The sequence below is a fragment of the Triticum aestivum genome, chromosome 2A (assembly GCF_018294505.1).
Source record: "Triticum aestivum cultivar Chinese Spring chromosome 2A, IWGSC CS RefSeq v2.1, whole genome shotgun sequence".
NCBI lineage: Eukaryota > Viridiplantae > Streptophyta > Magnoliopsida > Poales > Poaceae > Triticum > Triticum aestivum.
The window spans coordinates 749,081,809-749,153,897 of record NC_057797.1 but is presented as its reverse complement, the minus strand read 5'-3'; the positions used below and the strand labels follow the sequence as shown (position 1 = coordinate 749,153,897).

General features: G+C 44.5%; 2 protein-coding genes, 2 long non-coding RNA genes and 1 pseudogene across 20 annotated transcripts; 4 read left to right on the top strand and 1 right to left on the bottom strand.

The window, feature by feature from the left end:
- Positions 1–19,569: 19,569 nt before the first annotated feature.
- LOC123190846 (uncharacterized) lies at positions 19,570–22,412 on the top strand. Of its 17 annotated transcripts, none has more exons than XR_006496596.1 (7): positions 19,658–19,963; positions 20,081–20,198; positions 20,314–20,433; positions 21,149–21,229; positions 21,712–21,770; positions 21,877–21,989; positions 22,081–22,412. XR_006496596.1 is itself a non-coding variant. In XM_044603575.1 (5 exons), exons 1-5 carry the CDS (start codon positions 19,916–19,918, stop codon positions 22,205–22,207), a joined length of 483 nt encoding a protein of 160 aa, XP_044459510.1. In that variant the 5' UTR covers positions 19,658–19,915; the 3' UTR covers positions 22,208–22,412. The 17 variants fall into 17 exon arrangements, 3 of the variants coding, with proteins under 3 accessions (XP_044459510.1, XP_044459511.1, XP_044459512.1); XR_006496597.1 differs by having other exon boundaries at positions 21,149–21,625; XR_006496598.1 differs by having other exon boundaries at positions 20,314–20,381; positions 21,712–21,989.
- A 9,904-nt stretch (positions 22,413–32,316) lies between these two features.
- Positions 32,317–33,058, top strand: LOC123190845 (uncharacterized). The gene is made up of 2 exons (XR_006496585.1): positions 32,317–32,551; positions 32,649–33,058. It is a non-coding gene; the product is annotated as an uncharacterized lncRNA (long non-coding RNA).
- Positions 33,059–39,477: 6,419 nt separating this feature from the next.
- On the bottom strand, positions 39,478–39,616 carry LOC123038478 (uncharacterized; annotated as a pseudogene).
- A 1,538-nt stretch (positions 39,617–41,154) lies between these two features.
- On the top strand, positions 41,155–41,742 carry LOC123190844 (uncharacterized). The gene is made up of 2 exons (XR_006496584.1): positions 41,155–41,408; positions 41,522–41,742. It is a non-coding gene; the product is annotated as an uncharacterized lncRNA (long non-coding RNA).
- A 14,683-nt stretch (positions 41,743–56,425) lies between these two features.
- Positions 56,426–57,656, top strand: LOC123186401 (uncharacterized). Its single transcript, XM_044598175.1, has 2 exons — positions 56,426–57,061; positions 57,339–57,656. Exons 1-2 carry the CDS (start codon positions 56,426–56,428, stop codon positions 57,654–57,656), a joined length of 954 nt encoding a protein of 317 aa, XP_044454110.1.
- The last annotated feature ends 14,433 nt before the right edge of the window (positions 57,657–72,089 follow it).

The following is a 72,089-nucleotide window of genomic DNA, read 5'->3' as shown; positions in this document are numbered from 1 at the left end:
CCTTACCCCTCTTCGGACACCCTTTTTAAATTTTTGGTATAAAATAGTATTATCATTTTGGTTCTGTTCTATTGGACATGTTTGTGTGCATCATGCTATGCAGATGCCGGGCATTCACTTAGTTTGGTAATATCAAGTCGATTGAGTGAAAATGTCCTTTATAAAAAAAGTAAAGAATGTATTAAACAAAGGACATAATAGTTTAGCACGTGCATTTGTTCTCGTTCAATACAATTGGTATTTCTTTTGGGCTATTGGCCTTTTGTCCGTTTGGGTGGTCAAACGAACAAAAAAAATATGATATGCAAAACATAACATTAATACTGTTATGGGGTAGAAAGAGGGCATTAGCCGCCATCCCCCGGTGTGCACTTTATCAAATCGTATTTACTCAATAGTTATTTATGATTGAGTACATGTATCTTACAATTATATGCCAAGCAAAGCAATCATTGGCATTCAAGCATGCATTTATTATCTTAACAAAAATAATTATCATATCATAGCAGGATTATCTAGCTTGCTTGCCGGGAACACATGGAAAATAATTTTATTTCTTGAGCAATGAAAACATAAATTAGGGAACAAAAGGCATGTAAAGACAACATGATTCTAGAGTAACTCGCTAACACACCCACGAGGCAACCAGATCCTCTAACATACAGAAGAAAAGTTAGAGAAGTTACAATAACTTAACTTGACTTCTTTCAATACATATCTCTAAGCCTAAAATGACTTAAATTAATTTGCAAATTACGGATCTAGTACATTTATAGTAATTACATACAATAAATTGATGGTGAAATAAAATTAATTTTAGATTATTTATATCTACAGTAATTACCAATAGTACAAAGAAACACTGGTACATGAACTCTTATACAAACGGTTTTTACCCCATTTTTGAGACAAGTTATAAACCGTGGTTTTGCATGTGTGGGCGATAAGGGGGTCCATCACACATGACCCAGATAAATCATCTGGGATAGGTCGAGCGGTTGGTGACGATTTTCTAAAGTAATCGTATGCGAAGTCGTGGACTATCCCACACGTACAACTTCACATTATGTTTGCAATCCGTCAGGCATCCGAAACAATTATTCAGAGATACTCATGTGCAAAAGATGGATATCACAAACATTTAATCTACCAATTTGTTTGCCATTGGTACAATATCCCACATAGTAAAAAACTACAAAATGTGTGTGGTGCCTCTAGTATCGCCAATGTGTCCATTTCATAAGTGTGTGTGCTAGGTATTTCTATCACACACGCGTTTCACATGTGAAACGTGTTCTTTTCGTCCGATAGCACACGCATATCGTTGGGTGGGTGGGCAGGGCATGCTAGATCGAGATCCAGGCAGGGAGCTCTGGTTGGGCATCACAAGGGATGGTGTTGATGAGGTAGTGGGAGATGTGTGGCGCCGATGCGGTCAGGCCACTCAGCACCGCCGGGGTTGCCGGTCATGGACATGGTCTGCTCCTGCAATTTAAAGCATGTTCGGTAGCTCTCCAGACCGTCAACTCCGCTCCGCGCGAGGAGTTGGGTTCGAGCCACTCCGCCTGATTGCGCTGGCGCTCCCTCCGCTCCCGGAGCTGCAGTTGGGGAGCGGAGGGGATCCAAACAGGGCCTTAACCTCTTCCCCGATCGATATGGAATAGTCGGTCGCAGCGGCAGTTGCCGTTCGTATGGGCAACCACAACGAACAAAGTTCTAGTAGATCAGCAAAGTTCTAGTAGACCGGCAATACGAAAAGTAAGAAAAAAAATGCAAGAAATTGGTAGAAACTCAGGAAAAAAAGTGTAGCAGACCAAGTTTTTCATTTGAACACCAAGAAGTATAGGTAAAACAACAAATAAAAATGGAATATTACAAATACAATGTTTCCACATTTTTCGAAATGCAAGGAGAAAAATATTGATTTCTCCAACAAAAATACAATAACTACAAGGGATAGCACTCGGCTAAAGCAAATGTGAATAACTAGGTACAAGTGATCACTAAAAAAATCCAAAAAAGAACTTCTTTAAAAGAATCGTGCGCGTACATGAGGCAAGGCAAATCAAAGGCTCCTAGCTTGGGTTTCTCTGTTTTTATTTTCTTGCTCTGCTCTAGTCTGCCTTTTTTTCCTATTGTTGCTGTTTTCTCATCTCATCTCATTTAAGAAAGAAAGAAAGAAAGAAAGAAAGAAAGAGAGAAACACAGGGCCAAAGAAACAAACCAACCTTGGACTTGAAACGATGAGATTCATCTTCCTTCCTTCAAGGCGAGCCGTTTCATCCACGGACGGTCGCTTCATTTCCTCCCCCTTTCCACTCACTTTGATCTCTCTCTCCCTCTCTTTTCTATTCTAAAAAAGACTAGTTGCTCAATCACCACGGAAAATTTTCTATCAACGGCTGTGTTTATTTCTGTCTTGTTCCTGATCCACTTACCACCATGCCGCCCAAAAGAAAAACGAACAAACAAACAGATGGGTAGAGACAAAAGAGGTAGAAGAAGGCGAACACATGGTGATACCTGGACAAGCTCCCTAGCGTCGGCACTGAGGTTGGAACGACATCCCGGGAGGAGCCACCTACGCGCGTCAATCTCAAAATGATATGCCGGCTTAGTCTCTCAAAAATGCTAATAGGAATAGAGTGTGCGTGTGTGTTCATAGGGATGAGTGTATGCGCGTACATATAAGCGCATGCGTCTGTACTATATTAAAAAATAAAAAACTAACGCCCACACGTGTGGCATCTTGCACATCGCCTACACGCCTTCATCACCACTCATTTTGCCACGTATGAATAGATGACAACAGCAAGGATCTTTTTGGTTTCGGCTTAAAAATGTTTTATGTCCTAATTACAAAATCGAATTAAAAATCTGTTTTCACCATTAAATCCATCTCGACGAGATCTTCAAAACTAAACTCCATGTTTATGTTTCGACGAATTTTTTTTTGCCTAAAAGTTGCCATGATGTTTACATTGTAATTGCTATAGTGCTTAAACTAAAGTTGCAATGTGGCAATTTTAGTTTGTAGAGCATGGCAATTTTAGTTTTTTTATGATGGCAATTTCAGTACTTTGACCATAAAAATTAATTTTTGTATGAACCATGGCAATTTTAAGTGCAGGTATCATGGCAATTTTAGTTTATTATTCATGGCAAGTCTAGTTTCTTAATTCCCCGTTTTATAATATGTTAAAATTTAATTTTAAATATAAAAGAAAATAGCTAAAACATATCATGGCAACTTCAGTGTAAATATCATGGCAATTCATATGCAATAGACATGTCAACTTTTAACAAAAAAAATCGTCGAAATATATTGATATGAGATCTATTTTCCAAGATCTCATCCGAGAGATTTAATGGTGAAAACGGATCTTCAATCGAATCTTTTATTTAAGAGATAAACCATTTTAAAAATTGAAAATCCAAAAAGATTTTCACATGCGTGCATGCGGTGACGTGGCGCAGTCTATGTGTTATAGGGCGTGTGCGCGGGTTTGGCTCCCACCACACGTGTGGGTGTTAGCGTTCACTACAAAAATACCCCTTATAAAGCAACAAAAACTCTACAACAGTTTGACTATATGTTGCAAAATTCATAATAGATACGTATATAAGGGTTGGAGCATATGCGTTGTAAAGTTACAGCCCATGACCCTTTCATGGTACATATATGAAAGAAAAACAGAGAAAAGGAAAGAGAGAGACGCACGAGAAATAGAGTCCTGGATTCCCCTCATCTCTCCCAAATCGCCGCCATCCATCGCCTCGTATCCCTCCTCCGACCCACCTTGCCGCCGGCCCTCCCCCTCCGCTCCTCCCACCTCGCAGCTCCAGTGGCTGCCGGATCCGCCCAATCCCCACCCACTCATCCCTCTCGCGTCCCATCTCCCTCTCTTCACGCGGCTCCTTCTGCACCACCTGCGGCGGTTGACTCAGGCGACGTCCGGCGAACCCCGCCACTGTGAAGCACAGCCTGAGGCGCCCTCGCACCGCGGCTCCCTCCCATCCGGTTAGATACGGCGCTCGCGGTCACCCAAGCCCACCCGCGACCCTCCACCCATGGCTATTAGGGTTTCAGGCGTCGGCTCCGGTGGCCGTCATCCACCTCCCGTCCGGTGAGTGCATCCCCTCCCCTGGCTTCATCCTCTCTCTCTCCCCCTTTCTCTAACCTGCTCTTCTCTTCTTCTGTACACGTGCAGGGAGGAACCGCCGGTGGACATCCTTGTAGCTGCTCGGGACAAAGCAGCCATGGAGCTTCCTCCTGCTCCTCTGGCCTCGGGTGAGTTGGTCCACTCCTCCCCTCTGCTCTGGTTCGTAGCACATCAGGACCAGTAGTGGCTTCAAATTAACCCCGAGTTGCATATTCTTTCTAGGGTAACTGTTGGAAATATGCCCTAGAGGCAATAATAAATTAGTTATTATTATATTTCCTTGTTCATGATAATTGTCTTTTATTCATGCTATAACTGTATTAACCGGAAATCGTAATACACGTGTGAATACATAGACCACAACTATGTCCCTAGTAAGCCTCTAGTTAACTAGCTCGTTGATCAATAGATGGTTACGGTTTCCTGACCATGGACATTGGATGTCGTTGATAACGGGATCACATCATTAGGAGAATCATGTGATGGACAAGACCCAATCCTAAGCCTAGCACAAAGATCGTGTAGTTCATTTGCTAGAGCTTTGCCAATGTCAAGTATCTCTTCCTTTGACCATGAGAGCGTGTAACTCCTGGATACCGTAGGAGTGCTTTGGGTGTATCAAACGTCACAACGTAACTGGGTGACTATAAAGGTGCACTACAGGTATCTCCGAAAGTATCTATTGTTTTATGCGGATCGAGACTGGGATTTGTCACTCCGTGTAAACGGAGAGGTATCTCTGGGCCCACTCGGTAGGACATCATCATATGCGCAATGTGACCAAGGAGTTGATCACGGGATGATGTGTTACGGAACGAGTAAAGAGACTTGCCGGTAACGAGATTGAACAAGGTATTGGATACCGACGATCGAATCTCGGGCAAGTAACATACCGATAGACAAAGGGAATTGAATACGGGATTGATTAAGTCCTTGACATCGTGGTTCATCCGATGAGATCATCGTGGAACATGTGGGAGCCATCATGGGTATCCAGATCCCGCTGTTGGTTATTGACCGGAGAACATCTCGGTCATGTCTGCATGTCTCCCGAACCCGTAGGGTCTACACACTTAAGGTTCGGTGACGCTAGGGTTATGAAGATATGTGTATGCAGTAACCCGAATATTGTTCGGAGTCCCGGATGAGATCCCGGACGTCACGAGGAGTTCCGGAATGGTCCGGAAGTAAAGAATTATATATAGGAAGTGCTGTTTCGGCCATCGGGACAAGTTTCGGGGTTATCGGTATTGTACCGGGACCACCGGAGGGGTCCCGGGGCCCACCGGGTGGGGCCACCTGTCCCGGGGGGCCACATGGGCTGTAGGGAGTGCGCCTTGGCCTATATGGGCCAAGGGCACCAGCCCCTATAGGCCCATGCGCCTAGGGTTTCCATGGGGAGGAGTCCCACTAGTGGAAGGCACCCCTAAGTGCCTTGGGGGGGAGGGAAACCTCCCCTGGCCGCCGCACCTAGGAGATTGGATCTCCTAGGCTGCACACCACCCCCCCTTGGCCCTCCTATATATAGTGGGGGAGAGGAGGGATTTCATAGCTCAGCCTTTGGTGCTTTCCCCTCTCCCCGTTACGTCTCTCTCTCGTAGTATAGGCGAAGCCCTGCTACTGTGACGCCCTGCATCCACCACCACGCCGTCGTGTTGCTGAATCTTCATCAACCTCTCCCTCTCTCCTTGCTGGATCAAGGCATGGGAGACGTCACCGGGCTGTACGTGTGTTGAACGCGGAGGTGCCGTGCGTTCGGCACTTGATCATCGGTGATTTGAATCACGACGAGTACGACTTCATCAACCCCGTTCACTTGAACGCTTCCGCTTAGCGATCTACAAGGGTATGTAGATGCACTCTCCTTCCCCTCGTTGCTAGTCTCTCCATAGATAGATCTTGGTGACACGTAGGAAAATTTTGAATTTATGCTACGTTCCCCAACAGTGGCATCATGAGCTAGGTCTATTGCGTAGATTCTATGCACGAGTAGAACACAAAATAGTTGTGGGCGTTGATTTTGTTCAATATGCTTGCCGTTACTAGTCTTATCTTGATTCGGCGGCATCGTGGGATGAAGCGGCCCGGACCAACCTTACACGTATTCTTACGTGAGACCGGTTCCACCGACAAACATGCACTAGTTGCATAAGGTGGCTAGCGGGTGTCTGTCTCTCCCACTTTAGTCGGATCAGATTCGATGAAAAGGGTCCTTATGAAGGGTAAATAGCAATTGGCATATCACGTTGTGGTTTTGCGTAGGTAAGAAACGTTCTTGCTAGAAACCCATAGCAGCCACGTAAAACATGCAAACAACAATTAGAGGACGTCTAACTTGTTTTTGCAGGGTATGCTATGTGATGTGATATGGCCAAAAGGATGTGATGAATGATATATGTAATGTATGAGATTGATCATGTTCTTGTAATAGATGATCATGGAGCCCCAAGATGGAGATCAAAGGAGCTACATGATATTGGCCATATCATGTCACTACTATTTAATTGCATATGATGTTTATCATGCTTATACATCTTATTTGCTTAGAACGACGGTAGTAAATAAGATGACCCCTCATTAAAATTTCAAGAAGTGTTCTCCCCTAACTGTGCACCGTTGCTACAGTTCGTCGTTTCGAAGCACCACGTGTTAATCGGGTGTGATAGATTCTTACGTTCACATACAACGGGTGTAAGACAGTTTTACACAGCAAAAACACTTAGGGTTAACTTGACGAGCCTAGCATGTGAAGACATGGCCTCGGAACACAGAGACCGAAAGGTCGAGCATGAGTCGTATAGAAGATACGATCAACATGAAGATGTTCACCGACGTTGACTAGTCCGTCTCACGTGTTGATCGGACACGGCCTAGTTCACTCGGATCATGTAATCACTTAGATGACTAGAGGGATGTCTATCTGAGTGGGAGTTCATAAGATGAACTTAATTATTCTGAACATAGTCAAAAGGTTTTTTGCAAATTATGTCGTAGCTCACGCTATAGTTCTACTGTTTAGATATGTTCCGAGAGAAAAATTAGTTGAAAGTTGATAGTAGCAATTATGCGGACTAGGTCCGTAAACTGAGGATTGTCCTCATTGCTTCTTAGAAGGCTTATGTCCTTAATGCACCGCTCGGTGTGTTGAACCTCGAACGTTGTCTGTGGATGTTGCGAACATCTGACATACACATTTTGATAACTACGTGATAGTTCAGTTAAACGGTTTAGAGTTGAGGCACCAAAGATGTTTTTGAAACATCACGAGACATATGAGATGTTTTGAGGGCTGAAATTAGGATTTCAGGCTTGTGCCCACGTCAAGAGGTATGAGACCTCCGACGATTTTCTTAGCCTGCAAACTAAGGAGAGAAACTCAATTGTTGAGCTTGTGCTCAGATTGTCTGAGTGCGACAATCATTTGAATCGAGTGGGAGTTAATCTTCCAGATAAGATAGTGATGTTTCTCCGAAGTCATTACCACCAAGCTGCTAGAGCTTCGTGATGAACTATGATATATCAGGGACATATATGATGATCCTTGAGATATTCGCGATGTTTGACTCCGCGAAAGTAGAAATCAAAAGGGAGCATCAATCGTTGATGGTCAGTGAGACCACTAGTTTCAAGAAGGGCAAGGGCACGAAGGGATACTTCATGAAACGGCAATTCAGCTGCTGCTCTAGTGAAGAAACCCAAGGTTGAACCCAAACCCGAGACTGAGTGCTTCTGTAATAAGGGGAACAGCCACTGGAGCAGAATTACCCTAGATGCTTGGTAGATGAGAAGGCTGGCAAGGTCGATAGAAGTATATTGGATATAAATTATGTTAATGTATACTTTACTAGTACTCCTAGTAGCACCAGGGTATTAGATACCGGTTCGGTTGCTAAGTGTTAGTAACTCGAAATAAAAGCTACGGAATAAACGGAGACTAGCTAAAGGTGAGCTGACGATATGTGTTGGAAGTTTTTCCAAGCTTGATGTGATCAAGCATCGCACGCTCCCTCTACCATCAAGATTAGTATTAAACCTGAATAATTGTCATTTGGTGTTTGCGTTGAGCATAGACATGATTGGATTATGTCTATCGCAATACGGTTATTCATTTAAGGAGAATAATGGTTACTCTATTTATTTGGATAATACCTTCAATGGTCTTGCACCTAAAGGAATGGTTTATTGATTCTCGATCGTAGTGATACACATTTTCATGCCAAAAGATAGTAATGATAGTACCACCTACTTGTGGCACTGCCACGTAAGTCATATCGGTATAAAACGCATGAAGAAGCTCCATGTTGATGGATCTTTGGACTCACTCGTTTTTGAAAAGTTTGAGGCATGCGAACCATGTCTATTGGTATATATGCATGAAGAAACTCCATGCAAATGGACCGTTTTGTACTCGCTTGATTTTGAATCACTTGAGACATGCAAATCATACCACATGGGCAAGATGACTGAAAGCCTCGTTTTCAGTAAATGGAACTAGAAAGCAACTTGTTGGAAGTAATACATTTTGATGTGTGCAGTCCAATGAGTGCTGAGGCATGTAGTGGATATCGTTATGTTCTTACTTCACAGATGATTTGAGTAGATGTTGAGTATATTTACTTGATGAATCACGAGTCTGAATTATTGAAAGGTTCAAGTAATTTCAGGGTGAAGTTGAAAGATCGTCGTGACAAGAGGATAAAAGATCTATGATATGATCATAGAGATGAATATCTGAATTACGAGTTTGGCACAGAATTAAGACATTGTGGAAGTTGTTTCACAACCAATACAGCCAGGAACACCATGGTGCGATGGTGTGTCCGTACATCATAACTGCACCCTATTGGATATGATGCATACCATGATGTCTCTTATCGAATTACCACAATAGTTTATGGGTTAGGCATTAGAGACAACCACATTCACTTTAAATAGGGCACCACGTAATTCCGATGAGATGACACCGTATGAACTATGGTTTAGAGAAACCTAAGCTGTCATTTCTTAAAAGTTTGGGACTGCGACGCTTATGTGGAAAAAGTTTCAGGTTGATAAGCTCGAACCCAAAGCGGATAAATGCATCTTCATAGGACACCCAAAACAGTTGGGTATACCTCCTATTCAGATCGAAAGCAATAAGGGATTGTTTCTAGAATCGGGTCCTTTCTCGAGGAAAAGTTTCTCTCGAAAGAATTTAGTGGGAGGATGGTGGAGACTTGATGAGGTTATTAAACCGTTACTTCAACTAGTGTATAGCAGGGCACAAAGAGTTGTTCCTGTGGCACCTACACCAATTGAAGTGGAAGCTTATGATATTGATCATGAGACTTCAGATCAAGTCACTACCAAACCTCGTAGGATGACAAGGATGCGTACTACTTCAGAGTGGTACGTAATCCTGTCTTGGAAGTCATGTTGCTAGACAACAATGAACCTACGAGCTATGGAGAAGCGATGGTGGGCCCAGATTCCGATAAATGGCTCGAGGCCATAAAATCCGAGAGAGGATCCATGTATGAAAACAAAGTGTAGACTTTGGAAGAACTATTTGATGGTCGTAAGGCTGTTAGGTACATATGGATTTTAAAAGGAAGACGGACAATGATGGTAAGTATCACCGTTAAGAAAGCTCGACTTGTCGTTAAGATGTTTTCCGACAAGTTCAAGGAGTTGACTACGGTGAGACTTTCTCACTCGTAGCGATGCTAAGAGTCTGTTGGAATTATATTAGCGATTACTGCATTATTTATGAAATCTTGCAGATAGGATGTCAAAACATTGTTTCCTCGACTATTTTCTTGAGGAAAGGTTGTATGTGATACAACCGGAAGGTTTTGTCAATCCTGAAAGATGCTAATAAGTATGCAAAGCTCCAGCTATCCTTCTGAGGACTGGAGTAAGCATCTCGGAGTTGGAATGTATGCTTTGATGAGATGATCAAAGATTTTGGGTGTATACAAAGTTTATGAGAAACTTGTATTTCCAAAGAAGTGAGTGGGAGCACTATAGAATTTCTGATGAGTATATGTTGTTGACATATTATGGATCAGAAATGATGTAGAATTTCTGGAAAGCATATAGGGTTATTTGGAAAGTGTTTTTCAATGGAAAGCCTGGATTAAGCTACTTGAACATTGAGCATCAAGATCTATAAGGATAGATCAAAACGCTTAATGGTACTTTCAAATGAGCACATACCTTGACATGATCTTGAAGGTGTTCAAGATGGATCAGTCAAAGAAGGAGTTCTTGCCTGAGTTGTAAGGTATGAAGTTAAGACTTAAAGCTCGACCACGGCAGAATAGAGAGAAAGGACGAAGGTCGTCCCCTATGCTTAAGACATAGGCTCTACAGTATGCTATGCTGTGTACCGCACCTGAAGTGTGCCTTGCCATGAGTCAGTCAAGGGGTACAAGAGTGATCCAAGAATGGATCACAGGACAGCGGTCAAAGTTATCCTTAGTAACTAGTGGACTAAGGAATTTTCTCGATTATGGAGGTGGTAAAAAGAGTTCGTCGTAAAGGGTTACGTCGATGCAAGCTTAACACCTATCCGGATAGCTCTGAGTAGAGATACCGGATACGTATAATGGAGCAACAATTTAGAATAGCTCCAAGTAGAACAGTTATTTGGAATAGCTCCAAATAGAGCGTGGTAGCTACATCTAGGAGATGACATAGAGATTTGTAAAGCACACACGGATCTGAAAGGTTCGGACCCGTTGACTAAAACCTCTCTCACAAGCAACATGATCAAACATAAAACTCATTGAGTGTTAATCACATAGTGATGTGAACTAGACTACTGACTCTAGTAAACTCTTGGGTATTAGTCACATGGCGATGTGACCTGTGAGTGTTAATCACATGGCGATGTGAACTAGATTATTGACTCTAGTGCAAGTGGGAGACTGTTGGAAATATGCCCTAGAGGCAATAATAAATTAGTTATTATTATATTTCCTTGTTCATGATAATTGTCTTTTATTCATGCTATAACTGTATTAACCGGAAATCGTAATACACGTGTGAATACATAGACCACAACCATGTCCCTAGTAAGCCTCTAGTTGACTAGCTCGTTGATCAATAGATGGTTACGGTTTCCTAACCATGGACATTGGATGTCGTTGATAACGGGATCACATCATTAGGAGAATGATGTGATGGACAAGACCCAATCCTAAGCCTAGCACAAAGATCGTGTAGTTCATTTGCTAGAGCTTTGCCAATGTCAAGTATCTCTTCCTTCGACCATGAGAGCGTGTAACTCCTGGATACCGTAGGAGTGCTTTGGGTGTATCAAACGTCACAACGTAACTGGGTGACTATAAAGGTGCACTACAGGTATCTCCGAAAGTATCTATTGTTTTATGCGGATCGAGACTGGGATTTGTCACTCCGTGTAAACGGAGAGGTATCTCTGGGCCCACTCGGTAGGACATCATCATATGCGCAATGTGACCAAGGAGTTGATCACGGGATGATGTGTTACGGAACGAGTAAAGAGACTTGCCGGTAACGAGATTGAACAAGGTATTGGATACCGACGATCGAATCTCGGGCAAGTAACATACCGATAGACAAAGGGAATTGAATACGGGATTGATTAAGTCCTTGACATCGTGGTTCATCCGATGAGATCATCGTGGAACATGTGGGAGCCATCATGGGTATCCAGATCCCGCTGTTGGTTATTGACCGGAGAACATCTCGGTCATGTCTGCATGTCTCCCGAACCCGTAGGGTCTACACACTTAAGGTTCGGTGACGCTAGGGTTATGAAGATATGTGTATGCAGTAACCCGAATATTGTTCGGAGTCCCGGATGAGATCCCGGACGTCACGAGGAGTTCCGGAATGGTCCGGAAGTAAAGAATTATATATAGGAAGTGCTGTTTCGGCCATCGGGACAAGTTTCGGGGTTATCGGTATTGTACCGGGACCACCGGAGGGGTCCCGGGGGCCCACCGGGTGGGGCCACCTGTCCCGGGGGGCCACATGGGCTGTAGGGAGTGCGCCTTGGCCTATATGGGCCAAGGGCACCAGCCCCTATAGGCCCATGCGCCTAGGGTTTCCATGGGGAGGAGTCCCACTAGTGGAAGGCACCCCTAAGTGCCTTGGGGGGGAGGGAAACCTCCCCTGGCCGCCGCACCTAGGAGATTGGATCTCCTAGGCTGCGCACCACCCCCCCTTGGCCCTCCTATATATAGTGGGGGAGAGGATGGATTTCATACCTCAGCCTTTGGTGCTTTCCCCTCTCCCCGTTACGTCTCTCTCTCGTAGTATAGGCGAAGCCCTGCTACTGTGACGCCCTGCATTCACCACCACGCCGTCGTGCTGCTGAATCTTCATCAACCTCTCCCTCTCTCCTTGCTGGATCAAGGCATGGGAGACGTCACCGGGCTGTACGTGTGTTGAACGCGGAGGTGCCGTGCGTTCGGCACTTGATCATCGGTGATTTGAATCACGACAAGTACGACTTCATCAACCCCGTTCACTTGAACGCTTCCGCTTAGCGATCTACAAGGGTATGTAGATGCACTCTCCTTCCCCTCGTTGCTAGTCTCTCTATAGATAGATCTTGGTGACACGTAGGAAAATTTTGAATTTCTGCTACGTTCCCCAACAGTGGCATCATGAGCTAGGTCTATTGCGTAGATTCTTTGCACGAGTAGAACACAAAGTAGTTGTGGGCGTTGATGTTGTTCTATATGCTTGCCGTTACTAGTCTTATCTTGATTCGGCGGCATCGTGGGATGAAGCGGCCCGGACCAACCTTACACGTACTCTTACGTGAGACCGGTTCCACCGACAAACATGCACTAGTTGCATAAGGTGGCTAGCGGGTGTCTGTCTCTCCCACTTTAGTCGGATCAGATTCGATGAAAAGGGTCCTTATGAAGGGTAAATAGCAATTGGCATATCACGTTGTGGTTTTGCGTAGGTAAGAAACGTTCTTGCTAGAAACCCATAGCAGCCACGTAAAACATGCAAACAACAATTAGAGGACGTCTAACTTGTTTTTGCAGGGTATGCTATGTGATGTGATATGGCCAAAAGGATGTGATGAATGATATATGTAATGTATGAGATTGATCATGTTCTTGTAATAGATGATCATGGAGCCCCAAGATGGAGATCAAAGGAGCTACATGATATTGGCCATATCATGTCACTATATTTGATTGCATATGATGTTTATCATGTTATACATCTTATTTGCTTAGAACGACGGTAGTAAATAAGATGATCCCTCATTAAAATTTCAAGAAGTGTTCTCCCCTAACTGTGCACCGTTGCTACAGTTCGTCGTTTCGAAGCACCACGTGTTAATCGGGTGTGATAGATTCTTACGTTCACATACAACGGGTGTAAGACAGTTTTACACAGCAAAAACACTTAGGGTTAACTTGACGAGCCTAGCATGTGAAGACATGGCCTCGGAACACAGAGACCGAAAGGTCGAGCATGAGTCGTATAGAAGATACGATCAACATGAAGATGTTCACCGACGTTGACTAGTCCGTCTCACGTGTTGATCGGACACGGCCTAGTTCACTCGGATCATGTAATCACTTAGATGACTAGAGGGATGTCTATCTGAGTGGGAGTTCATAAGATGAACTTAATTATCCTGAACATAGTCAAAAGGTTTTTTGCAAATTATGTCGTAGCTCACGCTATAGTTCTACTGTTTAGATATGTTCCTAGAGAAAAATTAGTTGAAAGTTGATAGTAGCAATTATGCGGACTAGGTCCGTAAACTGAGGATTGTCCTCATTGCTTCATAGAAGGCTTATGTCCTTAATGCACCGCTCAGTGTGCTGAACCTCGAACGTTGTCTGTGGATGTTGCGAACATCTGACATACACATTTTGATAACTACGTGATAGTTCAGTTAAACGGTTTAGAGTTGAGGCACCAAAGATGTTTTTGAAACATCACGAAACATATGAGATGTTTTGAGGGCTGAAATTAGGATTTCAGGCTTGTGCCCACGTCAAGAGGTATGAGACCTCCGACGATTTTCTTAGCCTGCAAACTAAGGAGAGAAACTCAATTGTTGAGCTTGTGCTCAGATTGTCTGAGTACAACAATCATTTGAATCAAGTGGGAGTTGATCTTCCAGATAAGATAGTGATGTTTCTCCGAAGTCATTACCACCAAGCTGCTAGAGCTTCGTGATGAACTATAATATATCAGGGACATATATGATGATCCTTGAGATATTCGCGATGTTTGACTCCGCGAAAGTAGAAATCAAGAAGGAGCATCAATCGTTGATGGTCAGTGAGACCACTAGTTTCAAGAAGGGCAAGGGCAAGAAGGGATACTTCATGAAACGGCAATTCAGCTGCTGCTCTAGTGAAGAAACCCAAGGTTGAACCCAAACCCGAGACTGAGTGCTTCTGTAATAAGGGGAACAGCCACTGGAGCAGAATTACCCTAGATACTTGGTAGATGAGAAGGCTGGCAAGGTCGATAGAAGTATATTGGATATACATTATGTTGATGTGTACTTTACTAGTACTCCTAGTAGCACCAGGGTATTAGATACCGGTTCGGTTGCTAAGTGTTAGTAACTCGAAATAAAAGCTACGGAATAAACGGAGACTAGCTAAAGGTGAGCTGACGATATGTGTTGGAAGTTTTCCAAGCTTGATGTGATCAAGCATCGCACGCTCCCTCTACCATCAAGATTAGTATTAAACCTGAATAATTGTCATTTGGTGTTTGCGTTGAGCATAGACATGATTGGATTATGTCTATCGCAATACGGTTATTCATTTAAGGAGAATAATGGTTACTCTATTTATTTGGATAATACCTTCAATGGTCTTGCACCTAAAGGAATGGTTTATTGATTCTCGATCGTAGTGATACACATTTTCATGCCAAAAGATAGTAATGATAGTACCACCTACTTGTGGCACTGCCACGTAAGTCATATCGGTATAAAACGCATGAAGAAGCTCCATGTTGATGGATCTTTGGACTCACTCGTTTTTGAAAAGTTTGAGGCATGCGAACCATGTCTATTGGTATATATGCATGAAGAAACTCCATGCAAATGGACCGTTTTGTACTCGCTTGATTTTGAATCACTTGAGACATGCAAATCATACCACATGGGCAAGATGACTGAAAGCCTCGTTTTCAATGGGAATGGAACTAGAAAGCAACTTGTTGGAAGTAATACATTTTGATGTGTGCAGTCCAATGAGTGCTGAGGCATGTAGTGGATATCGTTATGTTCTTACTTCACAGATGGTTTGAGTAGATGTTGAGTACATTTACTTGATGAATCACGAGTCTGAATTATTGAAAGGTTCAAGTAATTTCAGGGTGAAGTTGAAAGATCGTCGTGACAAGAGGATAAAAATCTATGATATGATCATAGAGATGAATATCTGAATTACGAGTTTGGCACAGAATTAAGACATTGTGGAAGTTGTTTCACAACCAATATAGCCAGGAACACCATGGTGCGATGGTGTGTCCGTACATCATAACTGCACCCTATTGGATATGATGCATACCATGATGTCTCTTATCAAATTACCACAATAGTTTATGGGTTAGGCATTAGAGACAACCACATTCACTTTAAATAGGGCACCACGTAATTCCGATGAGATGACACCGTATGAACTATGGTTTAGAGAAACCTAAGCTGTCATTTCTTAAAAAGTTTGGGACTGCGACGCTTATGTGAAAAAGTTTCAGGTTGATAAGCTCGAACCCAAAGCGGATAAATGCATCTTCATAGGACACCCAAAACAGTTGGGTATACCTCCTGTCTCAGATCCGAAAGCAATAAGGGATTGTTTCTAGAATCGGGTCCTTTCTCGAGGAAAAGTTTCTCTCGAAAGAATTGAGTGGGAGGATGGTGGAGACTTGATGAGGTTATTAAACCGTTACTTCAACTAGTGTATAGCAGGGCACAAAGAGTTGTTCCTGTGGCACCTACACCAATTGAAGTGGAAGCTTATGATATTGATCATGAGACTTCAGATCAAGTCACTCCCAAACCTCGTGGGATGACAAGGATGCGTACTACTTCAGAGTGGTACGTGATCCTGTCTTGGAAGTCATGTTGCTAGACAACAATGAACCTACGAGCTATGGAGAAGCGATGGTGGGCCCAGATTCCGATAAATGGCTCGAGGCCATAAAATCCGAGAGAGGATCCATGTATGAAAACAAAGTGTAGACTTTGGAAGAACTACTTGATGGTCGTAAGGCTGTTAGGTACATATGGATTTTAAAAGGAAGACGGACAATGATGGTAAGTATCACCGTTAAGAAAGCTCGACTTGTCGTTAAGATGTTTTCCGACAAGGGCAAGGAGTTGACTACGGTGAGACTTTCTCACTCGTAGCGATGCTAAGAGTCTATTGGAATTATATTAGCGATTACTGCATTATTTATGAAATCTTGCAGATAGGAGGTCAAAACATTGTTTCCTCGACTATTTTCTTGAGGAAAGGTTGTATGTGATACAACCGGAAGGTTTTGTCAATCCTGAAAGATGCTAATAAGTATGCAAAGCTCCAGCTATCCTTCTGAGGACTGGAGTAAGCATCTCGGAGTTGGAATGTATGCTTTGATGAGATGATCAAAGATTTTGGGTGTATACAAAGTTTATGAGAAACTTGTATTTCCAAAGAAGTGAGTGGGAGCACTATAGAATTTCCGATGAGTATATGTTGTTGACATATTATGGATCAGAAATGATGTAGAATTTCTGGAAAGCATATAGGGTTATTTGGAAAGTGTTTTTCAATGGAAAGCCTGGATTGAGCTGCTTGAACATTGAGCATCAAGATCTATAAGGATAGATCAAAACGCTTAATAGTACTTTCAAAATGAGCACATACCATGACATGATCTTGAAGGTGTTCAAGATGGATCGGTCAAAGAAGGAGTTCTTGACTGAGTTGTAAGGTATGAAGTTAAGACTTAAAGCTCGACCACGGCAGAATAGAGAAAAAGGACGAAGGTCGTCCCCTATGCTTAAGACGTAGGCTCTACAGTATGCTATGCTGTGTACCGCACCTGAAGTGTGCCTTGCCATGAGTCAGTCAAGGGGTACAAGAGTGATCCAAAAATGGATCATAGGACAGCGGTCAAAGTTATCCTTAGTAACTAGCGGACTAAGGAATTTTTCTCGGTTATGGAGGTGGTAAAAAGAGTTCGTCGTAAAGGGTTACGTCGATGCAAGCTTGACACCTATCTGGATAGCTCTGAGTAGAGATACCGGATACGTATAATGGAGAAACAATTTAGAATAGCTCCAAGTAGAACAGTTATTTGGAATAGCTCCAAATAGAGCGTGGTAGCTACATCTAGGAAATGACATAGAGATTTGTAAAGCACACACGGATCTGAAAGGTTCGGACCCGTTGACTAAAACCTCTCTCACAAGCAACATGATCAAACATAAAACTTATTGAGTGTTAATCACATAGTGATGTGGACTAGACTACTGACTCTAGTAAACTCTTGGGTATTAGTCACATGGCGATGTGACCTGTGAGTGTTAATCACATGGTGATGTGAACTAGATTATTGACTCTAGTGCAAGTGGGAGACTGTTGGAAATATGCCCTAGAGTCAATAATAAATTAGTTATTATTATATTTCCTTGTTCATGATAATTGTCTTTTATTCATGCTATAACTGTATTAACCGGAAATCATAATACACGTGTGAATACATAGACCACAACTATGTCCCTAGTAAGCCTCTAGTTGACTAGCTCGTTGATCAATAGATGGTTACGGTTTCCTGACCATGGACATTGGATGTCGTTGATAACGGGATCACATCATTAGGAGAATCATGTGATGGACAAGACCCAAATCCTAAGCCTAGCACAAAGATCGTGTAGTTCATTTGCTAGAGCTTTGCCAATGTCAAGTATCTCTTCCTTCGACCATGAGAGCGTGTAACTCCTGGATACCGTAGGAGTGCTTTGGGTGTATCAAACGTCACAACGTAACTGGGTGACTATAAAGGTGCACTACAGGTATCTCTGAAAGTATCTATTGTTTTATGCGGATCGAGACTGGGATTTGTCACTCCGTGTAAACGGAGAGGTATCTCTGGGCCCACTCGGTAGGACATCATCATATGCGCAATGTGACCAAGGAGTTGATCACGGGATGATGTGTTACGGAACGAGTAAAGTGACTTGCCGGTAACGAGATTGAACAAGGTATTGGATACCGACGATCGAATCTCGGGCAAGTAACATACCGATAGACAAAGGGAATTGAATACGAGATTGATTAAGTCCTTGACATCATGGTTCATCCGATGAGATCATCGTGGAACATGTGGGAGCCATCATGGGTATCCAGATCCCGCTGTTGGTTATTGACCGGAGAACGTCTCGGTCATGTCTGCATGTCTCCCGAACCCGTAGGGTCTACACACTTAAGGTTCGGTGACGCTAGGGTTATGAAGATATGTGTATGCAGTAACCCGAAAGTTGTTCGGAGTCCTGGATGAGATCCCGGACGTCACGAGGAGTTCCGGAATGGTCCGGAAGTAAAGAATTATATATAGGAAGTGATGTTTCGGCCATCGGGACAAGTTTCGGGGTTATCGGTATTGTACCGGGACCACCGGAGGGGTCCCGGGGGCCCACCGGGTGGGGCCACCTGTCCCGGGGGGGCACATGGGCTGTAGGGAGTGCGCCTTGGCCTATATGGGCCAAGGGCACCAGCCCCTATAGGCCCATGCGCCTAGGGTTTCCATGGGGAGGAGTCCCACTAGTGGAAGGCACCCCTAAGTGCCTTGGGGGGGAGGGAAACCTCCCCTGGCCGCCGCACCTAGGAGATTGGATCTCCTAGGCTGCGCACCACCCCCCCTTGGCCCTCCTATATATAGTGGGGGAGAGGATGGATTTCATACCTAAGCCTTTGGTGCTTCCCCCTCTCCCCGTTACGTCTCTCTCTCGTAGTATAGGCGAAGCCCTGCTACTGTGACGCCCTGCATCCACCACCACGCCGTCGTGCTGCTGAATCTTCATCAACCTCTCCCTCTCTCCTTGCTGGATCAAGGCATGAGAGACGTCACCGGGCTGTACGTGTGTTGAACGCGGAGGTGCCGTGCGTTCGGCACTTGATCATCGGTGATTTGAATCACGACAAGTACGACTTCATCAACCCCGTTCACTTGAACGCTTCCGCTTAGCGATCTACAAGGGTATGTAGATGCACTCTCCTTCCCCTCGTTGCTAGTCTCTCTATAGATAGATCTTGGTGACACGTAGGAAAATTTTGAATTTCTGCTACGTTCCCCAACACCAGGTATATGGTTAGGAATCAGGTCGGAGTCTAATTACAGTATTCCCCAACACCAGGTATATGGTTAGGAATCAGGTCGGAGTCTAATTGTAGGGAACGATTGTCTTTCTAGTAAGCTATTCTGAAGCCCATCTACGTCTTGGAGCAGCAACCAGTGTGGTTGAGGTAATTTGTACAGAAAACAGTATATGGTTAGGAATCAGGTCGGAGTCTAATTACAGTATTCCCCAAGGCCCCAATCCTTTTCTTTTGCAATCTATAATATTCTACGTACTATTAAGGATTTTACAATGCAAAAATCCAACATATGTTCTTTTAGGCTAATTACTAAATAAATCTAACGATAGTCCATGTGGCGGCGGAGGTGTAGCAATGGTAGTTTGAAGCAGATTAGGCGGCCGCAAGCGTCTTTGGCGCCAAGGCTGTTGAGTGATGGAACTGGCCGTGTGGCGATTCGTTTTCTATTCTCCACCCTTTAAGGTCATAACAGAAGAAAAAACTATGCAATTGACTTGATCACTATTTTTTTATCTAGAAAAAAATATGTTTTGTACGCGTGTATTGATGAGTACTCCTCTTGACTCGATTGTGTTGCAGGGAGTGAAAGGAAAGCATCCAGTTGGGGTGGTCTGCAGTTCTGATCACCTCGAGCAGCACCACATAATCAAAGTTCCAAACAATAGTGCTGCACTTCTGCCCAGTGGCGAAGCTATGTGTAAGCTGTGGGGTCAGCTGACCCCATAACTTTTGTGAAAAACAGCCGTAAAACACTGTACAATTACTGTTCATTGTGAAAAAAATAATCAACAAAATTACCACTGACCCCACAGATCCCCGAGGCTGGCTTCGCCGCTGCTTCTGCCTCCAGCAAGCATTTCGATCACTTTGATGTTTATAGGTGGCTTAACATGATCATTTGATGTGTATCTTATGTAGAATATTTGAATGATGTACGTGTTTATTTCAGAAAACATTTCTTAATGACGCCTTGCATATATACAAGACAGATATTCATGTACATCAGCTTTAGTTTTGTTTGTTAACTAGAAACTGTGGTTTCCTTTTCTGAACCGAAATCACTAAAGCATGGGATGCATTTGGGGTTTCCATATAGCTAATATTAGGAGCACACAAGATTTAGACTCCTGCTATGTAATTAAAGGAAATCAGAACATTCACCAATATCCTCTGTATATTTTCTAGCCTTAGGTTCCTGACTTTTTCATACAAATTATAATTTGGAAACTTTATTTATAGGAATGATAAATAGTATGTACAAATGCCTTCACTAAAATTAAATTTACTTTAGCCACATGGAAGCCAACACAATATCACATGTAATATTTCTCAGTTAGTCAAAAGTATGCTTCTTTTAAAATTTATGGTTCTAATATTTTTTTATCACATAAATATGTTCCAGTTATATATGGTAAACTAAAACTGTCTAGCCTATGCAGAAGCACGGCTTAATGACTAGTCTAGCTAACTCAGGGATAAATTCATTTAGCCAGATGTAAAGTTGCCAAGGTAGTAACTAGTACATATAGAACAGGATAGGTTGCTCTTCTTTTATTATGTACGGATTGATCTTGATGAAGTTTACTTCTTTTGCACTGTTCTAGAGATGCATGAGACACCTGTAACCTTTTTCCCTTGGTTTTGAAGCTACACGCACCAACTCGATGTACGGCGACTCCATGGAGCAAGTCGAGTTCGTGGAGCAAGTCATGGACGATGCCATGGAAGGTATACTCTCTCCCTCTCCCTACCATGGTACTGCTCAATGTGTCCACGACCATTGAGCCGTGCTAGGTTCTATGCTGCTGTCCATGCCAATTTATAGCATTTGGGGCTGTAGGTCAGTGAATTTATTTAGTAATAAATAATTCTGTTGGTTCACACAAAACAGTTTGACTGTAGGTGTACAGAATTAGCAATGGATCTCTAGGCTGGTGATAACTATGTAAATTCGTTTCAGTGGATTTGAGGCTGTAGTTTTGTTCCAAAGCGTGGTGAGCACCTTTAGGTTTGTTTGTTTCCTGTTGGATGACTGAAACCAACTAGAGCTAAATGTTTTGGTTTCAGATCACTAAAACCTTTTTAGTTCAGTTTGCTAACTAAATGGAGAAGAGAAAAGAAGTGGTACTGTCACTCACAATTGCCCTTGAATGCACATCAGCACTTAGGCTACTCTCCATATAATTTTATTAAGCCATGTTTTTCTGCAGGCTGTGTCATATATTGTGGCGTCGTGATTAGTCATCAATGACAACTAACACTCATGCCGGTATCTTTTCACAATCATAATAGGGACGTAGCTCTTGCTATAGTTGTAAGTTGTGATCCTAAATTTAAACTTGATGATGCTAAAATTACAAATGAATTCTTGGTAGTGCATGTCGATATGGCACTTGTGAAAACTGAAGATTCGGTACGGAGTCGCAAAAGCTGCAATACTCTCGATAATGCAGAAAAAAGAAGATTGCATAGCCTTCAACCTTTGTACGTACGTGCCTAACATCCTGCTGCCTCTATCACTACATTCATCATGTCAATGCATTGTGTATTAACAGTTCATTTTGTTATTTTCTTTGTAGATTCAAAAGATATATGGATGATTATAATGGTGCGTGGCAAGTATATTGCAATGATGATGATGTTCCGTTTCATGATGATAATGATGTTCCGGTCCATGATGATGATGATGGATGCTATCAGTTTTAGTTAAGTTGTAGGGATGATGTTTCTGTCGGATGGTGTTCCCCGGTTAAGTTTAGTTAAGTTGTAGGGATGTTGAAGGATGCTTTTTATGTAAGTTTCGCTGTCAAGAAAATATTTAGGTTATGCATCACATTTCGATGATGTTTCCCTTGTAATATCAACCATTGTAATCCAACAGCTTTATCCAATATATGATTTCTTTCTCTAATGAGTATATTCTTTTATTTTTTTCCACACTTCATATACATAATTATCACTGTTATGTTGAGCATTAATTAATTTACATTATATATGTAACAAAACATGAAGCGGTGAAAATTCCTAGTTGCCAGAAATGAGATTTGGATTCGTGTACATTAAGCACCAACATATAAAACTGTTGTAAAGGTCGGCTTTATGTGTTGTACTCTTGCAACGGCCCCTTTTACTAATGGCGGTATAAGCGTTGCATTATGCGCTAGCAACACTGGATAAGGCTACGCATCCCAAACGGTTGGTAAAGATAGTTACAACGCATATATGGACTTATAGATACGGAAAAATGTGTTGGTACAGGTGGGGTATTGTTGTAGTGGTTGTTCTTAAAAATACTTTATTTGCTAATTAAATTATAATTTTGATCCCCGCGCAAAAATAATAATTATAATTTTGATGTTTATGCCTTACCAATGAAAGTATTTATTTTACTCTATTGTACTTGTTAGGTTCATTGTGGCTAATTCGCACTGCGACCTTCGTAATGCTAGGGACAACCCTGCCCTGCCCGCGGCTGTGGAAAACTTTGTTTGGGCCTCACATGCACATTCAGTTATCTGTTACTTCATTGATGTGCTTCCCTTACTTAATTCTTCACTGAACAACTAAATTTTATCTATGTTTAGTACTCTGCGGCGTGGTACTTCCTTCTGTCCCTTTTACTCTACATATAAGAGTCTGAAGTTAAACTTCATAAAGTTTGGCCAACTTTATAGAAAAAATATCAACATCAACAATACAAAATCAATATCATTAAAAGTGTCATGAATTTAATTTTCATCTATAACTTTAATATTATAGATGTCGGTGCCTATTTTTGTAAAGTTGGTCAAACTTTATATAATTTAACTTCGAAAAAAATGTAGACTAAAAAAACGGATGGAGTACCATGAAGTGTTTCGATCATAATGACAAAGCACACGTATAGTATCATCATGACCAGGCATCATCATAGTATGGGATGGCTACGCTGACCCAGCCCTACTCCCTCCATTCCATAATATAGTGCTTTCACTATCCACGTACTTCAACTTTGACCGTAAATTTAACTATCAAGACCGATTGCGGCGGGGGCAAAAGTTATATCAGTGAATTCGTATTCGAAAGAAGTTTTTAATTTTGTAACTTTTTCTCCCGCCGCAGTCTGTCTCGTTCGTTAAATTTATGGTCAAAGTTCAACCTCGAAAAGTGTGAGCACGCTATATTTTGAAATGGATGAAGTACTACGCACCCCATGCCGGATGCCCCACCATGCATGGAAACGTGTCACACATGTGGATGTGAACGTTCCTGGATGCGGTGCCTGGCGTATACTCATGTCATGTGACGATCCTAAGATTTGGTAGATCGGACGCTCTCGGCATGCATGCATAAAACGGAGGAATAGCAAATTACGAACCCCAACGATGCAATTCGCTACACTGACATCTGTGCTTATTATATTCTACTCAGATCATGAAGCAAGTTGATGATGCAATTTGGTTGTTCGATGGTCGCCTTGATTATAGGATGCCTTGCCGCGGTCTCGCTGTTAATAGTGGACAATCAACCGCTCTCTGTAGCCCGGCCCGGTGCATTTACCAGTAGCTGGTGGTTTGCTCCCAACCCTAGCCGCCACTCCTCCTCCCAACCCTAGCCGCCACTCCTCCTCACCCCGTCCCTTCCTTCGTCCCTCGCCGCCGTCTGAGGCAGCCATCGGGCAAGCCCGGGGCGTCAAGGATTGTGGCGGCAGGGCCTCGGTTGCCCTGCTCATGTGTGGGGAACCCCGGATCTGGAGCGGCGGCTCCATTGGCAAGGCACGGCCGGCTAACAGCCGTGCGGGTGATGGATCCGGTGTCCCGGCCGCGCGGACAGCCTGATCCGGTGGTCGTTGGCGGCCGGCAGCGGCTTATGCGGCGGTCGGTGTGCGCGATCTGGCGCGTCCCTTCCTTCCTTGTTCGGTGTGCGGGCCAGCCAGGCCGGGCTGCGCTTCCTCTTGGTCGCCGGTTCTGTACAGGAGGTGCTGCTGGTGGCGGAGATCTAGTTCGGGCGAAATCCCTGGCCGGCCATGACCGGCCGCGCCAACGGCGACGCCTCAGGGCGCCGTTTCCCTCCTTGGAGGCGTCGGTATGGACTAATCTCCTCACTTCACCTTCCCCTAGGTTTCTCGGGTGAAAGCCCTAACTCTGTTGGGCGGCGGCGGTGCTCACGACGCCGTTCCCTTCTTGAAGGCGTCGCTTTGGGAACCTTGGGATTGGGTGGCGCTTATTGGTGGTGGGCGACAGCGGTGGTGCGGCCCTTTCCTAGCATGGATTTATGCCCGTTGCTTGGAGATGGAGTCGCGTAGGTGGAGGTCGTCGGTTGGCGTCGTGGTGGCGTCAATGGCGGAGGACCTGCCAAGGCTCGCGTAGGTGGAGGTCGTCGCTTGGCGTCGTGGAGGCGTCGATGACGAAGGACCTGCCAAGGTTGTCACCTCAATCTGCTCTGAAGATGGACCAGTGGAAGATGGCGGCGATGACACATGTGAGTGTGTCAGACCGGTTTGAGCCCCGGACCCGGCAGATGGCTCGGTCGCACTAGTAGAAAACAGGGCTTTCGTCCAGGCCAGTTTAGCCCATTAGTCCCGGTTCAATCCAGAACCGGGACCAATGGAGCTATTTGCCCCGGTTCGTGAGCCCAGGGGGCCGGCCGGGCCACGTGGGCCATTGGTCCCGGTTCGTCTGGACCTTTTGGTCCCGGTTGGTGGGACGAACCGGGACCAATGGTCCTGGCTCCTGGCCCACCACTATTGGTCCCGGTTGGTGGCATGAACCGGGACCAAAAGGGTTACCTTTAGTCCCGGTTCATGCCACCAACCGGGACCAATAGTGGTGCCTATATATAGCCCCTCGCGTAAGAGCAGAGCACACTGCTTTGTTTTTTCTGGCCGAGGGGGAGAGGGCTTGGTGGTGCTCTAGCTCACCTCCTATGCACACAAGGTGTTCGATGGAATGCCCGAGCCACACTACTTAAGGTTTCTCCTCACCAAGCTCGACCGCCAAGCTCCATTTTCCTCAATATTTATCTAGGTTTAGCGGTCCGTCACGCCCCGTCCCCGTCTTCACCGCCGTCGATCACCCGCGCCGATCTCATCGCCGGCACCACCGTGGTGAGCCTCTTGTTCTTATCTTCTTTCTGAAAGGAAAAATATTATTACTTGTTTGTTTAGATAGATACTTGTATTATTTTCTTACTTTTATTATTGCATCTTATATAGTGCGCCGATGGTTTTGGTATCCGCCCCCGTCGGCCCTCGTCCTGTCTATGATTCGGATGTGGTATATATTATCTTTTCATAACTATTGGTTCATTTATTGTTTATGAAAATTATGCCGACCAACGTGACATAGATTTTATTTATCTAGGAGGTTGTTGAACCGGAAATTCCAACCGACCCTATTGTCGAGAGGTTAAATTTAGTTGAAGAAGAAAACAATTTCTTGAAGGAAAAAATAAAAAAACTTAAGGAGGAGAAGATGATATTGGAGTTGCATGTTGCGGATGTCGTCGATGATCACAAGATCAAGATGGATGCAATGCGCTTGAAGATGAGAAAGATTAGAAAATATGCCATTCATACCGAGGCTTGGTATCATTATGCCGTTGGATCAGTTGTTACCTTGGTTGCGATTATGATCGCATTTGTTTTCGCATTGAAATGTTTTACATAGTTTCAATGTATGGTTTAATTAATTTAGATGCTCTGCAGAGCTTTATGTTGTTAGATGAGAACTATGTATCTACTTTGGTTTTTATGTGATGATGAACTTCTATTAATTTGGTCACTTAATTATCTATTCATGATGTTCTGTAATGATTTTTGACACACTTAATTATATATAATGCACGCAGATGAACCGGCAATGGATGTACGGTGACAGACACACCTCCGAGTACATTAAGGGCGTGCATTATTTTCTCGAAGTGGCTGAGGCAAACAAGCAGAATGGTTTTATGTGTTGTCCATGCCCTATATGTGGGAATACGAAGTCTTACTCTGACCGGAAAATCCTTCACACCCACCTGCTTTACAAGGGTTTCATGCCACACTATAATGTTTGGACGAGGCACGAAGAAATAGGGGTTATGATGGAAGACGGCGATGAAGAAGAGTACGATGACAACTATGTGCCCCCTGAATACGGTGATGCTACTGAACATCAAGATGCACCAGACGATGTGCACGATGGTGCTGCAACGGGCGAAGCTGCTGAAGATCAAGAGGAACTAGACGATGTGCCCGATGATGATGATCTCCGTCGGGTCATTGTCGATGCAAGGACACAATGCGAAAGTCAAAAGGAGAAGCTGAAGTTCGATCGCATGTTAGAGGATCACAAAAAGGGGTTGTACCCCAATTGCGAAGATGGCAACACAAAGCTCGGTACCGTACTCGAACTGCTGCAGTGGAAGGCAGAGAATGATGTGCCTGATAAAGGATTTGAGAAGCTACTAAAAATAATGAAGAAGAAGCTTCCAAAGGATAACGAATTGCCCGACAGTACATACGCAGCAAAGAAGATCGTATGCCCTCTAGGATTGGAGGTTGAGAAGATACATGCATGCCCTAATGACTGCATCCTCTACCGCGGTGCCTACAAGGATCTGAACGCATGCCCGGTATGTGGTGCATTGCGGTATAAGATCAGACGAGATGACCCTGGTGATGTTGACGGTGAGATAAATGGGAATACATTTTACACGATTGACCAAGATGAAAAGAGCACCAACCAAAACAGCGGTGTCCGCTTTGATGCAGCAACCGACAATGGAAATGACACATATTATGGTTACATAGCAGACATATGGGAACTTGACTACGGAGTAGATTTTAAGGTCCCTTTGTTTAAGTGCAAGTGGGTCAATCTGTCAGGAGGCGGGGTACAGGTAGACCCACAGTACGGAATGACCACAGTGGATCTGAAAAATCTTGGGTACACTGACGAACCGTTCGTCCTAGCCAATGATGTGGCACAGGTTATCTATGTGAAGGACATGTCTACCAGACCGAGGAAAAGAAAAGATAAGGAAGCGAATACATCATACAATGAGCCAAAGCGCCACATAGTTCTTTCAGGAAAAAGGGACATCCTAGGAGTGGAGGGCAAGACAGACATGTCTGAAGAGTATGAAAAGTTTCATGAAATTCCCCCCTTCAAAGTCAAGGCTGACCCAAGCATCCTGATAAACGATGAAGATTATCCATGATTACGGCGCAATAAGCAAACGACACAAGCGAAGAAAAAGTGAAGACTTTCTCCCGCAACTATTATGATGATAACATGCCAACTTTGTAACAGACGAGTATGATACCATTGTCCGTTTTGTACATGCACATGCTATGCCAACTTTTTCAGAGTTCATTTGAAAACTATGAATTTTAAAACCTCGCTAACCGAAGGGCGCTGACACCGGTTTATAAATAAAGCAACAAAGAAAACAAAAAAAGAGTTTTCAAATTTGAAAACTAATGGCACTAACAGAAAGTTTATAATTTTTCTAAAACTAAAAGCAAAAAGAATTAAAAAATAAAGCAAAAAACAACAAAAAATAAATAATGCAGAAAACAGAACAAAAAACTGGAAAAAAATAAAAATAGCAACAATAAGTATTTTGTTGTAAGTAGAAACAAAATAAAATAAATAAAGCAACAAAGGAAACAAAAAAAGAGTTTTCAGATTTGAAAACTAATGGCACTAACAGAAAGTTTATAATTTTTCTAAAACTAAAAGCAAAAAGAATTAAAAAATAAAGCAAAAAACAACAAAAACTAAATAATGCAGAAAATAGAACAAAAAACTGGAAAAAAAATAAAAATAGCAACAATAAGTATTTTGTTGTAAGTAGAAACAAAATAAAATAAATAAAGCAACAAAGAAAACAAAAAAAGAGTTTTCAGATTTGAAAACTAATAGCACTAACAGAAAGTTTATAATTTTTCTAAAACTAAAAGCAAAAAGAATTAAAAAAATAAAGCAAAAGACCAAAAGAAAAATAAACCAAAACCAAAATAAACTAAATAAAGCAACAAATAAAACAAAAAAACAAAAAAATGCCACCTATTGGGCCCCCACGGCCTGAATACGACTAGAAACCCTATGGGCCAGGATTCAGGCCCGTGGAAGGCCCAGTAGGCCCACAGGCACAGATGGCAGAGTTAGGCCCGAAAGCCTGCTTTAGAGAGGAGCTCGAGAGGGGAGCCGCACCGCACCTTATAAACTGGTGCGGCTCCCTCTCAACTAGCGAGGTGGGACTAAACATTTGGCGCGGGGCAGCACAAGGCCTTTGGTCCCGGTTGGTGGCACCAACCGGGACTAAAGGGTGCCCCCTTTAGTCCCGGTTGGTGCCACCCGGGACTAAAGGGTGCCCCCTTTAGTCCCGGTTGGTGCCACCAACCGGGACCAAAGGTCGCCGCTTCCCGCCCTTTGGGCTGCTGAAAATTGGCCTTTGGTCCCGGTTGGTGGCACCAACCGGGACTAAAGGGGGGCATTAGTCCCGGTTGGTGCCACCAACCGGGACTAATACTCAGTGTATATAAACAACACTTGTAAAAATTTTCAGTTTCATCGCGCATTTGCCCCCCGACGACGCCGCCAGGCTGCCCCGCCGCCGTCGCCGTCACCCGTGCCCCCGAGCCCACGACGTCGTCGGCCGCGCCCTCGAGCCCAGACGTCGCCACCCCGCGCTGCCCCGACGCCGTCGCCACCCCGCGCCGCCCCGACGCCGTCGCCACCTGGCGCCACCCCGACGCCGTCGCCGCGGGCCACCCCGACCGCGCCGTCCCGACGCCGTCGCCGCCCCGCCTCTGCCTCGCCGTCGCCTCTGCCTCGCCGTCGCCTCTGCCTCGCCCCGCGCCGCTTTGGTCAGGGCCGGCACCGCCCCCCTCTTCCCCCTTTTTTTGCAAATATAGTTTTTTTCCTGATTATGTGTGTATATGTATGAGTATATATGTATATGTGTATATCTGTTTATATGTCTTTTTTTAGATTTTTTTGTTTTTTGCATTTTTATAAAAATGTATATATGTTCTCTGTGTATATATATGTTTTCTGTTCATAGATTTTTATTTGAACATTATTTTAAAAAAAACAAGCAATACAAGAAGAAGAAAAAGAATGAGAGGAAAAAGGAAAAAAGAAGAGGAAGAAAGGAGAAGAAGAGGGGATAGGAAGAAGAGGAGAAATAAATAAGAAGAAGAAAAAACAAGAAAAAGAAGAGGAGAAGAAGAAAAGAATAAAGGAGAAGAAGAACTTTTCTTCTTCTCCTCTATTTTCTCCTCTATTCTTTTCTTCTTCTCCTCTATTCTTTTCTTCTTCTCCTCTTTTTTTCTTCTTTTTTTCTTCTTCTTCTTCCTTCTTCCTTCTTCCTCTTTTCTTCCTTTTCCTTATTTTCCTTTCTCGAGGGATAAGAAGAAAAGAAGAGGAGAAGAAGAAAGAAAGGAATAGAGGAGAAAGAAGAAACTTTGACACGAGGGGGGGTACCGATACCCCCTCCCCGATAACATTATTTTCCCATGTATATGTATGTTGCGTCGTTGTCGATATAACGAGGGTGTCGAGGATCGCCGAGGGGTCGAGGGTCGGGAACTAGGGTAGAGGGTCGAGGGTCGTTAAGGGGTCAAGGGTCGAAGGTTTCAGGGTCGAGGGTTCCTACAGTGTCAAAGTATTGAAGAAATCCAATAGCTTGTGGGCGTCGATGCCCACGTCGATGCCCACGTCACTTGTGGGACATAGATGTACTGTTCAACGCCGACCCCCTCCCGATAGCTTCAACACGTGGGGAGGGGGGGTCGATATTACCCCCTCCTAGCTTGAAGCGTTCTCGAGGCCACCCCCTAACCCTTGAAGCGTTGTCGAGGCCACCCCAAACCCTAGAGAAGCAGCGTCGAGGCCACTAATATGATTCCTTATTGTGATTAGCTAGCTAGTTCTACGTTTGCCACTAATATATCCATATCTGTCATGTTTGAATAATAAACGCCATGTTGTAAATATTTATAGAAACTATGGACACCCCCCGAGACGAAGCACAAGAAGCGTTGTTGAGGGACATAATCGCAGAAGGAAGTGATGCCCTCTCGATGTTTCTCGTCTTTGTTCTTTTTTCTAGCCCTCTGGATGAAGTGCGTAAATAACAATATTCACAATTTTATTTTATTACCATCATTTGTGTTGAGTTTCATTCATTCATTCATATATATATATATATATATATATATATATGTGTGTGTGTGTGTGTGTGTGTGTGTGTGTATGTATTGACCCCCTTCTTAAAATTAGATGTTTCGGATGCGGGATGAACTCCTAGCACCAGATCGCATGCGAGCAATTCAAGAGGAATTGGCGGCATTCTTTCTTGACCACGTGATCGCTGAAGACGGAGAATACTATGTGGACCACGCGTCCGTATTTTAGGAGATTATATATTTGTAAAAGATAATTATTGTATATATGTAGCCGGTAGTGTCGGATAGATATACGAGAACTTGTTTGTTCGACCAATCTCTCGGAGAAGGAGAGGTGGTCGATATCACTTCTCTCTGTATGCATATATGTTCATGACGATCTTCTGTTTGCTTACTAGCTAGCTAGCGTGTCTAGCTAGTCCTCTCTATACGTATGTATGTATGGTACGTAGCGTCGACCAAGCACGGACAAAAGAGAGGACACTTCTCTCTATTAATTAGCTAGCTATAGCACAATATATGAAACACCTAAATTAACCCCCCAAAACCCCCCACCCCCCCCCTTTCAAAAAAAACAAAAACCACAGCCACATAAACGCTGACGCGTGGATGCCTATTGGTCCCGGTTGGTGCCACCAACCGGGACCAAAGGCCCTCCTGCCTGGGCTCAGGGGACAGGCCACGTGGAGGCCCTTCTGTCCCGGTTCTGGATTGAACCGGGACTAAAGGGGTCAGGGCATTAGTACCGACCCTTTAGTCCCGGTTCATGAACTGGGACTAAAGGCCCTCACCAACCGGGACAATAGACCATTTTTCTACTAGTGCTCGGGGCCTCCAGCTTTAGATGTTAGGCTTAAGTGAGAGGTATGAGTATGTGGTCTAGCTTGCACCTCTTCATCATTTGGATAGGAGTAATGGCAAATGATGTGAAGATGGCGGATTCATGCCTATTGTTGTTATACTTTGTAAGGTTCTCAAGAATAATCAATAAAATGATCGTATGCATCTTTCAGATGCAGAAGCCAGGGGTCATCATCCTTTTCGGAAAAAAAACAGTAGCTGGTGGCGTCTCATTGGAGCAAGTTGCAATAAAAAGAGGGCGGTCCATCCACTTGGGAATGCGATCGACCAGAAGAAGACCGTGTAGTCGTAGTGGAGTGCTGAACGATGCATGATTCACATGCATGCCGATCGAGAAATTCTGATTCCCAAGCTGACGATGCAATTCGCTACACTGACATCTGTGCTTATTACACTATCAAACCATCAAGCAAGTTGATGGTGCATTTTGGTTGCTCGATAGCCTCCTTGATTATAGTACGCCTTGCCGCGGTCTCGCTGTTAATAGTGGACAATCAACAGCTCTCTGGAGCTGTCTCTTTGTAACAAGTTGCAATAAAAAGAAGACCGTGTAGAAGTGGAGTGCTGAACTATGCATGATTCACATGCATGCCGATCGAGAAATTCCGATTCCCTCGATCCCATAATGCGGCTAGTGGAGTACGTGCTGAACTGTCGCGCTCTGAGTACGAGTCACTACGTCCTAGTGCTCGCACGCGCGTGGGCCTTGTGTGAAGAACGCCGGTGCGCGTGGTCGGTTGGTGGCACCGCGCCGTGTATAAATATCGTTCCCCGGCTATGGCGATAGGGCTCACTCACCAGTGTCACCACTCACAGCTGAGCTGAAAGCAAAAGCAGGCCAAGCAGAGCAAAGCAGTAAGCAGCCAGCACTGTTCGAGTAGCTAAGCTAGTGGTGGTAGCACAGCGGCTTGAATTGCCCAGCACCAGCTCCGATCCCATGGCCAGCTTCGCCTCCCAGCTCCTGGACGTGTTCTACGACCTCGTCGAGCGCGTCACCGGCTACAGCGCCCGCGCCCAAGACGACAAAGGTACGTAAACACACACGCGCGACACTCCTATGACAACGGCATTGCTGAAGTATTGTACAGTTGCTAATGATTCGCTATGTGTGTGTGTGTCTTCTAGCGCATGCAGATCTACAGAAGCACAGCATGTTGGCAACTAGGGAGGCTTTCCGGACAGAGGAAGTTGTCGAGATCAGGTCCAGAAATCACCCGGAAGTACCAGGAGGGTCAGGCGCCCAGGTCAATTAACATGCATGGTATGTAGGGCTAGCTAGGCTCTACGTACGTCAGAGACATACATAACGGCCGTGTGGCTTCTCATAGACTCGAGATCAGTGTGCTCAAGATAGTGTACTTGCTGGTGTGCTTCGAAACTTCAGATAATAAGCTCGTGTATGTCCCAGTAATGTTTCAGTTTGTTGATTCCTTATTACCGTGTCTTGCTATCTTAACTTCCTGATCGAGTTTTATGGGTGCTGTTCTGTTGTGTGCTTGTAACTTGTAAGGCCAATAAAGCAGTAACTTGATCGACAGGCTTGTTAATTTTCTAATGATCAAATATTTGTTTTGTAGAAGCTACTGTCTTAAGATATTTTTTCCGTTTACCAACACGGTGAAGCCAGTATGAAAAACATGGATATGCTCTAGAAGACCAAATAAAAAGCAAAGACGATTGGCTCAAAATATATTTTTTCCGACCATCGCACGTTTTGATAATATTAGAAAATTAATACAATTGTAAACTTTACTTTTCAATTCTCGTTGATAAGCCATCATAAAATGTTGATTAGACCTGCCTTTATTATTCTGTTTTGTCATTTGGCAAGGTTGTAAATTTCATCCTGTGCCATTGGTTTTGATTATTACGTGTGGATAAGATTGGTTGGCCTTCACCCGATTCTAACCTTTATAAGAGGAATTACCTCCATATCAGAAATACATGTCGTTTTGGATATAGACACAGTCTTCAAAATTTACCTTTGACAACTGATTTTTACGGATACCATTTTTTTCTTGAGAAACCGGGAGGAGGACTATCTTTTCAAGTAGAAAGAAAAGATGGTGACAAACTGTACATAGGAGTGACCATTTTTTAAGGGAACATGGCAGAGAACCCCTAAAAAGCACAACTATAGCATATCTAGTATGTAGTTGTAGAAAATAATCTACATATAATTTACAAGTTCTCAACCTAAATATTTTGAATTTTGACTTAAAGGCATGCCCAAACATAAGAGGGTTTACGTATTTTTGCAGGCATTGTAAGAGCATCTACAATGAGGGCGCTTAGCCCAGGCGCTAGGCACAAAACCCCGGCCGTTACGCCCAAAATCCCAGCCGTTTTTTCCTATTCCTGGTCAAACCCAGGATTCATGCTAGCATAATGCAACCTATTACGTCGGGCGCTAGCCCTTTTTTCTTCTGCGGTAAGACACGGACTCTGCTGTATAAGCGCCTCCATCCTGTCATTAGCATTGAAGGACACAATGCTAACAGCGGCTGCTACAAGATTATCCCTTTTTTTATTTCCTTAAGCGTCTGTGCAAGCACCCTGGCATTGGACATGCCCTAAGAGAGGGATAACTATATGTTCCAGAAACTTCTCCTTTAGTTTAGTTGGAGCTACTTTATTAACATATGAACAAATTTTATTGCAACTCAGAAAATCCAACATCTTACACATAATGACATGATGTCCAATCTATTATATACTACTAGCAAACATGCTCGTGTGTTGCAATGGAAGAAAAACCTCCAATGAACTTTCTTTTCCTCATTCATCAATTAAGAAACCGAAGATAACGTTAAGATTGTTGATGCTAGAGGTGATGGCAATAGATCACTTTTTATCTGATTATCTGACTCCAAAACACTCGATTTAGAATATTCAGAAAGCCAAGATAATGTTGAGATGATTGGTGATGGAAATGATGGCAATTGATACTCATTTTTTATCCGGTTCCAAAACACTATTCAGAAAATGTTGCTGATTTTAAATATTGGCTGTCAAAATGCTCAGCAATGGTCGATTCAATATTGAGATTCCTTTTCTACAATAACAATATCCAAATAAAAGTTAAACCTCCCATATTCAGATTGATGTGCGCAAACACCGTGCACCCACTCAAGTATAAAGATTTATGCAGAAGAAATAATATGTTAGAAATTCTTCTAAGACACATGATGAACTCTAAATGTACTCATTTTCTTTTATTCATCATGATTATTTCCACATGAAGGACAAAAGAACTTACTAAAAAATATAGTTTCATTTTTCTTAAAGTTGAATAATCATTTCTTCCATTTAATACCACTCACCAGCAAGTGCTGAGTTAACTGAAAATGTGGTGAGTTTATTCTCTTCCACGAAGTATCTCTAGAAGTCGAGAATAAGACAAGGAGAGTAGGAGAAATATTGTGTTTCCACATTAGTTAAAAAAAGGAGATGTGTGTTAATATTAACAATCTTTTCTTTCGCGTGAGGACCAAGAATCTTGTGAAATTGTATGTCACAAAATTATTGGAGATTTGATTTATGCCCACAGGAGATCGCCTTCGGCTCTCTGACAACTTCGGGCATTCTGGAACAATCTCAATTTGGACAAGTTATGAGTGAGGGAGAATTTTAAGATCTTAGATAAATTGTCGTATAAGGGGATTGTATCAACCATTTCTTATTTCTTCCATAGCAGTCAAGGAATGCACGATCTGTTGTGATTGAAAGAAAGAGAACTGTGGAAGCGTATGTTGTTCGGCAGGGACGCGTACATGTTATATAGAGATACCAGATTACAAGATGAGGCGCGCAGGTTGTTACTAGACTTGGCCTCTACTCCAAGCTATACAAAGATAAAACTATCCTAGCTAACAACCTGCTGCCCAAGATTACATGTATGTATACACAATACGTGACAACATTTCACAAAATACTAGCATATACAATTTCTACAAGCCTATCATTTAAAATCCTCCCTCAATCTTAACTCATCAAGGTTTAGATTGTTCTTGAAGGCTTGAAACTGTCGAACTTGTAGAGGCTTAGTGAAACCATCAGCAACTTGATCTCCTATTGGAATGAACTGTATTTCTAATAGCTTTTGTGCTACTCCTTCACGAACAAAGTGATAATCAATTTATATATGCTTTGTTCTGGCATGAAATACAGGATTTGCAGAGAGATATGTTGCACCCAAGTTGTCACACCACGGTTGTGACACATGTGATCTTCCAATCCCTAGTTCATTAAGTAGAGTTTCAATCCACATTACCTCAGCAGTTGCATTTGCCAGAGACTTATATTCTGCTTCAGTACTAGAACGTGAAACTGTTGCTTGTTTACTAGCATTCCAAGATATAAGATTAGACCCAAGAAAAATAGCAAAACCTCCAGTGGATCTCCTATCATCTGGACACCCAGCCCAATCTGCATCAGAGAATGCACTTATTCCAGTTGATGGAGACCTACATAGCTTAAGTCCTATTCCAGTACTTCCTTGAATATACCTTAGTATCCTTTTTACAGGTGTCCAATGTAAGGAGGTAGGAGCATGCAAAAATTGGCAGACCTTATTTACTGCAAATGATATATCAGGTCTAGTCAAAGTTAAGTACTGAAGTGCACCAACTATGCTTCTGTACTTAGTTCCCTCTTCGGCACTCAATACCTTTCCTTCATGCAATTATAGCTTATCAGTGGTAGACATAGGTGTATTGGAAGGCTTACAATCCCTCATGCCTACCCGTTTAATTATGTCTCTGGCATACCTTTCTTGAGTTAACATAATGCCATCATGCATTTTTTTTAACTTTAGTGCTTAGGAAATAATGTAACTCTCCCAAGTCTTTGAGTGCAAACTCACTTCTCAAATTCTTTAGCAGAGCTGAGGTAGCATCTTGTGATGAACTAGCAACGATTATATCATCAACATAAATTAACATAAAGATGATCACCTTCCCTTTCTTGAAGAAGAATAAAGAAGTATCTCCCTTTGAAGCTCGAAAGCCCAGTTGCTGCAGTTTCATACTCAATCTTGAATACCAGGCTCTGGGGGCCTGTTTTAGACCATACAAGGCCTTGTCCAACTTACATACATGATGTGGTTTCAAGCCATCCTCAAATCCAGGTGGTTGCCTCATATAAACCTCTTCCTCGAGAACGCCATGTAAAAACGCATTCTGTACATCCAATTGACGAAGACTCCAACCCCTGGAAAGAGCAATAAACAGAACAAGTCTAATAGTAGTAGCTTTAACAACTGGACTAAATGTGTCCTCATAATCAATACCATAACGCTGCTTAAAGCCTTTAGCCACTAGTCTAGCCTTATATCTGTCTATTGTGCCATCAGACCTTTTTTTAATCTTGTATACCCACTTACAATCTATTACATTCCTCCCTTGCTTAGGAGAGACCAAGTGCCAAGTCTGATTGTTCATGAGAGCTTCATATTCTATATTCATAGCCTTTTTCCAATTATCATTACTTGGTGCCTCTAATAGACTTTGAGGTTCACCGGTGGAAGCAAAATTTGCAAACTTGAAATTTTTCTCATACCTGACTGTCCCATCTTTAAACTTTGATGGCTTCAAAATAACTTTTTGTGCACGTGTAGATCCGAGCCGCAGAAGATCCGAGCCCATCACCTCGTATCCGATCATGTACCCGAGCCACAGATGATCATGTACTGAGTTATCAGCCGCAAAAGATCCAAGCCCATCACCTAGTACCCAATCCGATCGAGCAGAGGTGGGCGAATCTCCCTCGGCCGCCGTGCTCCTGACCGAGCTAGTATCCCACGCGGGTGCACTGCCTGGGCTCAGGTTCTGTGAGCATGGGCCAGGCGACGCATCCCCCGCCCCATGTGACGACGAAGGCGTGCCGGGTCCGCTCGTGCGGGAGCCTGATGCGTGGCGCGCGCCAGACGAAGGCGAGGGGGATCAGGTCCGCCCGACCAATCACCACCGGTCCCGCCCGACCGGAGATCAGGGGACGCCAGGGGACCTGCCTGGGGATCCACAGGCGCGTCAGTTGGCCCCCTGACGCCAAATCTCGCGGGATCAGCGCCCGCGGGCAGATATGCTTCATGTTCCGCACCAGGCATTTCCTGTTGCTCCTGTTACTGCATAAAATCATGACGATTTGAAGTGCTGTTTTTTTCACTGCTGTCTCCGTTAGGGTTAGGATTATTAAACAAATGATCATCAATAATTTGTTCACCCCCTTGATCAGTAGGACTTAATAGATCTGGTGAAAGCAAAAGGATCTCAGCACGAAGACGAGCACCGGCATTAGGATGGAGTGTAGAGAAAGGAAACACGTTTTCATGAAACACAACATCCCTTGAAATATAAACACGCCCGGTGGAAATATCAAGGCACTTGAAGCCTTTGTGAAGGTTGCTGTATCCAAGAAAAGCACACTGCTTGGAGCGAAATTGAAGCTTGTGATTGTTGTAAGGTTGGAGGTTGGGCGAGCAGGCACACCCAAAGATTCTTAAGATAGAGTAGTTGGGTTTTTCATGGAAAAGACGCTCAAGAGGTGTTTCAAAGTTGATTACTTTGCTAGGAATCCGATTTATCAAGTAGGTTGCGGCAATGAAAGCTTCATCCCAAAACTTCAGGGGCATAGAAGCCAAAACTTCAGTGGCATAGAAGCTTGAGCAAGAAGAGACAAACCTACTTCAACGATATGACGATGTTTCCTCTCAGCTGAACCATTCTATTGGTGCACATGAGGACAGGAGACATGGTGAGATATACCTATTTTGGTAAAGAAGGAGTTGAGTTTAACATACTCCCCTCCCCAATCTGTTTGGAGAGCAAGAATTTTGCTATCAAATTGTCGCTCTACAAGCTTCTGAAAATCATATAACTTTTGAAACACCTCGGACTTGTGTTTGATAAGATAGATCCATGTAAATTTACTGAAATCATCTATGAAACTCACATAATATTGCTTTCTTCCCACTGTTTCCACAGCAGGACCCCAAACATCAGAGAACACAAGCTCTAAAGGAAACTTTGATTCACTTATTGAATTTGGATAAGGAAGTTGGTGATTTTGCCTTTTTGGCAGGCGTCACATACAGACTCTTTATTGAAATAACTGGCACGCAGCAGATTATTTTGACTAATGACTTTGCTAACAATAACAGAAGAAGGATGCCCTAGACGTCGGTGCCACCTATCCAGAGATAGCTTAGTAGCACTTAGTGCTTGCTTCTTGACGTCGGTGCTCGTGTGCCTAATCGGGTAGAGACCTCTCCTACCCTTGCCTTGAAGTAGTACCTTCCTCATTCCCTGATCCTTAACGTAGAAAGAATAAGGATGAATTTCAACAAAGGAATTATTGTCAATGGCAAGACGACTAGCAGAGATAAGACTTTTACTGGCTTCGGGTACATGAAGAATATTGTTTAAGTAGAGATCACGATCTAGGGTATGAATTACTGAATGACCAATATATTTAATATCCATACCTGATCCACTTGCAGTATGTATCTGTTCATTGCCGTTGTAGCGATCACGCACGATTAGCTTCTTCAGGTCGCCCGTGATATGATCAGTAGCACCACTGTCAAGGTACCAGTTGGTGTCTACGCCATACTGCGGGGCTGCAAGATCGGCCGATTTCTCCTCCATACCTTGGTAGGACTCGTCATACCTTTTCCAGCACTTCCATGCCGGATGGCCCATCTTCCCGCAGATCCGACATTGCACCCGAGGAGTAGAGGCATGGTTGTTGTAGTTGCCTCCACTGCCGCCTCCATTGTTGCCGCTGTGACCACCGCTGCCACGGCCTCCTGGCTTGGAATAGCCACGACCGCCACGGTCACCGCCATTGCCAGCTTGTCTGCGGTCGCGGTCACCACCTCCGCCGCCTTGCTTGCGGCCTCGGGTGCCACTGTTGGCGGAGGACTGCGACCCACCACCATGAAGATTCAGCCTCATCTCGAAGCTGAGAAGCTGCGAGAAAAGCTCAGCTACAGTGACCGGCCCCACCCTGGAGCACATAACAAAAACCACCGGATCGAAATCTTCATCAAGTCCGGCCAGGATGTGGGAGATAATGTCTTCCTCGTCCACACTCTTCCTTGCGGCGATCAGCTCGTCGCAGAGGGTTCTGGCCTTCCCGACGTAGTCGGTGATGGAAAGGTTGCCCTTCTGCAGGTCGGTGAGGGCGATGCGAATGTTGGTGGTCGGCGATCGAGTGCGAGATGTAAGCATCCCTTCGACCGTGTTCCAGAGCTCCGCCGAGGTGTCACAGGATGCAACCTGGATGGCTATCTCACGAGGAAGAGTCGTCAGGAGATAGGAGAAGACTTGTTGGTCTTGCGCATACCAGGTTTGAAAGTCAGGGTTCGGCGCTTTCGCCGTGGTCTTGCCGTCGGCGGAGGCCACATCGATCTGCATGGGTGGTGACGGCTGTTCAACGTCGAGGTACTTCGCCATCTGGGCTCCCCGGATGGTGGAGAGCACGGTCGCTCGCCACAGGGCTTGGTTGCCCTTGGTAAGCTTCTCTGTGGCAGCGTGAGCGAATGGCAAGGAGAGGAAAGAACTTGACGACGTCGCCATGGATGAGCTTGAGGATTCCTCTGATTACCATGAAAGAAAGAGAATTGTGGAAGTGCATGCTATTTGGCAGGGATGCGTACATGTTATATAGAGATACCAGATTACAAGATGAGGCGCGCAGGTTGTTACTAGGCTTGGCCTCTACTCCAAGCTATACAAAGATAAACAACCTGCCGCCCAAGATTACATGTACGTATACACAATACGTGATAACATGTCACAAAATACTAGCCTATACAATTTCTACAAGCCTATCATTTAACAGTGATCCCTGACCAGTTTGGTCCTTATATTAATATAAACAAATGTAGCCTCTCACGGGAGGTACGAACGATTTCTTAAAACTTGTGAGTTTAAGGCGGTGAGATTTTTCAATACTCTTATTGTGCGGTGCTGGACATACCACAATTTATGAAATTAGACACCCCAAAGTATATAAAACTATGATCTTTTCATAAGCCAGTGTACTAACTAAAAACTCTAATGTCCAAATGGGGCATAATAAAGTTCGATAGGTTGATACCTGTCACGCTACAGTGTGACCAACGGCTAGGATGTTCCTGGCCGACTTCCTCCTGAATCGATCTGTGGTTGTAGAGGATTGTGCTGGTCAGGATTGCACATGCATATCACAGACGCGGGTAGGTTATCCTACAAACGAGCATTCCTAATTGCTCAGGGGGGATTCGTTGCCCTGGTTCGAGATCTGATGAAAAGTTCCCGGGACATATATGGAGTATATGATGCCCCAACCGGCCCCACTGAATCATGTCAGCCATGACATTTGCATCTAGTAGGACTAGTGATCATATCACATAATGGACACAACTATACAACGGCGGGTTAGCACTTAACAACTCTGCACAAGATTTGCGTGATAACTCCATGGATCTGAATATCCCTGCACGTAAGGCATGCGGCCTCCCCTGCATGCATGCCTGAAGCATGATGATTGATGGAGCTGCAATACTCAAGCAAACACGTTTGATGTCCGTCGTCGTGTATAAATGGGACCTCCGTAACGCTCTCAGAACTCACACCGCTCACACACCACCAAAATCAAGTGTTCCCTCCGTCCCATACCATAATGTAAGATGTTTTTTTAACATCAAACTAGTATTAAAAAACGTCTTATATTATGGGATGAAGGGAGTAGTAAGCTACCTACGTAATTCAGATTCTAGTGAGCTTCTCCTCCACCATCATGGCCAACTTCGCCGCCCAGCTCAAGGATAGTTTTTTCGGCCTCGTCGACCGCATCATTGGCCGTGGCCGCGTCGGTGCGCTGGCGCCGGCCGTGCAGGAGGTATGTTTACATTTTACCAGGAAAATAGAATTGTTTTCTACTGTACAATGCTTACTTACAATGTTGTAGCTAGAAAACTTACGGACTTACGGTACTGCTCACTACTCTTGCAGCACATCGAGATTCGATCGAGAGGCCCCGATGTGTCAGGAGGATCGGAGGCGGGAGTCAATTAGACAACGTTGGTGCTACTTGTCAATTACTATCTGCTAAAGTCCCGAGATTATTTCTCGCAAACAAAAAAATGTCCGGAGGTTATTGCTTCTCTCCAGATTGATGCATGTGGCTTCCCTTGTTCTGAAAGTTGAAACAGATGCATTGATTGCTGGTGTTCTGATTGTGTGAACTGTGTGTATGTGTGTGTCCCGTTTTGTGATTGGGTGTGCTTTCAGTACTCAACAAGATTTATTTTCATGCTTCGTAGCTGAAGTATCAAGCTTAATAATTTTATTGCGACATGTATATTCCATGAAGCAGTCATTACTTTGATAAAAAATTCACACGCTGATCAAAAGTTATACGTGGGTTATGTCATGCCCTGGTAAGAGCATCTCCAACAGTTGTCCAATAATAGGGCATTTTTACCCAAAAACATTGTTCCAACAACTACCCTATTGTAAAATTTGCTTCAAAAAATTTTGGGCAGCCCAAAAATACAACCACTTGTGTTGCAAATATATGGCAGCATCTCGTTATTGCCACAAAACGAACACAGCCACGGGCGCAGCCCCAACCACCACCCAAACATTTTCGTGCACGGCCGTCGCCACACCTCCCCACGGCCTGCCACCACCACTAACCACAGCACGACCATTACCGGCTCCTCCAACGCCGGTGCCTACCCCGCCATTCTCTCCACCGCTCTCGCGCTCCTCGTCGGCTACTCCTTAGTTCCTCGTCCGGCCGTTGCCGCCGCCATCATGGTTGTCCGTGCTCGCCATGGCTGTTTTGCAGCCCCACGTACCGCCGCCATAGCTACAGGGGATGTGCCACCTCTGCCTTGGAAGTACAATGTCGCCATGATGAAGCCATGAGGCGGTGGCATGAAGAGGCTGCCGCGTGACCTAGCGTCGGCTGTGTCGCGGTCGCAGAAGACGAAGGATGTGGGCTGATACTGTTGTGTTGGCGGCTACTGCTGCTGCGGTGCCTCCCCTTCCCACTTTCGTCCCACCACTGTCATCCATCATAACCACCCATGCGCGTCCACAACATGTTCGACAAAATGTCGCAAAGCTAAAAAATCATTGTGTTTTGTATTGTTCTTTTTCACGTTAAATGCAATTGCAAGGTGATGTGTGCCTATATTCAATTTTGTGTGCATGTAGTCTGGATGATGACACTTTTTTTGCAATATACAAATGTTGCAAATCAAGATTTTGTCTCTCAAGAATATGAAACACAATATGATGATCTTGACATGGTGGAGGTGGGTTTTATTGAGGCATACACCACCTAGGGAAGAATGGCAAACTACCAAAACAATGAAGACACGTTGCTATGTTTGGCTTGGAAGAAAATTGGTCTTGATGTGTATGTTAGTCACCAATGAGCACGTATTGGATGCGGATCGAAGAGTTCTTTGATGCACACAACACTAGTGGCTATGACTGACCGATCGCTTCTCTACTCTACCGATGGCCCACTCAACGGATTGTCAAAATTCTTGAAAATATCAAACGCGTGGACCCAAGTGGATGCAACCATGATGATAAGGTGACTATTTGCTGAACTTCATCAATTGTTTTGTCAACTGTGGTATGTGGATCATGCTAGCTCTTTAAGTGTGTATAGGTACCTAACTTATTTTTTATAGTTGTGGTATGTGGATGGTGCTTGCTCAAAGTTTGTTCCGGGGACAAGGAAGAATGTGAAGAAGAAGAAAGGGAAATCATTCACTTTGCATCCTTGTTGGAAGGAGCTTGAACATGAGGAGAAGTGGAAGAACCGGGAGTTGTGTGAAATTCCGAATAGAAAGAACACCAAGAGCTCGGTTGGAGATGGCACAATTGTTGATCATGATGATGATGACGATGCATCAAGTGGCGAGGAAGAAAAATGATCCCCACTCTCAACTCGGTTGCTCGTACGGGAAAGCCCTATTGAAAAGCGAATGAAGGTCGGACACAATTATATGAGGGAATCATTTGAAGCCATAGTCAATGCAAGAAAAGTGTATGCGAATGAAAGAAGGATTATGAAGATGAAGGAAACAGAGGAGAGGACGATGACCGAGCTATGGAAGGTGGCGGCCAAGGAAAGGCTAGCGGTGGCCGAGGTACAGAAGGTTGTGGCCGAGGAGCAGAAGGTGGCGGATTAGGAGAGGAAGGCAGCTGAGGAGAAAGATAAAAATCTTATATTAATGGACACAAGTGGTCTTGATGCGAAGCAAAAAACATACATTAGGCTTTGTCACGGTGAACGTGTTGGTGATGAAGTTGATGAACATGATAGGAGGATGCATGGGTGCCATGGGTGGCGGCATGTGTTCCTTGGGTGCCGCTATGGGTGTCATGAGTGGCGGCATGTGAGGATTCATGGGTTTCGGCATGAGTGGAGGCATGAGAATATCCATGGGTGCCACAGGAGGTGGAATGAGAGGTTTGATGAGTGATATGGAGGTGGCATGGGTGGTGCGATGGGTGCCATGGGAGTTGGCTATGTTGGAGCTATGGGTGTTGTCTTGGGAGGAGGCATGAATGGTACCATGCATGGCCATGAAGACAAAGAGGCCAATGGTGGCTATGAGGTCGATGATGGCAATGGAAGCGATGAAAGTTGAGAAGCTATTATTAAAAAAAAATAGTTGAGAGGCTATCTGCTATGTACTTCTATGCTATATGCACTTTTGTTTGTGTTGGTCAGGCACTATACTTGTGGATTGGATTTGAATTTGATATGTGGATTTGAAGTTCAATTTTATATGTTGTTGATTGTGCGTGTGGTGATCTTGCAAAGTTTAAATTCTACATGTAGTTTGTGTTTTGTATGCAATTGTAGAGAAGAAATATGTGGTGTGGATGCCCTATTTTAGGGGAGTTGATGGACATGTAGTTCCTTGTTTTAGGGCTGCTATTTGAGATGCTCATTTTGTCGCACCCTAAAAATTACCTTTTTCATGTCCCAAATTTTACTCCAGCTATTTTGCCCTAAATAGGGCAGATGTGGGAGATTCCCTAAATGGCTGCTATCTTGTTGTGAGATATCAAACAATTTCAGCCCCCAATGAAACAAAGAATGTATTGACCAAAGGACACAACTTGCTAGAACACATGCACTTCTTTTTCGTTCACTAAAATAGATATTTGTTTTGGTCCATGGTGCTAGAGTTCATCTGCTCACAAGTCTATTTGATTATTTTAACATTGCATACGCTTGGATAATGTATACACCACTGGCAAGAAACATGAAAAAACAATTTTTTTGTAACATAAGAAATTCAATGGTGCATTAAAAAACATAGTTTTAGTAGAACAACAATAAAAAATGCAAGCAAAAAATATATAAAAACGTTGGGTACACAAAAAAATCATTTCCACATTACAAAAACATGACACTCATAAACAAATTGCACCAAATGAAGTTTTGAGACCAAAATAATTATCAAAACATATTTAATAGTACAAACAAAAAAAATTGTACATCCAAGTAAACATGTTGAACTCCCTGCAAAATAGGTAAGCACGTTGCACATTTTTAAAGTGTGCATCTACTGTTTATTTGAAGTGTGACGGACCAAGTTTTTCTTTTGAGAACACAAAAGTACAAGTAATATAAATATTGAATATTACAATGGTGTAGAATAAAGTGCAGCTGCAAAGCAAAAACACTCATTGTATACAAATGACTGGGAAGAAATCCAAAAACACTTCTTTAGTGTGCAATTTGATGCTTTAAAAGTATACAACTACCTAATTGTTAATTTTGAATAAAAAATATAGGAAAATATAAGTATGTTTTGGGTTCATTTGTGAAAATGTAAAGTAGGCAAAATAATTATGTATAGTTTCACACTTTAATTGTGCAAAATATCGTATTGTGCATTTTCTAGCAAAGTTAGATAATTCAACCCCTTATTCTAAACCATTTGTGGAGACCCAAAGGAGAATCCGAAATCACCAAATGGAAATGATATATGTCTTTCATACCAAGCAATAGGTATTGCCCGTCTAAGCGCACCGCTGAAAACATTGTGGTTTTATTTGAGTCGGCCCAATTGGAAGGAGACCGGGCATTTTTCCTTTGTGATTTCCTGGCGGTAATTCATGGTTTTCCATTGTTGTTTTTCTCAGTTTTCCACAAGTTGGTTCTTGTCTAGTTTAAGATTATTTTTATCCTTTTGTCATTTGTTTCTTTTGTATTTCTTTTTTACATTTCCTTTTTTTATTTGTTCCAATCTTTTCAAAAATCAAATTATATATGAGATTTTTTTAAACACATTGAAAACTTACTCAAACATTTTTATAAACACATGAACATTTTAAAATAATATTCCCTCCATCCCATCATATAAGAGCGTTTTGACACTAGTATCACGCTCTTATATTATGGGAAGGAGGGAGTAGTTGAAATTTTCCATACACATGCTCGAATTACAAAAAAATAGATTTAAGTGAACACTGTTTTTAAGAACATGGTCATTTTTCTAGATTACATATTGAAATTTGTGCAAGTACACTTGAAAATTACATAAATATTTCTATAAATATGTAACACTATTTTCTTAATAACTCGGTACTTTTTAAACACATATTGAACATTTATTTATACATGATAAGCATTTTGTAACACATGGTGAACACTCACAAAACATATGATGAGCATTTTTCTTGAATTTTTTCAGGTACATGGCAAACAGTTTTTATAAAATTGGTAAAACAAAAATATTTTCCAAATATTTTTTTTCACAACGTTTCAAAAAATGAGAAAAAGAAAAAATGAGAAAAAAAATTGGAAGGAATTTAATGCTCCGTTGGTTTTCATCGTAAGCTCAGCGCCCTTGATTTTCACCTTGAATCAACCACTTTATTATGTAAATCTAGTCTGTGAATAAATTTCCGTACGCGTGTATCATCAAGGGCTCCAATCATAACGAGAAAGCACGCGAATATGATAAGGCGTCATGATCACACATCACCAGAGTGTGGGTTGGCCACGCTGATCCATCCCAGTAGGCACCCCCATGCACCACCACGCATGCAAACGTGTCACACGCTCACACATGTGGAATGTGAACATTCCTGGCTGCTGTTCCGCGTGAGCTCATATACTCATGTAATGACCCTCCCTACGATTTGGGAGATCGGGCACTATAAGCATGCATGCACAAAAGAGAGTCACAGACAACCCAAGCTGATGATGCAAGTCGCTACGCTGACATCTGTGCACATTGCTCCCTCCAGTTCCTAAATATAAGTTTTTTCAGAGATTTCAATATGAATTACATACGGATGTATATAGACATAGTTTAGAGTGTAGATTACTCATTTTGCTTTGTATGTAGTCCATGTTAAAATTTATTGAAAGACTTATATTTAGTAACCGAGGGAGTGTATCATATCATCAAGCAAGTTGATGGTGCAATTTGGTCGTTTCAACAGTCGCCTTGATATTAGTATGCTTGCCGCAGTCTTGCTGTTAATAGTGGACAATCAACAACTCTCTGTAGCCCGGTGCATTTTCCAGTAGCCGTGGCGTCTCTTTGGAGCAAGTTGCAATAAGAAGAGGGCGGCCATCCATTTGGGAATGTGATCGACCAGAAGAAGACCGTGTAGTAGTGGAGTGCTGAACTACGCATGATTCACATGCATGCCGATCGAGAAATTCCGATTCCCACGATCCACACGCATGATTCACATGCATGCGGGTAGTGCGGTAGTAGCACTCAACTGTCGCGCTCTGAGTATGGTACGACGTCCTAGCTACCTGGTGTGACTGGTCGGTTGGTGGCGCCGCGCCGTGTATAAATACCGTCCCCCCGGCGATGCCAACATGACTCACTCACCAGTGTCACCACTCACAGTTGAGCTGAAAGCAATAGCCTCACTCACGCCAGTGTCACCAATCACAGCTGAGCTGAAAGCAATAGCATCAAGCAGCTAGCTCGGCAGCTTGGATTTAACAGCACCAACTCCCATGGCCAGCTACGCCGCCCAGCTCCTGGACGTGTTCTACGACCTCGTCGAGCGCGTCACCGGCTACAGCGCCCGCGCCCAAGACGACAAGGGTACGTAAACACACACGCGCGACACTCCTATGACAACGGCATTGCTGAAGTTGTACCTATTTCTATCTATAATTGCTAATGATTCGCGACGTGTGTGGCTTCTTGCGCATGCAGATCTACAGAAGCATAACAAGTTGGCAACTACGGAGGCTTTCCGGACGGAGGAAGTTGTCGAGATCAGGTCCAGGAATCTCCCGGTTGTCTCAGGAGGCTCAGAGGGCCAGGTCAATTAACCTGGATGGCATGTAGAGCCAGCCTCTACTTACGGCAGAGACATCCGTGTGGTTTCTGATAGATCATAGCCTCGAAATGGGTTGCGGAATGTTTCAGTTTGTTACAATGTTCTATCGTGTCTTGCTATGTTAATTAACTTCCTGATCGGGGTTTATGTGTGTTGTTCTCGTGTGCTTGTAACTTGATGAACTTGCTTGTTAATTTCTACCGATCAAGTGTTTGTTTTCTCTCCAAGCTTACTTTCTACGAAATGGTTTTCTATTTAAATGCATGGTGAAAGGAAAGACATGAATGCTCGTGAAGACAAGAAAAGTAATTGAAAAGATGATTGCATCTAATGATCCTGTTGTGAGGCTATCATTTATGTAATGACATAAATCGAACATGTCCGTGCATTGCAACAGGAGAAAACCCTCCAAAGGATTATTTTTTCTTCATTCTTTAATTCAGAAACCGAATATAACATTAAGATGGTTGATGGTGGAGATGATGAAAATAGATCACTTTTTATCTAATTATCTGACTCCAAAATACTCAATTCAGAACAGAAGCCCAACATAATGTTCAGATGATTGGTGATGGAAATGATAGCAATGGATACTCATTTTTTATCCGATTCCAAAACACTCTATTCAGAAAATGTTGCTGATTTTAAATGCCGGTTATCAAAATCGTCAGCAATGGTCGATTCAATATTGTGATTCCTTTTCTGCAATAACAACATCGAAATAAATGTTAAACCTCCCATATTCAGATTGTTATGCGCAAACACCGTGCACCCACTCAAGTACAAAAAATTATGGAGAAGAAATAGTATGTTAGAAATTTTTCTAAAACAAATGGTGAAGTCTAAATGTACTCATTTTCTTTAATGCATCATCATTATTTCAACATGAAGGACGAACGAAATTACTAAAAGAAGTTAGTTTCATTTTTCTTATACAACTGTTACCGTGATTGGTGATTCTACGGGTCGTCCATCCACTGCGATCAAACGGTGGAGAAAGTAGAGTTACGAGGAATTACAAGACTAAAATTACATGAAATTACGAATAATGGTGGGACCATTACAAAACTAGGGTGGGGCTAGCCATTTTCTAAAAGGGTAGTTCCGTCCAATTTTAGTCAAGGCCATCATCATTTCTTCCAAATAGCACTCATCGGTGAGTGCTAGGGAACTGAAAACGTGGTGAGTTTAGTCTCTTCCACAAGTATCTCTGAAAGTCGAGAATAAGACAAGGAGAGCAGGAGAAATATTGTGTTTCTCTATTAGTTAAAAAATGAGGTGTGTGTTAAGATATTAACAATCTTGTCTATGGTGCGAGGACAAAGCATCTTGTGAAATTGGATGTCACAAAATTATTGGAGATTTTATTTATATCCACATGAGATCGTCGTCGGCTCTCTAAGAACTTCGGGCATTGTGGAACAATCTCAATTTGGGAAGTTACGAGTGAGGGAGAATTCTAAGATATTAGTTAAATTGTCGTAGATGGAGATTCTATCAACCATTTCTAATTTCTTTCATAACAGTCAAGCAATGTAAGATTTGTTGTGATTCCTCACCAGTTTGGTTCTTTGATTTCTAAAAACTTGTGAGTTTAAGGTGGAGAGTTTTTTCAATACTCTTACTTGGGACTGGACATACCACAATTTATGAAACCAGACACCTGAAAGTATATAAAACTATGATCTTTTCCTAAACCAGTGTAGTAACTGTGTTAGAGATACATTTGGTAGTTAGAGATAGTCCGAGATTAGATAGGAATTGTTTCCATCTTATCTCTAGGAGGTGGGGAGGCGACGTCTTACCCTCCAGGTCCTGTACTCAATATACACTCGCCCTCGAGGCTCAATAATACATCCACCGCATTATGCAAAAACCGCTGACCGATTTCTCCCATTAGAATCAGTTAGGTAGGGGGGGGGGGGCTCGTCTAAAGAAAATTTGGATATTAATTTAGAACAAATTTTGGATAATTAAATACATACGGTTATGCCTTAAAATAGTACTCCCTCCGTCCCATAATATAAGATCGTTTTGCAAGCTAAAACTTATATTAGGGACAAATGTAGTACTATACAACTACCTGTTTGCTAATTTCTAAATACCAAAAGATATATAAAATATAAGTATGTTTTGGCTTCATTTATAAAAACCCTAAAATAATTAAAACAAATATTTATAGTTCCAGACTTTAAATGTTATTATTTGATTGTGCTTTCCAAGCAATCCGTTAGATAATTCAACCCTTATTCGAGACTATTTATTGAGACCCAAATGATAATCCAAAAATCACCAATAGGAAATGCTATATGTCCCTCGTACCGGGCAATAGACTATTGCCTGCCCAAGCGCGCCGCTAAAGACATTGTAGTTTATTAATAATTGGGGGGGGGGGGGGGGGGTTCCTCCTCTATGATTTCATTGCGGTTTCCCCCAGTTCTATGCGAGATAGTTTTGGTTTGCTTTAAGGTTTTTCCTTCTTTGTTTCTTCTGTATTTTTCCATATATTTTTATTTTTTGTCAATTAAATAAAAAATACATATTGAACTCTTTTTAAAAACCTTGAAAAATACTACTTGAACATTTTTTTATAAATACATGAAGATTTTTAAATAATGGTTGAGTTTTCTCCACACACATGTAAAAGTTACAGAATAACAAAAACTAGTGAACACCTTTTCAATAACATTAAAATTATACATTAGAATTTTTGGCAAATACACAAGAAAATTACAAGGACATTTTTATAAATATGTAGCACTTTTTTCTTAATAACATGAAACTTTTTTTATAACACACTATACACATGATAAACATTTTGTAACACACGATATATATTTTAAATATACAATGAACATTTTTCTAGAATGCACAATTAACAATTTTGTAGGTACACATCAAACAGTCTTTCAAAAATTAGTAAAATTAAAATATTTTCAAAATATATTTTTGATAACATTTTAAAAAATGGAGAAAAACAGAAACAAAAATGTGAAGAAAAAACAAAAAGAATGATCCCCTTGATTTTCGTGTAAGCTCCTCTGATTTTCACCATTTGCGAACCACTTCATTATGTAAATCTAGACCGGAGAGGCTTTCCGTATGTGTACCATCGAGAGCTCCGATCATAACGACAAAGCACGCGAATATGATCATGCGTCGTGATCACGCATCATCATAGTGTGGGCTACGCTGACCCATCCCAGTAGGCACCCCCATGCCGGCATGCCCCACCAGGCATGCAAACGTGTCACACCATGTGGAATGTGAACGTTCTTGGCTGCTGTTCCGGGTGGCATACGGGTAGGGGACAACCCGACGATTTTGGGAGATAGGATGCTCTCGTCGTGCATGCGCAAAACAGAGCCACGGCAAATTACGAACCCCAAGCTGACGATGCAAATTCGCTATAATAACATATGTGCATATTATATCGGATCATCAAGCAAGTTGATGGTGCAATTTGGTCGTTCAATAGTCGCCTTGCATCGGTCTTGCTGTTAATAGTGGACAATCGACAACTCTCCATGCCCGGTGCATTTTCCTGTAGCTGGTGGCGTCTCTTTGGAGCAAGTTGCACTAAAAAGAAGACGGTCCATCCATATGCGAATGTGATCGACCAGAAGACGCGGGTGGACTATGGACATATGCATGATTCACATGCATGCCGATCGAGAAATTACGACTCCCTCCATCCAATAACGCTGGTAGTGGAGTACGTACTGACCTGTCGCGCTCTCAGTACGAGTGTGGCACTACGTCCTAGCGCCCGCACGCGCGTGGGCCTTGTATATGAAGAACGCCGGTGCGCGTGGTCGGTTGGTGGCGCCGCGCCGTGTATAAATACCGTCCCCCGGCGAGGGCAACATGACTCACTCAACAGCCGCCACTCACAGCTCAAAGCAAGCAGTCAGCAGCTGGCCAAGAAGAGCAAGGCAGCAAGCAGCTAGACTGTTCGATTAGCTAAGCTAGTGGCGGTAACACAGCAGCTTGTATTACCCAGCACGGCAGCACCAGCTCCGATCCCATGGCCAGCTTCGCGTCCCAGCTCCTGGACGTGTTCTACGACCTCGTCCAGCGCGTCACCGGTTACAGCGCCCGCGCCGAGGACGACAAGGGTACGTAAACGCTCTGAAAACGCCACAGCTGAAGTATTGCACTAGTTGCTAATGATTCGCTACGTGTGTGTCTACCTGTGCAGACCTACAGAAGCACAGCAAGTTGGCAACTACGGAGGTTTTTCGGACGGAGGAAGTTGTCGAGATCAGGTCCAGAAATCACCCGGTTGTATCAGGAGGGTCAGGCGGGCAGGTCAACATGGATGGTATGTAGTAGAGGTTGCTAGCCTCTACGTACGGTAAAGCCATACATAACGGCCGTGTGGTGTCACATGGCCTCAAGATGTTGTGCGGCCTGCTGATGTTTCAGTTTGTTACAATGTTCTTGCTATCGTGTCTTGCTATGTTAATTAACTCTACCTGATAGAGTTTTATGGGTGTTGTCTCGTGCGCTTGTAAGTTGTAAGGCTAATAAAGCGGTAACTTCATGAGCATGCTTGTTAATTTTCTACTGATCAAGTGTTTGTTTTCTCCAAGCTTACTTTCTGCAAAATATTTTTCTATTAAATTGCATGGTGAATTGAAAGACATGAATGCTCGTGAAGACAAGAAAAGTAATTGAAAATATGATTGCATCTAATGAGCCTGTGGTGAGGCTATGTTTTATGTTTTGTTCCTTGAAATGGAGATTAAAATATTGGGCATCTACATCATTGAGATGGACAAAGCCATTTTTATTGAAGTTCATGCTAGGCAACGACCAAAGTCATCAACATGTGGAGTGTAAAACATAGGTGACAATGATATAACCATCACAATCTATGAATTTAAAACACACGACTAGAGTGTTTTACAAAAAACTACCACATTACATGCATGCGTCCCACAAAACTAACACAATTTTAAAAGTGACCGAAAACTATCAAAATTTTGAAATTTTCTGACTAAAACTACCAACTCGAGTTGATGGCCGCTTTTATGATTTTAAACCAGTATATGACATGCGGGACCCATGTGTCAGGGCTGACGTGGCGGCAAAGTCAACTCTGTTTATTTTGACAGTTAAGTTAACCGTTATCACATGTGGGTCCCACATGTCCGCATATATCTTCTTCTTCCTCATCCTCTTTCTCTCTTAGGCATTTCAACGGACACCTAGTATTCATGCCCGCGTGGTGAAACGGAGCATGGGTGCGCCGTCAAGGACGCGGAGCTCGCCGTACCGCGTCGCTGGTGGCCTTGTCTGCAAGCTTCGCCATGCCCCAAAGTGGTCACCAACATAAGGAATCACCTAGAGCAAGCCCCGGACGAGTCAATTAACCTGGATGGTATGTAGAGCCAGCCTCTACGTACGGCAGAGACATCCGTGTGGTGTCTGATAGGTCATAGCCTCAAAATGGTGTGCGGCCTGCTGGTGTGTATGTGTGTGTGTGTGTCCTAGTAATGTTTCAGTTTGCTACAATGTTCTATCGTGTCTTGCTATGTTAATTAACTTCCTGATCAGGATTTATTTGTGTTGTTCTTGTAACTTGATAAATTTGCTTGTTAATTTCTACCGATCAAGTGTTTGTTTTTTCTCCAAGCTTACTTTCCATGAATTGTTTTTCTATTTAAATGCATGGTGAGAGGGAAGACATGAATGCCCGTGAAGACAAGAAAAGTAATTGAAAAGATGATTGCATCTGATGAGCCTGTGACCAGGCTATCATTTATGTTTTATTCCTTGAAAAGGAGATTGAAATCTCCGGCTTCTACATCATTGCGATGCACAAAACTATTTTTTATAGAAGTTGATGCTAGGCAATTACCAAAGTCATCAACAAATTAAGTATAAAACATAGGCGGCAACAATAACACCATTACAATCTATGAATTTAACACATGTGCGCATCATCCGCAAAAAAAACACGTGTGCGCGACTAAGAAAATTTGTTCTACAATATCGCCTTTGGTGAGAGTGGCAATATAGCGAACGAGCTCGCACGCTCCCGCTTGGTGGACCAATGGAACAGCGAGGCGTGGGTGTTGCATTTAGTGCTGATGGAAATACGGTCGAAGATACCAGGTGATAACAGTTCGTGTACTGTGTGTGTATGCGTATGACCTGGCAACGGGGTAGAACGGCACTGTGACGGCTCCTATGCTTTTCGGGAAGTTTTTTTGCATGAAAATTAAAGCAAATCAATGGCTATGATTAGAGGTGTTTGAGCATAATTGGTTTGCAGCCAATATTTGGCTAGCCAAATGTTGGCAATATCAAGACTTGCCAAATATTGGTAACTTTATGTGAGATAGGCAACGCAACTCGGTAACCAACCAATTAGTAGTCACTATTTGGTATAATGCCAAACATTGGCATGTCAATTTTTGGCAACAAACCAATTATGCTCTTTATCCACCAGCCAACTCGAGCTAGGTGTAGTTTAGTCCCTCTGTAACTTTTAGTTCAAAACAAGTGGCTCGTTCAGTTCCCAACGAAGCCATTATCAAAACAAAACAAAAACGTCGCACGATCTCTCTTCCTCACCCCGTTCGGAGCCATGTTTTCGGCGTTCTCGCAGGAGCTCCTCGTCGATTACCCGGGGTCCTTGCTCAACCTCCTCCCTTTGTGGTCTCCTCGAATGTCATCCTTAACAGAGTGTGGGTGGTGTCCCGCAAGGTCGCCCAAGTCAGTCGTCGGCGCCGACAGCCACCTTGAGACGAATAGAGTCACCATCTAAGCACGCGACCTCGGGCTTGGCCGGCAACTCGCACGGCAACCTCCCGGCCGGCGGGTAGAAGTGGTGCAATGCGGCAGCGAGGGACGCCTTCAAGAGTGGCAGCTCGCGGCAGAGGAAGCGCGGGACGTCATGGTTGGTGACGTGGTAGAAGAGGACGTGTTGCATGCGAGGGAAGCCCCAGAAGACGAGGTTGAAGACGTGAGCGGGAGCACGCGAGGCTGCAGTGGCGGTGGCAGAACCTCGCACCAGTCCTGGACGATCACGTGTTGCAGCGACGCCGGTGGCATTTCGTGCTAGTAGTTTACTACCTCGAACCGTACTGGAACCTGGAGGGTGTAATGCTAAATGTACAAAGAGTTACACGCAATTACACGCTGACTAGAATTCTTTCTTTCTAACTAATCTCCTCCTGATTTTCACGGGGGAGGGCCCTCCCCCCCCCCCCCCCCCCCCTAATCTCCAATCAAAATCCACCTGCTTGTAAACCCCCGTAAATATATGTATGTGTAGCATTACTCGTCTAATGTTCTTGCCAAAAATTCCAAACACATGGGGTAATACAGGGGTTTACGGACACGAAGTTCACGAGAAAGCCAGCAGAGCACATGAGGTACACGCATTGTGCGATATGTATCTTCGGATTACCTTCAGATTCTTCTTCAGACTCACCCTCTATGTCGATACTGTTGTGACCACGAGGGAATGTTGAGTATGATGATTATTTAGGAAACATAGGATAGACTATGATTTGTTCTAGGTTGCATTGTAATCCAAGATGGTCATGTACTCCTGTATATATGACCAGGAGGCTCAAGCAATAAACATCGTTTCCATCAATCCCCCCTCTATTCCTTCTACAATATATACCCTCTCTTAGATGCCAAAGTATTTAGAAGCCATGATCATGTTAGGAAGAAATAACACTCTTAAGATTGTCGGAACACATGACATGTTTAATTTTGTTCTACCAAATATCATGCAATTTACACAATAATTAAAATGTTTAATTTGAAATTTCTAAATTAAAATTTCACATAGAGAGTGAGAGAAACAAGTCTACTAATAACCATGAGATCATAGGTATGTCGGCAATACTACATATTGAAAAGAGATGTTCTAATCAGTAATTGTTTGACTTGTCTATGAGACTAAATGTATTCTTACCTATTAAGACATAGTTTTCAAGTAGTAACTCAATTGTCAAATCAGACATATAAGATTGGATGGCTACGATTAAGCGCACCAAATTCTAACTCATACTATGGATGTGGTTGCACTTAATAACAAAAAGAATTGGATAGCAACTATGACATGCATTTAGAAAAAGATTGCTGGATGTGGATGAACTGACATAATGATGCACGCGTACGATATATTTGGATAATGTACACGTGTATGATATATTTGGCCAACAATTAATGGTAGGCATAAGTTAGGCATTTGTTAATTATACATTGATTGCTGATTAAAGACTTGACGGTTTGGATATACTTAAATAGAAAGGAATGTAACTTTGGATCCTAATTAATTTGAATGTGTGGATAAGGATGTACACTAACTTCTGATGTAAACCGTGAATTGTATAGAACATAGACAAGCTTCATGTTTCTGGAGATGGTGTTTGTGTTTTTATTTTCCTTCTATATAAGGGGGGTTCACCTCCTCGTATCTCCAAGTAAACTGATGTTAGCCAACAACAACCGGAAAGATATCTTTTGGTAGATACTTGTAGCTTGCCATCTGTAGTTGTAAGTCCTTCAGTTATCCATTTGAGTATGCTGAGGCAGGAGGTCCTCTTGGGGGTCTGTCGCATTGAAAACGACAAAAAACGCAATGACACGTTCACCAAGCGGCATGCTAATTTTTTCAAAAGTGCCAGTAACCTCTCCGCTCTCACGGGCGTGAGGGTTGCTGTCATCCTAGAGAAGGAATCGGGAAAGATGCATGGTTTTGGGATGCCGTTAGTGGAACCCATTGTTGATTCTTTCCTGTCAGGAGATCCACTTATCGAACCGCTTGTCGATGAACAAGCGAAAGATAGGATTGTATTGCTGCAGAGAGAGGTGACTAGGTTGGACATGGAGAATGCAAAGCTAGATACGAGAGCAAACCTCTCGCTGCAACACATCAAGAAGATCCAAGCTCAGAACCCAAGGTTGCCAGCAAATAATATCTTCTCCAAGGGAGAAGATCTTAGTCTTGAAGACCTAACCAACCTCTTCAATGCCCTCTTGCGAGTCAAGGAGGTAATTAGACGACGTCTGCCTCCACTACAACATGGCCATGAACCAACAACTGGTGGTCCAAACGTGCGGCAAAACTGGTTGCTACCAAGTGGTCCTTCACAAGATCACCCACAGATTCATCAGACTTCACAAAAACCATCTTCATCCCACAATCTTCCACCTCAGGTGATGCCTCCAGTTCTAGTACCATTAACACCACAACGCACTATGGAACCACATTTTCCTATGCATTTACCACATATGTTCTAGTCCGTACCATCACCTTTAGCACCCGATTTGGCGTCCCTCCGACAAGCAGTTCCTGGTCACGTATAAGATTTCCATCCACCTCTTTATCCACACCTTTAGAACTATGCAAGTCCTTAACACAAAATAGAACCACCTTTTTACCATGCAAGTGCCACAAATGTTACAGTCTACATCACCACCTTTAGCTCCCCAGTTTACCTCCGTCCTACAATCAGTTGTTGACCATGCAAAGGATTTACCTCCACCACTTCAACCACAACTTCAAGACTATGCAAGTCCGACAAGGCCATTGCAGAACAACATGAGCCCTAACTCAATTGTTGAGAACACTATGGACAAATCCCCACAGTTGTTCTACTCCGGTGGTAATGACACTTTCATCCATGAATCATTCGGCTATGATAACTTGGCTAATGCTCCTTTGGACCAGGCGCATGAAGTTCTAGGGATGGATTCTTACTTGGACTATAATATTAGTGATCTAGAGCAATATAACATGGAATGTGATTAGTGGGTCAATAATGCACCACCAGAATTTTCCGGTGGGAATGATGATGATATTGATGCATAATTTGGAGGACTACTTTAGATGTCGGTTGGTGCTTTCATTTGAATTACATCAAGGGATATTATATTTCTATTAGGTGTCATTGTTGATTGTCGATTGTACTATTAGTTGTCATTGTCGATTGTACTTCTTTATTAAGCTTCTTGGAGGCAATAATACACATTTCATGTTTAGGGCATTATGTCATGAAGTTTATTCCAATATGACAAAATCTCTATAATGTTTGGAGTTCTTCTTGTTGAATGAGTAGTTAATGTTTTTTATTGAGGAACAATATGTCATTTTTGCTTTCTCTATTGATGAACAAGAGGAATACATTATGTTTCACAATTATGTTACGCTTAAGTAACACATTTAAAACTTCTAATTTCCAATAAAGCCATGAGGTATGCTTGTGAAACAACTAAAATCTAGAATAAGTCAATACCACAACTTAGACATGACTAGCCACAAATGATAACAACCAATGTAATATTCATGTGGGACAATGGTAAGTTGAAAATGCACATGTGCATGTGAGAACAAAAGTGTGTGCGAATACGCAACCACACGTGAATATGCACCCACGCATGGATATGCGACCGCAACATTACTATATAGCATGTACCCACAGCTACCAACATAAAATACGCATCCGCATGTGGACACATGTCTCCTTCAAGTTAGTGTAAACTGATTTATTCTTAATGCACCATGTTTGTTCATTAATTATAATACAAACAAACATCCAAAGAAGCAATAATTCCGTACAAGCACACAACTACCAACATACAACAACAATTTGAATCATGGGCTCTCACAAAACATCTGGTATACCCAATTCCACTTAATGGTAGTATGGTATTTAGTCGTTACCTAAAATGAGAATAGTCAATATTGTTTTGAAGATGCAATGTGTGCCCCAAATACATAGATCGTTAACACAACACACACACACACACACACACTACAAACCTTAATTCAAAACACTCATCAATCTTACACGGCTAAAGCTACCCCATGTGTCACTTGGACCTCTCCCCCCTTATTTGGAGAAAGAGATATTGCCTCTCAATGTGTTTACTAAAGCTTTAGGTGATCCCTATGGCCTAAGGTTCCTCCAAAGGTTTGAGCAAGACTCGTCTACACAATCGAATGGAATTGTCCATAACATAAACTTTGTCTTGTCACCAACATCTCAAAGCCTTAAAGTGATTCCTCTCACAAGGCTCCTCTATCGGTCTTATAAAAATTCTAACATGTAGAAGTTTGTGTCATCCCTAACAACTCCTCCATAGTTTCCAGCCAAGCCGCGACCACACTCCAGAAAGGGAGGTAAATGCCCTTCTTTTCATGTGTCATGGTTGACCATGGTTACTAAACTTTCTAATGTGCCACTCATATTAGTGCCTGATACTTAGCAACACAACTATTTTTCAAGTCCTTCTACTTAATTGAGGAATCTACTCAATGCATGATTAATCTTTCCCTTAAGTTATTTTTCAGGATTATGTCCCACTAGTTTAGGGGGTCAAGTTTAGATGTTTTCAATAAGTAAGAGTATCGTGCCCACGAGGAGCCAAATGAATTGGTAGGTGCAAAGTATCAAGAATTCATTGTAAATGCTTAAAGTTGTAATGGTGTTCTGTTTGGTGATTGTAATGGAGCAATGAAACGTGATTAACAATAAAAAGTAAAAGAGTGTTGCAAGGGGACCAATCCTTAGTAATGCTAAGGACGAGCCAATTGTGTTACTTATTGACAGAGCATGGTGCCCCCATGTTTGGTTTTGGTAATTGATGACAATCCCTATGGACTAATGATTGCCTTGAGTTGTACTTGAAGGGTTTGTCCATAAGCACTACTTGAAGACCATATGTTGGTTTCGATGTTAGGAGAGGGAGATTATGGGTTGACCATGGTGTTATTCAAAGAGTTATGCAAAGTTGGTCTTATGAGGTGTTGAGCCTATTGCAGGCATGTCCTGAAGAACAAGATTGTGTGAACATTCGTGTTTACCTTCAAGGCATCATCTTAATGAATATAGAAGATAAGATACAAGATTCATCAAGTCAAAGTACAAAGAGTGGATTCAAGTTGATCAACACACAAAGCATAGAAGATGTACCAAGTTGGATCAAGTGATCTCATGGTATGTTAAGCATTGTCCATTACAATTTGTGAACTAACCCATGTTTCATTGGTTGGTGTTTCTCTGTGTGGATAGGTATTTTTCCATGGGCTTGCATCAAAAGAAAAATCTTATATAACCCATGGAAGATGACAAGTGGTGATCGTCATCAAGGTTGAGTTGTGCAAGTTCAAGTGGAGCATCACGAAGATATCACATGGTTGAAGCTTGCCATCCATTCTGGTGATAATGGACAAGTGAAGATGTGCCTCAGAAAGGTTCACCCATACTAGAGTATGGGGGAGAAATTTAATAGTCTTTAGCAAGCCAGCCCAATCAAGAAAGGCCCAGACATCATTTCAAGGCTTGGGGCTGTCGTTGGCCATGCGTTTTCGGCGACAGCATGACCGGGCGCTTCTGCATTCTCTAGCGAGAGAGAAAGAGGGAGGACGAAGGGATATCGGAGAGAGAGAGAGAGAGTCAGGCGTGCCGAGCTAGCAGCAACACAGGGATTGGGCTTGACATGGTGTCGTCGGAGGTGAGAGAGAGACTGTGAGGTAGGCGAGAGAATAAGTTTTTTCCATGGCCTTTTTAAATTTGTGTTTAGGCCCCACATGTAATGATAGAGAGGAGGTGTGTTGGTGTCAAAACCGGTGGATCTCGGGTAGGGGGTCCCGAACTGTGCGTATAAGGCGGATGGTAACAGGAAGCAGGGGACATGATGTTTACCTAGGTTCGGGCCCTCTTGATGGAGGTAATACCCTACGTCCTGCTGGATTGTTCTTGATGATACGAGTATTACAAGAGTTGTTCTACCACGAGATCGTAGAGGCTAAACCCTAGAAGCTAGCCTATGGTATGATTGTCTGTTGTCCTACGGACTAAACCCTCCGGTTTATATAGACACCAGAGGGGGCTAGGGTTACACAGAGTCGGTTACAAGGGAAGATATCTTCATATCCGTATTGCGTAGCTTTCCTTCCATGCCAAGGAGAGTCCCATCCGAACACGGGACGAAGTCTTCAATCTTGTATCTTCATAGTCCAATAGTCCGGCCAAAGGATATAGTCCAGCTGTCCGGAGACCCCCTAATCCAGGACTCCCTCAGTAGCCCCTAAACTAGGCTTCAATGATGATGAGTCCGGCGCGCGGTATTGTATTCGGCATTGCAAGGCGGGTTCCTCCTCCGAATACTCCATAGAAGATTTTGAACACCAGAATAGTGTCCGGCTCTGCAAAACAAGTTCCACATACTACCGCAGAGAGAATAATATTCGCACAAATCTAATCTGCTAACGCGTTCTGACAGCATGATGTCATGTCATGGCTCGGTCATTATTCGGACCGTTTTTCTCAACCAGCACCACACATAACATGGGGCGATTTTCTCAACACGTCTTGTCAAAGCAGAGATTGTGTCCCCCTTATTACGGGATTCTCATCAATACGGACGTGGGTAACCCAACCGCGCCATCAATTACAGCGGCTGGGGAATAAGCGGTTTTACCAGACAAGTGGGGAGACGCATCGCCTATTCGCCCTTATAAAGGGACAAGGATTTACTCTTTTCACCCACGCCTTCTTCCTCCTTGCTTACCCATTCCCGCACTCGAGCTCTAGCGCCCAAGCTCGCGTTCTTCTTCTCAAACCACTCCAAGCATGTCCGGAGTAGGAGGCAAGTGGATGGTCTCCTCCGTCACGGAGGAGAACATCAAAAAGTTATGGGAAGCCGGATATCTGGCCGCGGATATCGCGCATCGGCTGCCAGACGTAGGACGGATCGTCCCTACGCCCGAACCCCATGAGAGGGTAGTTTTTCTTACCCATCTTGTCCGCGGACTGGGATTTCCCCTCCACCCATTTGTCCGCGGGCTCATGTTTTACTACGGGCTGGATTTTCATGATCTGGCCCCCAATTTCATCCTCAACATCATGGCGTTTATCGTCGTGTGTGAGGCCTTCCTCCGCATCAGGCCCCACTTCGGCATATGGCTGAAAACCTTCAATGTTAAACCGAAGGTGGTGGGTCGCCAGCAAGCAGAGTGCGGAGGCGCCATGATGGGCAAGATGCCTAACGTCACCTGGCTCGAGGGCACCTATGTGGATACCATAAAGGGGTGGCAATCGGGGTGGTTCTACATCACCGAGCCGCGCAACTCCAACTGGGTGGCGGCCCCCAAATTTCGATCTGGAATCCCCATGCGGCTCACCTCCTGGAAAGAGAAGGGCCTGTCATGGGGTTCTTCGGTAGAGTTGACCGGACTCCAGACCTGCATCCGAAACATGACGAGTAAGAAAATCAAGCTCGTCAACGTGGTCCAGGTCATGCTCTTCCGCTGGATCCTCCCGTGTCAACGACGGGCATTCGATTTGTGGGAGTTCGACTCGGACAAGCACCAGACGCTGCGAGAGCTCTATGACACAACGCACGAGGACGTCTGGAGGGTGCTGTTCAAGGGCGCTGAGGTACCTCCTTCCCTCACCGAGGACCGCGGACTCAGCGCAAAGCGTCGCGCCAATCTGGTAAGTTTTTATTTCTCTTAGGGTATTTATTTGCCCCGGTTTAGTCATATGCAGGATCTAAACTTCTATGTCATAAACAGGACTGGATAAAAACAGCGGAGCAGCTTGATTGCCCAGCCCTCCTGCCCGAAGATCCTGCAGGCGCTCTCCTAACAGAGATGCTGACTCCGGCACCTTATGAGGTGCCGGTGAGGAAGACCAAAAAGAAGGCCGCGGGGACCCGAAAGGGTCTCCAGCGCAAGGTTGTATCTGACTCATCGTCCGATGACTCCGACGCGCACTCCTCCCACGAAGACGAGGAGGAGGAAGAGGAAAGTTCTATCCCCCCCCCCAGCCGGGGGAGACAAGAAAAGGAAGGCCGACCCAACCGGGGAGGCCGAAGGGTCCAAGAAGGGCAAGACCCTCCCTCCGGACTACTCCATGACGGTCGCCTACAGCGGCGACGAGTGGCTACCCAGGGTCAAGCCCGTGGCGAAGTCTTAAGTATCCGGACACCATAGTAATTCATGGTATGTTTTACTGCACTGCTTCTTCTCATGCCAAACATGATTATGCAGTTCGTCCCGAGCTCATCTCGATGTAACTTCGTCGAGCGGTTCGTTGGACTCATCGGATATGAACAGCGGTTCTCTTCCGACCGCCTCCACTCCTTGCCCTGCGGACAACGTCGAGGTGTTGTCTCAACAAACACCGGGCCAAGGGGAGGCAGTCCTGGGAGCGCCTCGAGGCAACCTTCCGGACCCTGGGCGCAAAGGGATCCGGACTCCCATGGGCTCTAGGTTCGGCCCCCAGCCGAACACTGCACCGGAATCTTTGGTGGTTCCGAACTCCGGCCGGCGACCCCCCGTTAAGGGGGGCAAGCCGCCCGTGCCAGTGTCCTCTATCTATCCAGAGGCACCAGACAACTTGCTGGAAACGCTTCACGACGCTTCCATCAATGAAGAGCACCATACTATCATGAGTGTGGTGATCGAGAAAGTTCAGTCCGCCAAAAACGCACTGACTGAAGCTTGTGCCAGCCTCCTAACAGGCTTTGAGGTAAGCAATGAAGATATAGGAAAAGATGCCCACATGGATACTAGCCCTTGATGCTCTCTTCGGCGTTCGGAAAGAAAGGTCGGATAGAGGATCAAATGATAACTCAGGAGTCTAATCAGAAAAATGTCTATGTGTATGTGCAGGCTTCATTGCTGGCCGCTGCCGCACGTACTACGAAGGTCTATGTGCTGAAGCAGGACCTGGAGCGGTCTGAGGATGAGCTCGGCCTTACCAAGAGGCAGCTCGAGGAGAGCAAAGGTAAGCAATACCCTTGTCTATATATTTAAAAAGAAATTTGGGTGTAAAGTAATAGGATCATCATGGATTTGCCAGGGGCCACGACCGAAGTGGCAACCCTGAGGAAGGCGCTGTCCGAGGCAGAAAACAAAGCGGCCAAGGAGCGCATTGAACGGGAGAAGCAAGAAGGCCGAGTAGGTGAGGTGCAGCAAGAGCTCGAGGCTCTCGCCAAAAAGCACGAGTCCTTGGAGCTTGACTCTAAGACGCGAGAGTCCGAGCTCCCGCAGGCGCTTGAAAGCATCCGGAGCGCCAAGGCCCTCCAGGAGATTGATGTGGTGAAGAAGATAGCAGCGGGTAAGGCATTCATTATGCAAAGCAAGAACGTGAAGGAGACTTTCCTTTTTCTTACCCGAGTTCGGAGCTCTCCAGGAGCGTTTGCAGATCTTCCCCGCAGTGTACTGGATGCCACGGAGTTTTACCAAGCTGAGGAGGGGAGCTCGACGGAGAAGTTGTTCTGGTCTCAGTATACTGGGACCGAACACCCCGTGCCCTTGAGCGACCAGCTGAAGCAGTTGGTCGAGCTTCACAAGGCGGTCGAACAAGTCATGAGGGGCCTTATAGTCCGGATGTGGCCTGGCGAGCCCCTGTCCGGCAACTACTTCGGTCTGGTAAGGCGGCTCGTCGACGCCTGCCCACGGCTTGAAGTCATAAAGCGGTCCATCTACATCGAGGGTGCGCGCAGGGCTTTTGCCCAGACAAAGGTGCACTGGGCGAAGCTGGACGCCGTGAAGCTGGTGAAGGAGGGGTCGCCAGAGGGCAAGGAGCATCGCTGCCCCGAGATGTACTATGAGAGTGTCCTGAAGGGTTCCCGCCTTGTGGCGGATGAGTGTGCCAAGGATGTAATTTTTGAATGAACATACTCATGTGATCCTGTAATATGAAACGAGTTCATTTGCGCCATGCGACGCTTTTTTAATTTAAAATATTACCTTCTGTGCGGCCGTTTATAAAATTTGAGAGTTGGCCAGTCGTTGGATTCTGCCCCCATGTAACTAGTACTGGGGTGTTCGGGATAAACCTGAGCACTCTTTACCCCCAATTTTGGGTCCTTCAAGGGAGGTGTTCAACGCAACGAACTAGGCAATCGGACTATAATGCTTTATCACTCTCACTTAGCCATAGAAGTCTATAATTTTAAATTTTGGCGAAGCCCTTGGTATTCGGAAGGCCAAATTTGGGGCACTATACACGCCTAAGCCGGACAAGGCCGACTCCTCGCCCGAAGCAGAAAAAGTCTTTAAGGACTTGAGACCTCTCGAACAGCGACCAGTCTCTTGCCTTATCATGACAATCAGCTTTCGGCTTTCTCTACTGAGGTGCTCGTCCGGAAGAGCCGGGACACAATCGCAGTAGTTCTCCCACCGCTACCTTATCCGATATAGCGGAATGTAAGGTACCAAAGCATGGGAGCCGGGCAAACCCAACTATTGACCCAAGACATGATTCGGAGCTGATGCATATGATGATATAAGTTCGGGGTGCCGCACTGTCAAAAGTGTTCGGACTTCTCGCGCTGTATTATGGGGTAAACGAAAGCCCCTGGCGTACTGACCGTACCCGAATTGACGGGTGCGGATTGTCGTAAATGGACATAAAGGAAGAAAAAAAGAGAACGAATAACACAATAATAGACTAATTCTATGCATTGTTATTTAAATAATACGTCGAAACATACTGGTACAGGTAGTGCAATTAGCAGAAAGTAGGACTATTCGAAATGTCCTATCCAAGGGCAAGCTGCGTATAGAAAGCGGGTATTATTATTAGAGACCACCTCAGGATTCCCGTGTACATCTTAGCTTCTTGCCGCCTTGGTTGTTCCTTCCCGTAATGTGTCCGGCAATCATACTGCCGGAAAGGGTTTCCAGAGAGTTAGGCCCTGAAAGAGAAAAGAAATGATAAAGATATACAGCCCCGAGGGCGGTTAAGCCGCATTGCGTGACGTGCCCTGATCGTGCCCCTGCCTATGTCCATGGTATTTTCAGTGCGTAATTATGTACGTGCGGCACGGATTTTGTCGCTTGACTGGGATTGGGACGGGGCCGAATTGCTAGGCGAGCTCTGAACGTGCCAGGCAATCCTGTTGCAGTTTACTCCGGACACGCTTGAAGGTGTTCAGGGGTTGTATCGCCGAATTAGTGGTTTGCCTTGAAAGGCTACTTTGTGCTTCTGCTGCGAGGGCCGCAGTGTGCTCTTTCGTGCGGAGCGAGCGTTCTGTGTTTCCATTAACTGTTATGACCCCCTGAGGTCCTGGCATCTTGAGCTTGAAGTATGCGTAATGCGGTACTGCATTAAATTTTGCAAATGCAGTTCGTCCCAGCAGTGCATGATAGCCACTGCGAAACGGGACGATGTCGAAGATTAACTCCTCGCTTCCGAAGTTGTCCGATGATCCGAAGACTACTTCCAGTGTGATTGAGCCCGTGCAATGGGCCTCTACACCTGGGATGACGCCCTTAAAGGTGGTTTTGGTGGATTTGATCCTCAAGGGATCGATACCCATTTTTCGCACTGTATCCTGGTAGAGCAGGTTCAGGCTGCTGCCGCCGTCCATAAGGACTCGAGTGAGATGAAATCCGTCGATGATGGGGTCTAGGACCAGTGCGGCGGATCCGCCATGACGGATACTAGTGGGGTGATCCCTGCGATCAAAGGTGATCGGGCAAGCAGACCATGGGTTGAACTTTGGGGCGACGGGCTCCATCACATAGACGTCTCTTAGTGCACGCTTCCGCTCCCTCTTGGGAATGTGGGTTGTGTATATCATGTTCACCGTCTTCACTTGTGGGGGGAACCCCTTTTATCCTCCCGTGTTCGGCAGCCAGGGCTCCTCCTCGTCATCACTATGCAGCCCCTTGTCCTTGTTTTCGGCATTTAACTTGCCGGTCTGCTTGAACACCCAGCATTCTCTGTTGGTGTGATTGGCTGGCTTGTCGGGGGTGCCGTGGATTTGACACAAATGATCCAATATGCGATCCAAACTGGACGGAGCCGGAGTACTTCTTTTAAATGGCTTTTTCTGCTGACCGGATCTAGAGCCTCTGAATCCAGCATTGACTGTCGTATCCTCGGTGTTATCGTCGTTATTGTGGCGCTTTGGTCTGTTATGACGTTGTCTGCCGTTGGCATCTTTGGTATCCGAAGCACCCGGATTCCTCGATGTGTTATTGCTATGAGCCAACCAGCTATCCTCGCCCGCACAAAAGCGGGTCATGAGTGTCGTGAGGGCTGCCATAGACTTCGGCTTCTCCTGGCCAAGGTGGCGGGCAAGCCACTCGTCACGGATGTTGTGCTTGAATGCCGCGAGGGCCTCTGCGTCCGGACATTCGACAATTTGGTTTTTCTTAGTCAGGAACCGAGTCCAGAATTGTCTGGCCGATTCCCCTGGCTGCTGGGTTATATGGCTCAAGTCATTGGCATCCAGTGGTCGCACATAAGTGCCCTGGAAGTTGTCAAGGAATGCGTCTTCCAGATCCTCCCAACTGCCGACGGAGTCTGCTGGCAAGCTATTCAGCCAATGTCGAGCTGGTCCTTTGAGTTTTAGTGGGAGGTACTTGATGGCGTGTAGATCATCACCGCGAGCCATGTGGATGTGAAGGAGGAAATCCTCAATCCATACGGCGGGATCTGTTGTACCATCATATGATTCAATATTTACGGGTTTGAAACCCTCCGGGAATTCGTGATCCATAACTTCATCAGTGAAGCATAGGGGGTGTGCGGCGCCTCTGTGTCGGGCTATATCCCGACGCAGTTCATATGAGTCTTGTCTATTGTATTCGGCCCGGTCGGATTTGCTTTTGGCATATCGGGCGCGACGATCATCGTCCCATGTTGGGGCGCGTGCCCGTGACCCGTATATTGACCTTGCAAGTTTTGCCTTACTGTCCAATACGTCTCGCAGGTCCCGTGTGTTGCCCCGAGCCTTGGTATTTTGGACTGAGTGGCGGCGAGGTGCAGGCTGAACTTCAGGCTGAAACGCCTCTTTGGCTTGGCCACGCAGTGGCCATTCAGCCGCATCGTACACTGGTTCATGAGGCTTCAGTGCTTGCTCCTCGAGGTGAGGTAGCAACCTGCTTTTTGGATAACTCTTGGAGGGGCGCTCGAGTTCGTATTCCTCAGCCGCAAGGACTTCGGTCCATCTGTCTGATAGCAAGTCTTGATCAGCTTGAAGTTGTTGTTGCTTTTTCTTCAGGCTATTTGTTGTGGCCATAAGCCGGCGCTTGAAGCGCTCCTGTTCGACGGGGTCCTCAGGCACGATAAATTCTTCGTCGCTGAGGCTCGCCTCGTCTTCGGAGAGAGGCATGTAATTGTCCTCCTCTGGTTCTCCATCTGCTGCCTGCTCTAGAGGGCTGGCTTGTTCATCCTCTGGCTCTACATCATGCTGGAGGGGATTGTGATTGCCTTCGGCACTATCCGGAGTGTTATTATCTCCTGTGCCGGTATCACTACTTTTGCTGTGGCGGGACTTAGAGCGGAGCCGCTGACGTCGGCGCTTGGGTTGCTTCTTGGAGGGGTCATCCTCCGCTGTCTCGTTGCCATTGCCTTCTTTAGGGGTGTCCACCATATATATGTCGTAGGATGATGTAGCGGTCCAGCGCCCTGTGGGCGGTGGTTCCTGCTTGTCTCCTGCATCATCGTCCATACCGTCGATGTCTTCGGAGTCGAAGTCGAGCATGTCGGTTAAATCGTCAACAGTGGCTACTAAGTGGGTGGTGGGTGGGCAGCGAATTTCTTCATCGTCCGCATCCCATTCTAGCCAGACATAGTTCGGTCAAGATTCTCCTGACAGGGAGAGGGACCTCAATGAATTTAGCACATCACCGAAGGGCGAGTGCTGAAAGATATCCGCGCAGGTGAACTCCATGATCGGCGCCCAGTCGGATTCGACGGGCACGGATGTAAGCGGCTCGGAGTCCGTGGCCGGAGGTGAATCAGTGGTTCGGCGACACGGCTCTCGTAAGGGGTGAAGTCAGTATCCGGCTCTATCGCCACTGAGAGTGTGGCCTCCATGGCGGGGTCTATCCCTCCGTCCTTGGATGGCGCAATTTGCTCCGGATTGAAGGCCAGAGTAGTTGCAGATGCGATCTCCCGAACACTGTCCGACGACAGAGTTACGTCGTGTTCGTCGTGACTGTGTGGCGCACCTGACATGGGCTCGAATCCGTCGAAGATCAAGTCTCCGCGGATGTCGGCAGTGTAGTTTAAGTTTCCGAATCTGACCTGATGGCCAGGGGCGTAGCTCTCGATCTGCTCCAGATGGCCAAGCGAATTGGCCCGCAGTGCGAAGCCGCCGAATACAAAGATCTGTCCGGGGAGGAAAACCTCACCCTGGACCGCATCGCTATCGATGATCGAAGGAGCCATCAAGCCTTATGGTGACGACACAGTGGAACTCTCAATGAAAGCACCAATGTCGGTGTCAAAACCGGCGGATCTCGGGTAGGGGTCCCGAACTATGCGTCTAAGGCGGATGGTAACAGGAAGCAAGGGACACGATGTTTACCCAGGTTCGGGCCCTCTTGATGGAGGTAATACCCTACGTCCTGCTGGATTGTTCTTGATGATACGAGTATTACAAGAGTTGATCTACCACGAGATCGTAGAGGCTAAACCCTAGAAGCTAGCCTATGATATGATTTTCTATTGTCCTACGAACTAAACCTTCCGGTTTATATAGACACCAGAGGGGGCTAGGGTTACACATAGTCGGTTACAAGGGAGGAGACCTTCATATCTGTATTGCCTAGCTTGCCTTCCACGCCAAGGAGAGTCCCATCCGGACACGGGACGAAGTCTTCAATCTTGTATCTTCATAGTCCAATAGTCCGGCCAAAGGATATAGTCCGGCTGTTCGGAGACCCCCTAATCCAGGACTCCCTCAAGGTGAAATAGTGAGAGCTTTTTTCCTTTTTCCCAAGGTTAGGTCTCACATGTCGAGGTCCATACGAACCGGTTGGCCTAGCCGGAGACTCGAAACAGCCCCCGCGTCGTCCCATCGGGGCGACACGGGCGGAGCCCCAAATCGCCGCCGCCTGCTCCCACCTTCCCCACCTCGCCGCTGCATGTTAGCCCCGTCGGGCAAAGTCGTGGCGTGGGTAGGCGGCGGCGGGGCGCCCCACAGCCTCCTCTCCTCCCCATCGCTCTCCGTCATGCAACATGCGTTGCTCGCCGCCGGTGGAACTCCCCACTTACGTCCTCGTGGTGCTGACGCCCCGGAGTGGCCGTCGATGCATGAAGGGGGGGTGCCATGCCCCATCTCCTGGGGGTGCGTCCGCACCGGTGACCCGTCCTGGCCCGGATCTGGATCGGGACGGGGATTTCAAACCGGTGGTGGTGGTTGCAGCCAGGGGGTCGGCGACCACTTAGCCTAGCCATGGGTTGAGGGTTGGTTGCCCGAGGTGCTTCGCTTCTGCCTAGATCTGGGCAGGGTGGAGGTTGTGGATCCGGATGGGTTGCCGTGGCCGCCATCTGCCGCTCATAGGGTTCTTCTTGCTCCAAAATGGTGTTCTGCGAGATGTCGACCCTCTTTGATCGGACCATTGACGAGTTTCGGAATACTTCGTCAGAGATCTTCATTGGATGCTTGATGCTTGTAGATTACTGGTCAAAATGGATTCGGTCGCGTATGCCCCAATTTCAGCCCGTGTGGCTTCAGGAGGGTGTGATGTGAAGCTTCGTTGTCTGTTGACATTATAGGACATGTCGGTATTTCAAATTTTATGGTGAAGACAGTGGCGGAGAATGTCATGGTGGCTGACATCCGAGGCCTAATAATGGTGGATCGAGACTTTGAGGCGATGATGACTTCGCTTGGGGATTCATGACTTGTAGCAGTGGCATCAGCAAGTGGGGGCGGCAACACACACGAAGTACAAAGTCTTAATTTTCAGGGTGAAAACCTAAGGTCTGGCCTTAATTGGTTGTGTCTGGCAGTGTTCTTGTTGAAGGCATTGTTTTGAGAGTGCGGATTTTCTTCAGGGTGAAAACCTAAGATCTATGATCAAGCGATGACGGCGCTTGTGCACTGTTTTCTTCTTGGAGGTGTCGCTTTTGAAGAATTTGGACTTTTGGTGTTGTCTTGGTTGTGGCTCGTGCTGCAGCTACAAGGACTTGATCACTATAGCAGGATTTTTCATTTATTTATTTTTTATTTTTTTGTCTTTTAGCTGTGTGCATCTGTGATGTCTTTACGACATTTCGTTATTGTAGAGGTTGGTTGTAATTGGTATCTCCTTGATATTAATATATTCCCTTTGTCAAAAAGGTCTCACATGTCAATGGCATATGCACACAAGCGCAAAATTGTCCACAAAATGTCCTGTAGATGGTCAAATGCCTTTGACCGAACGGAAACAACACGGGGGAGTGTTTTCATAAGGGCACCAGATGGAAGAAGGCAAAGTTGACCACTATTTTTTATTAGGTGTAAAGATGAGTCTGGAAACAAATTAGAGGGGAAATGGAAATGTCTTGTTTTTTATTGCCGTTTCGAGCATATTCAACAGTCTATGTATCACTACACACAAATCGAATGGTATTTTTGTTTTTATGGAGGTTTAACCTTTGTATCGAGCCGATAGCAAGCATATAGAGGATCGGTGAGAGATAAAGTCTCTTTACATATGTCAATCTATATTTGGGTCTGTACGCATTCACAGATGTATGTGATGATACTATATATCATAACACTTCATGTCCTTTGGAGATATGTATAAGGATGCAAATAAGGGCATTTCTAACCGATCCCCTATAAAATAGAGGAGTATCCGGCCGAGTAAATTCTAGTGGAGTATTTATACTCCACTAAGTTTTGGTCGGTTCTAGCCGATGCCTCTAAACTTAGCGAAGTAAAATATAAATTTGCATAAATTCAACCTAATTTTGCATACATTTAAACATGAGTTCTACATAGTCTTGACAACCGAACATTAAACATAAATTCAACCTTAAACTGCACTAGACTACTCATCTTCATTGGCCATAGTGGAGGTCGAGCCAATCTTTTCTCGACAAGCCATTGCCGGTGAGACATGGGTCCGGGCCGGTGCCGTCGTCGTCGTAGTTGGGGAAGATGCTCCGCCACTCCTCGACGTCGAACTCCCCCTCCTCGCCGCCTTGCACCTCGTCGTCGGAGATGAAGATGACCTCCCCCTCATTATCGACGAATATCGCCCTCTCCGCCTCCATGATCTCGGGGTAGTGGCGGCAAAGGTTCTCCATGTACGCCACTGAGTTGCAAGCCTCCATTTCATCCGTCGACGAGATCGTCTTGCTAAAGAGCGCGGCAATGATCCATATGTGTTGCTCACAAAGGGGGGAGTCGAACAGAGCCTTGAGCTCGTGAACCACACCATCGTCAACCACCAGATCTTCTAGCACCATGCCTTAGGCATGGAGCAACACAT

Excerpts from the sequence above, each read along its gene's own strand:
- LOC123190846 (XM_044603575.1), top strand. The coding sequence starts at position 19,916 with ATGGAACTGGCCGTGTGGCGATTCGTTTTCTATTCTCCACCCTTTAAG. Across the intron at positions 19,964-20,080 it reads TCTATTCTCCACCCTTTAAG|GGAGTGAAAGGAAAGCATCC; the intron begins GTCATAACAGAA and ends ATTGTGTTGCAG. Across the intron at positions 20,199-21,148 it reads GCCCAGTGGCGAAGCTATGT|CTACACGCACCAACTCGATG; the intron begins GTAAGCTGTGGG and ends TTGGTTTTGAAG.
- LOC123186401 (XM_044598175.1), top strand. The coding sequence starts at position 56,426 with ATGCTGAGGCAGGAGGTCCTCTTGGGGGTCTGTCGCATTGAAAACGAC. Across the intron at positions 57,062-57,338 it reads CCCACAATCTTCCACCTCAG|TTTACCTCCGTCCTACAATC; the intron begins GTGATGCCTCCA and ends TTAGCTCCCCAG.